The sequence below is a fragment of the Gymnogyps californianus genome, chromosome 11 (assembly GCF_018139145.2).
Source record: "Gymnogyps californianus isolate 813 chromosome 11, ASM1813914v2, whole genome shotgun sequence".
Classification (NCBI taxonomy): Eukaryota; Metazoa; Chordata; class Aves; order Accipitriformes; family Cathartidae; genus Gymnogyps; species Gymnogyps californianus.
The window spans coordinates 23,582,628-23,643,575 of NC_059481.1; the positions used below are offsets into that span (position 1 = coordinate 23,582,628).

At 43.1% G+C, this 60,948-nt stretch overlaps 1 protein-coding gene across 1 annotated transcript; it reads right to left on the reverse strand.

Annotated features, from left to right (window-relative positions):
- Nucleotides 1-26,445: 26,445 nt before the first annotated feature.
- UACA (uveal autoantigen with coiled-coil domains and ankyrin repeats) lies at nt 26,446-60,652 on the reverse strand. The gene is made up of 19 exons (XM_050903143.1): nt 60,582-60,652; nt 44,921-45,054; nt 44,331-44,419; nt 43,119-43,183; nt 42,120-42,177; nt 41,529-41,599; nt 41,317-41,423; nt 40,188-40,369; nt 39,699-39,736; nt 39,200-39,268; nt 37,930-38,037; nt 36,818-36,850; nt 36,219-36,317; nt 35,980-36,016; nt 35,025-35,077; nt 30,880-33,570; nt 30,091-30,243; nt 29,058-29,123; nt 26,446-28,329 (listed from the first exon to the last, which is right to left on the reverse strand). The coding sequence occupies exons 1-19, from the start codon at nt 60,636-60,638 to the stop codon at nt 28,258-28,260; spliced, it is 4,182 nt and encodes a 1,393-aa protein (XP_050759100.1). The 5' UTR covers nt 60,639-60,652; the 3' UTR covers nt 26,446-28,257.
- Nucleotides 60,653-60,948: the final 296 nt, after the last annotated feature.

The window sequence follows — 60,948 nt, forward strand, 5'->3', positions numbered from 1 at the left end:
TCCTCGAAACGGAATTAGTGAAACTCACAGGTTTGGGGATGGACCGCTCAGCCTGATGAGCAGAGGAAAGGCAGGATCTCTCCATCTAAGCAAGGGCGTGTAAAACACACTGAATTAGCGGAGCTCATTATTTCAAGTGCCAGAGGATTTTGTTGAGATGCAGCGGCTTAACAGCACGGCATTAGCCTGGTGACCCGCTCACCTCCGCCGGAGGAGCGTTCAATCCACTCCTCCTCTGCTACCAGGAGCAGCCGGTGCGAGCCTGGTTAATGATGCAGCTGAGGAGGCCCCTGCCTGCCCCTCGCCAACCAGCAGATCATGTACAGAGCCTGTTCAAACACCCACCGTGGAAAACCTTCTCACCCCTGTTTGGAGAAAACCCCGGGTTTTGGGATTCTTTCACAGGCAAACGTCAGCTCTGATGAAACATTTAAATTTTCCCATGGGAGATGTCTAAACAAAACATTAACATTTTGACTTAAAATGTCATTTCACTCTGGTTCTTCAATTAAAAACAAAATCACATTTCAAGTCAAAACGTCAATTTGAAACTGATTTTTTTTTGTTTTACTTTAGAAACCAAAACTATATTTCAAGTGAGAGAGATGAGAGAAAGGCTTGTTCAGGAGCGCTGCTTTCTCCTAGGTTAGCTGAGCAAACTCCCCAGGAAACCCAAATTCTGTGGACAACCACTTTTAAGAAAGGTTTTTTCAGTAAAAAAATTTTCCACCAGGAAGATGCTAGTTCCCGAGCTAATTCACATCATCCCATGAAGGTGAAGGAAAGCTCACCGGGCCACCCGAGGGGGCCGGGATTGCCCCCGGGTGCGTCAGGCTAAGCTCTCCATCCCACTCGATGCAAGGGCTGTACTGCAGGGAGCAAGGCATCGCGTGCCCAAAGGATGCTCCGCTCTGCAGTCCCCTGCGCTGCCCGCCCAGCGAGAGCCCCCACCTGCAGCAGCACCCGGCTGGGCCATTTTTCACCCTTGAGCCGCTGGAGACCGCGGGCAGCCTTGGCTCTTGGTCGAGGCATTTGCTTGGCACTTAACACCGTGATCACGGTCAGATTTTTCCTCCGGTAGAAAAGGAGTTGAACAAAAATTCCCTGAGCAATTTACTGGAGGAATTTAACATCCTTTCCTTGCCTGTTTTGTTCTATATATATAAAATATTATTTTATGCACTACAAAAATACTTTGAAACCAATTTATCCTTAAGCGTTACAAGGCCTTTTTCTTCCAGCTGCAAAAACATCTTAGAGCAGGTTCAACTTTTCCCCCGAGAGGGCCGTGGCATTGCTGCGCAGTACCTCGTGGCAAATATATAAAGCAAGAGGAAGATTGCAGACTGCGTTACAGCGTCAGAGGGAGTATCCTTTGCTGTAATTTAAATACCGAATAAGCAGTTACCAGAACAAGTAACTATATGTTAGAACCTGGTGAAATGTTCACAATAAACTTAAAACCATACAAAATTCTCTTGGTTTTGGCCCTCGGTCCAGACTCCAATCTCAGGTTATATCCGTCACGGGGTGCGCAGGGGCCAGTTTGTGAGTGAACTCAGCCTGCTGGTTTTATTGTCGGATGAAGATCGTGAGAAATTCCACTTTGTGGTGTTTTCACATGAAATTCAGTCACTGCAACCAAGTTTGCTTGGGGCTTTGGGCTTGCCAGAGAGTGGCAGACCCACAGCTGTGATCCCGCTCCCAAGCGGCAGCGCAGCCACCTCGCTGGCTGGGCTTTCCTCTGCTCAGCAAGAACCGGCACCAACGCATGGCTCGGGATGACTCTAGGAAACGAGAGGGACGGAAGGATGGACTTCGGGAGCACCTCTGGCTTTTCCTGGGCTGCAATTCTGGCTTATCTAGAGCTTTAGGATGAAAGAACGCATTGATGAGTAGAGACATGAGGTTTTACCACACGACCTGAAAATCCTCAGTGCTTCCACAGAGGAGACGGTGCACCCTCGAGTCATGGGAATGAGCCTGCTGGGCAGGGACAATGCACGGGTACCGAACAGGCTGCTCTTCTTATTCCCGTTGCAATGCGCACAGGGCAGGGGAAGCTTGCAGTGCTCCCGCCACAGCCCTCCTGCACGCATTAAACCGATGGCGAAGGCAGGGCCAGGCAGGATCTGCAGAGACGCTCTGTAGGCGACTCCAAGGAGAACACCACGCAGAAAAGTTGCTGCTTTGAGCAGAGGCACCCATCCCAACACGCGGCGCAGGCAAGCCCTGAGTGGAGGGTCTCAGCCAGGCTGAACAGGCATCGGGGCGTGGGCTGGAGCCAGGGCTCCCCTCTGACCCCCGCCCAGCTGAGTCGCGGTCAGTCTCTCTGGCCTTGATCACACGTAATTATTTCATGCAAAAGTGTGAGCTTTTCAAGCAGGAGACCGAAGGCATCTCGGGCTGGTACATCCAGCCTCTGGCTGCCCCGGGTGCATGTTGCAACCTGCAGTTGGTAAGAAGGTACCTACCACCTTCTGCAGTCCCAGAAGCTGACCCAGATAGCTGCTCTGGCCCTCGTGGATCCTACTGGACCGAGGTCCCTGGATATGACAACTGAGGAACACCCAGTCTGTGCATCCCAAGATGGAGGCAGACACAAGCTATTCAACACATGGAAGACTCACCTGTTATTCCCAGCACATCTAACGGACATCCTGGTGCCTAGGGACCCTGCTGGCAGAAACACACATGCCAACCAGACTTTACGGTCCTCCAGGGTTAGCTCACACATGAAAGAGGACTTAAATTTCAGATCTGGATGCTCACAGGAATAGTAAGGTAGTATTTAGATGCCCAAGTCATTTTGAGATGCAGTGTACATGGCTCCAAACAAGATCAGAGCTCTACTGTGGATACACACAGACATGTTTTTGCTCCAAGGAGATTACTTATAAGGCAAGGCTGGCAAAAGAGTAGAAAAAGTGGCCTAGGGCTGTGGAGAAATTTGCTGGAGGCCACACCAAACGAGTGCCAGAGTGGAGAACGGCATCCAGGTCTCCAGCTCCCACCCCAGGCCCTCGACAACCGAACCACATCCAACGGCTTCCCGAAGATGCAGCCAAACCAAACCACAGACTCGGGCAGCGCTCGCGTCTCAAACAAAAAGACGGTGAAAGTAAGATCTATCCTTTCCCTTTGGTCCTTCCCAAACCCTTCTGCTGAGGACATACATCAGCAAAGCCGAGCCCAGAGAAAGGGAGCATGGGCTCAAGCTAGCAGCACTCTGCCATGCTCCAGTCGCTGCCTCCGACAACGCCTTCGGAGGCTGACGGCACCCGATGTCCTGTTTCCCCATGAGACCTTCTGCACTGATCCAACACAGCTACAGCCCACGTTCCCGCATCCCCAGCAACTGGCAGGGCAGACCGCTTGCCTGCAATGGCAGCTCTTGGAGCCTGGGGTTCGTGTCCCTCCAGACAAGGCTGACGAGGCAGCCGAAGGACAGCACAGGCTGACGGCTTCACCCAGCATCTCCTCCACCACTCGTCCCCACCACCACGGGCGCTGGCAGCGAGGAGCTCTGCAGATTTCCTGCCGTTACACGGTGTTCCTTCCCCGTGCAGCGAAGGAACTGTCACTTTGCTCTAATTAGCCAATTAGGTCCCTAATTAGCTGATGTAATTACTCCGAGGAAGTGATTTCATTTAAGAAAAACCTTACTCCCGAAAGCAGACGGAGCCAGCCTGTCATCAGCAGGAACGGCCGGTGGCTGCTGACACCAGCGCGGGGACGGTGCCCAGGCTGCACCGGCTGCTTGCCGGGGCTGGCGGAAGCGGCTCGGCGCATGGGGAACAAACAAAGCGTCATCCCCGCAGCCGGAGCAGAGTCAGCACCGAGAAGCAGAGTCAGCGCTGGGCACGCTTCGAACCCACAAAGATAGCTTCCCATCAATAATTTGTTCTTTAGAAAGAGATCAGATAATCTAATCAGTGTGGCTCCATCTGTCGAAAGGATGAGGGGAAAAAAAAAAAAAAAAATACTGCTTATTTACATTTTTCCCCTTTCTTGATGTAACTTCTAGATCTAATCAGCACCAAGCTGTGCTTTAATTGGAAATATATAGCAGACGTGCATTTCCCTACAGCTCATTTGTTTCTTCAGCACAAAAAATCGTCAGTCAAGTGGACAAGGTGGCACTCAGCATCCTACCACCTGGCTTGGGACAGGTCCTCCTGTTCCCAACAGGAGCTGGGGCCACCCCAGGGACAGCTGAGTCCCCACACGGCTCCTTCCTGCACCTCTCAGGAGCCACAAGATGGAGGTGAGATGCTGGAAGGGACTCGGTCAGTTGAATAACTACCGGGCTTGCACCGCACTGTTCAGCAGGAGCTCTGGAGATCGCATTGCCATGACTTTGAAGCCTCAGATGAGCCCCGCATTTTGACCTGGCGTCTGCATACCCCATGGCAGGCGAAGGAGCCCGAGAGCGAAGCATCCTCCCCAGAACAAGAAAAGCTATTTCTGTGTGACGACGGGAATAGCTGCTCTCCGCCAAATGTGACTCGACAAGCACAATATCTTCCCCAGCCCTCCAGCAGCTTTAGCTGTAAAAGTCTATGCAGATATTGTGACCTTTTAAGAAGGCACAGATCTGTGAGGTTTAAATAGCACGCCACACAGACTCCCAGGCAGAGCCTCTGCCAGACAACTCATATACAAAGCACTCGCAGAAACAATTTCCAGGTCAGCAGAGATGAAGGAAGAAGAGTGACCCTCCAACAGAGGCACAGGGAGCGCAGATGAGCCAAGGGCCCCACAACCTCGGGCAGATTGTACTGAAGGTGTTGCTGCCTGGAAGCAGCCTGTCGAATAGCATGAATCCAGGTTGTCAGTGTCACACAAATGGGCACAATCTAATTTGCTACCGACAGTTTTGAGCTGCAAATTAGCAGCCAAAAGCTGTTAAGTGCTTGAATTCACCCACAGTAATCAAAAAAGGGGACAGGGAGGAGACACCCAGTCTGCTCCCCAAAGCTTCACATTAAGGCAGACGATAATGCATGTATGCAAGTCAGGTCATTAGAGGACAGAGATGTTTGCACTCCTCCTTTCCCACAGCCCTGCTGGTGGCTAAGCTTGAAAAATCCCCAAGATGGGCAAATGCTAACACACTAAACTGCGGTTTATGTCACCTAGAGCATTTTGCAAAGTCTCGGTGATCTGCAAATAATTAAAGGAGAAAGCAATCAATCTTGTTGTTCAAAACAGTGATTAGCCTGGGAGAACCCAGCATTGTAATTCTGTAGGCACCCAGGGGGAAGATGCTGCATGCATAATGATAGCTGCTAGTCCTCACAAGTTCAAGGACCACGGGGTGTTCTCCGTTGTGATGGGAATTTCCTATCCGTCTCTGAGGCTGTGTCATCCTGTGTTTCACAAGCACTTTGCCAAAGGAACAGAGGAACAGCTTTGCCGCTTGTCAGGCACAGCCCGGCCCCAGCTGCCATGAGTACAAGTGCACTTGTAGGTGGCTTTTTCCAAAGGCCGGGACCCAGCTGTGATGCAGAGGCTGAGATGCAGGAGGTCCAATAGCCAGAGCATTGCCAGGCCTCCAGACAGGCAACTGCTAAAAGCTGTCCACGTGTGTAGTGAGAGACAGCTCCGGGGAGAGGCCCAAAGGCTTCACCGGGGCAGGCGTGACTGGCAATGCAAGTCCTGCCCCATGTCAGAGGAGCGTGCAGAGACGGAGTGCCTTGTTCGCACAGGGGCTCAGATGAGCACCCGTCCAGTGGCTCCTACCTGCCAGACCGCCCTCCCTCAGGGCTTGCAGGATATTCAGGGACTGCGGCAGTTAAAGCTGTGCCCTGCCTTTGCCCGCCACGCGTGACTGAAGTGAAGCCTGCGGAGTAGCACAAGCACAGTCAAGGGCAGAAACCAACCACCAGGACTCGCTCCATCTCTTCGAGGGCCTGGCTAGCCAACCTTCATCCAGCCTCATCCATCATTCAGCATTTTACCGCGTGGCCAAAAGCCCAGCAGATCCATGCACAAATACAACTCTACTTCTCCCTGATTACCCTGGGTGAAGAAGAGAAAGAAAAACCCCTCTGCAACCAGGAGAGACCAGCATACACACATATGTAGGTCTGCGTAGCACTTCCTACCCACCTTCTGTTGTGCATTTGGATGTCAGACTTTGCATCTGTGGCTAAAGCAACCCACAGTGATTTAGAAGTGATTGCACAGCATTTTGTACGGGGTTAGGTGGAGATTTCTGTTTTGTGTATCATTACGGCAAGCAACAGTGGTTTCTCAGGCTCGGATCTAGCCTTACCACAAGGCGAAGAGGAAATTGCAATTATTTGTTGATGGTTTTTCAAAGCCCTCATCCAAGCACAATGCACATGCAGCTCCCCTGAACCCATCACCAGGCAGCCGATAGACTTTCCAAAAGCTGCCAACAGGAGCTCGTTTTCTCTGCTCCACCACTACTCACTTCACCACGTACCTGCTTCTCTCCAGCACAAGACAACATCCCTGCCAAGCCAATTCCCAGGGCAGCTGTGGGAAGACTTGGCTTGGAAAAAAGTAATATTTCAAAACCAAACATAAAACCAAAGAAAGGGAAAAAGGCAGAAAACTTTTCCCTCAGGCCCCCCCTGCTCCACAGCCCAGAGCCACTGTGACAGTCAGTAGGCACCAGCGTGGGGAAAGGAGGACTTCCCAGAGGAGATGAAGTTTTCTGTGGCCAGAACCAAACTCCACGGAAGTCATAAGGAATTTCCACTAGCTTTTCTAGGACAGAGACCAGGCTTTATCATCTGTCCCCAGCACACCAATGTGCTGGCCCAGGAAAAGGGCACTAGATGCTACAGGAATACGTGGATAATTGAACTTGGAACCAGGTCTCTCGCTTTCATGTCCCTGTGGGGACTTTCCTCACATACTGCAGCACTTGCTTCTGCCAGAGTGTACCTGTTAGGGTAGGAAATACGGACAAAGCAGGTAGCACAGCACAGGCAGGGCTACCTTTGGCACAGTAGAGTCTCCCCATGATGGGTTCCTTCCTTCTGCTCCACAAGGGGACAATAAGCCAAAAGAGATCTTCACTCAGAAGAAATTTTACCTCCTGAATGTCAAGGCACCAGACCTGGATCAGATAAGGGTTTTGGTGTGCTGATGCTCAACACAGCCCACCTAGCCTCTAGAAGGACCTGCCAGTTGTTTCCAGCCAGCCCTGAAGGTAACGCAAACAGAAGACCGACAAAGCTGACCATTTAACACAGGCAAACCAAGAACACGGGAGTTTTCACTGGAGCGCAGTGCTTGCGGCTGAAACCCAGCAGCCCCCAACGTGCACGGGGCTGTTAACGCAGACCCATGCAGCGCCAGACCCAGCAAGCAATGCAGCAAACAGCTCTAAGGCAGCAGAGCTCCCAATTAGCGGAGACTATAAGTCAGCTCAAGCTCCGCCACGAAGCTGTGGCCTGACCTCAGAGCTACTCGGCACTCTTTGCCCTGACAGTCCCTGGATCAGTCCAAAAGTCTGGCTGCAGAGGTAGGGCGCAGGCACCGGTTATCACACAGCTGCCTTCAGGGAGCATCGCTAACCTCTCACCAAAGCCAGGCCCTGCTGCACAGGCACTTTGCAAACGCTGCCAGCCAGGGCGGGCACCCGCTGCCTTGCATGAAATGCAAGGAGGGATTTGCATATGTGGCTGAAACTTGTGGGAGCGGTGCTGGTATTTCACACGAGGCGATGAGAGGGGCCGTCCAAGCAAGAAGAGCTCAGTTGCAATTAGGATGACAATTTTCTGTAATGTTTTTATTGGGAGGGTTTCACATGCCGATGGTCTCCAGAGGCAGAATTCATGCCTGTGAGGTTTTGCTTCTCAGCCCATCCCTTTGTGTGATACTTAGCTTAAGCTGTATCTGAAAGAATCAGTCTCTCTTATTATCAAAGCCACAAGCCATCTGGTTCCACTTTCCTAGGGAAAGGGAATGAGTGGAAATCTGGTTTCACTTGGGTTTTCCTTCCCCGGGTTATGGTTTGCTCTATGTTTAATGTTGTTACTGCAATATGATATTTGGGCAGTGGGTGGCCCGTTTCCCCCATTTGAAACTAATTTACAGCTTTGTCTGGCAAAATTGTTGCTTCCAATCAATTAGCACTGACACAGAAATTAAACCATCCTGGGGTCTCGACACATAAGGAAGCAGGTCCTCATTTGTTGGAAGAAATTCTCTATTCAGTGGGGAATCTGGTGGCTCACCCTTCCTCTGTGCCAGGCTGGATTTTTATTTTTAAAGATCCAGACTGCATTTTTAAAAGAGATTTAATAGGCACAATTGGGATCCATCGTGGATGCTATTTTTGTTTTACAGCCATGACCTTGTTAAGGAGATGGACAAACAAGCCAAAAATGGAACACTAATAAATAAAGCCTGAATCCACCAAAACATCCACTGCTGCCTCAATCATTTCTTCTCTGAAAACACACTGGAGAGTTCCCCAGCACCTTCCTCTCCACCATTTCCTACCAGCCTGCTCAAAGGACCAGCTCCCTTCCCGTCAGATGCCGCACACCCAGGCATATTTCAGTTGCTTTCCCATGGCTTTGGCTTGGTGCTACCTGCAGATGGTACAATGGGATTCACCATCCACAACTCCCCTGGGACAGCTATCTTCCTTCCACAGCACTGGATATCGACAACAAGCTTCAATCCAAAGCAGGACTCCAAACCTCTGCGCAGGGTCTCGGCTCCGGACCCAGTAGCCAAGCATGGAGACTGAGCGCCCAGGCCAGCAGTAAGCACCTGCAAACCTGGGAAATCCATTGGTTTGCTCCTCACTCCCCAGGCAGGGGGATACAGTTGAGGTCCTGGGTTACACGCATTACAGGACAAGGGTGAGATTAGCCTTGGTGACCCTGGCCAGGCTTGCTTTCTCACATCGCTTCCACTAGTGCTATGACCCTCCCCGCTTTGCCTCCCTTCCTGCGCATGTTCAGATGGCTCCTTGCACAATCCCATCCCAATTCGAGGCAGGGCGTCATAGACTATCCATTTGGTAACTGTATTTAGAGCCATGTCAGGAGCTCAGACCCTGGTCAGGCACATCTCTGGTCAAGGCTGAAGCCATCCAAGCAAAGGAGAGCCACCCAGGTCTGCTGCAAAGCCACGCTGAGCCCAGCCTCTGCTGCTGGGACAAGGACAGCATGCCAGCAGCCTCCATGCAGAGAAGCAGCACAACGCACAGGAGTGCAGGGAGCTCTGGGAAACCAGCATCACCCTGCCTTCACCATGGAACGGGCAGGACCTGCTGCGGACCACATGGCCAGGGCTGCCTTTCTGCTGCAGCGGGGAGAGGGCACCAACCACCATTTGCTGCAGCCCCTTCCAGGGGCAGTGTGCACTGTCGGGGCGTTGGGTGGAGGAAAACTTGGCCCCAAGTGCTTTGCTGAACACCAGCCTTGACTTGAGCCCTTTGCTCTTCTGAACCCTCAGCCTTCCCTGTGTGCAGGCTGGCACATGAGCCCGTGTACCGCTGCTTTGAGATGTTGCCATATGGCACTAGCACCGCACAGGCAACTCCTGCAAGAGCTCAGCAGCAGCATCTCTTTCCCCAGACCCAGCATCTGCTAAGAACTGTAGTTTCTAAACCTTCCTTGAGCATTTGGACCCTCAGCAGTGCTGCAGGAGCATGGACTGTTTAGAACAAGCAAACAAAAGGAAAAAAAATCTAACTTCTCTCCCAACAGGAAGAAAAATATTTTTCAAAGTATTCAAGTTTTTACAGCTGGTAAGAGACAGCAACGGGAAAGGCTGGAGGGCAGTCCTGGCCAGCAAATTCTAGCCAAAGTAAGAGCATGGGAGAACACTGAACCAGATAGGAAGAAGCTGAGATAAAACAAGATAGCTGACAGTCTGGTGCCCATGGAGAAGGGCACCAGAGCCTCATAGCTGAAGATGCACCAGCTATAGCTGGGAAAATTCTCTGGCTTTGAAGGCCAGGTCTTCCTGGAGACAAACAGCTCTAATCCACACTCCTGAGTAATTCTCTCTTTGGCAACACATCATACCAGCATTGATTCAAACCTCAGGGCAGCTGTACTGGCTTTAATCTAGGTTTTATTTTTGTAAACTACAGTTTCAAGGAGAATGCTCGCAAAGTGGATCTGGGGATGGGTGGCAGGGAGCAGAGCCAGAATCACTAATGTCTGCAGTGGAAACACTTGAGCTTCTTCAAGTACAGGGACCAAATGTGAAAAGCTTTGATCCTAAAAAGCTAACAGGCCTGTCAGAGAGAAAAGGGGTCAACCTCTTCCACTTTTGCTAGGGCAGCTCCCTCTGCTGTCTTTGCTCACCAGCTGTTACCCAAAGATGCAGGTCAGTTCCAGATGGGCTCACAGCAGTATTTCATCAACACATGGTCATTAGTCTCCTCTGTAAAGTTATCACCTATGAAGAAACTAGTCTCCACAGAAACCAAACTTGAAAAGGAAAATGCCATCCCTGCTACCCCATTCGGCAACCAGCTGGACTGGCCACAGAAAATAAATTATGTCCACAGGCTATTGCAAAGCCAGACAAGAGTCAGTCCCTGTCTCTAACTAACATCCTTTTCACACGTGGCCTGCTCAGTGAGGATTCAGCAGAGGAATCAGCATGGCGGACACATGTGGCATAGCAGGAGCACTGCCAACGAGCATGTTTTGACTAAGAAAGCCAAGTCTACAGAGGCTGGTTGGGTACTACCTACAACCACTTCACCCAGTGCCACATGCAGCAGCCATTTGGCCCCAGCTTCCTCCAAGGATGGTGCTCCTGGACATCAGTAGGAAGAGGCCCCAGTCTTCGGGGACACAGCAGGAGGCTTCACTTCTTTCAGAAGAGAAAGATGCATCCCAACTCTGTACAATCAACATTTCCCTAGGAGATTGTGCTCAGCTGAGCAGGTCCCCTGGTTCCAGCATGAACAGAGCTCTTATGCCAGGCTTGTGCTGGCAGCAGACATCCCCTGCAGCAGGAGGAACCAGGGATTTCTTTTATTAGAACCTGTAGTTGACCCCCAATTCTTACCAACTACAAGTGCTTTTAACAGGAACACAAACAGTCAATCTGACATCTTTGGAAATTAAGAGATCAAGTATTTCAGCCTTGTGATAGCTATGAACCATGGCAGATATACTGCTGCTCTCCAGACATCCTTGTTTTCTCAATGAAAGAATAATTCAATAGCCTGCCTGACTATCCTTAGGTTTTTTTAAACTGTGTTAAATGCTCTCAGATTGAGAGATTAATGAAAATGTCTTCAAGGATATTCAGAACCAGGGGAGATGCTCATGGAACAGCCGAAACACCACACAGGATGGATAAGGGAGCTGGTGTGCAACCTCTGGCACACGAGGCTGATAGTGGATGTGCACCTCCTTTAGATACTCTTCTTTACAGGGCACTTAAAGAGCAAACCTTGCTGCTTTCTTTGCATCCATCATCTTTCACTGCACAGACAGGGTCCAGGACCAGACCTAACTGGTGCTAGAGCAGACACAATGCAGAAGAATGATGAAGCTATAAAGAATTTTTTTGTAAAAAAGTGGGGGACCTTTTCCACATCTTAGTGTTGTTTTCAATGCTCCTCCTGCCTCAAGGTAGTATTCTCAACCACCTTAAAGCAGTACATTTTGTAACAGCTTTCCCCGAACTCTGGAACACTCTTGGTACAGATTTCTTCTCAATTTCCACTTACTTCCCACTATTACCTTCATATTACTCTGTGCCACTGAGCACAGTATTCCCCCAAAAGAAGCATTTGGGCAGAAAGCTATGCAGCAGCAACCAGCTTGCTCTTGTCCACGTCTCTGGCACCATCTGCAGGTTGCAGTGCCGTCAGCAGCCCAGGGCTCCGGCACCTCCCCTCCCCAAAGGGACCAGCAAAGGGTGCACGGGAAGCAGAAGGATCTTCAAAATTGTGTGTTTAACCACAGAAGAATAGCACATGTCTGACAACTCAAAGCCCAGCCAGCACAGAAGAATGCTGCAATATGCAGTGTAATAGTCTCTCCTATTAACATGAGAATCACTCCATTGAGTTCATTCAGGGAAGCAAGAGAAAACTAGTACGAGTATGTATGAAAAGGGCAGTGTGGTGCTTAGAGGTGTCAGCAGAGAGCTCTCTCAGCATTAGCCAGTCCCAATTTCTATTACATTCAATGTTTCACAAATCTCTAGTGTGTTTATCCTCCCAAGCCCCTGGAGAGACAGAGCAGTGCTTTTATCATCAGCACACAGACAGAAAGCCAAAGCCAAGAGAGATTTGGGGACCAAACCAAAACTTGCCTGCAGCGAGTCCAAAGAGCCAAGCGTCTCTCCCAGCCTCTCAGCTTACCACGCAGAAGTCCTTTGTGATAGGAGAACCAGGACTGCCCATGCAGATCTTTCAGCACAGGGTAAGTAAACATTTTCAAAGCTTGTGAGCTTAAGATGACTTCTAGGAGCCTTACAGGGCTGTAGATCTGATCCCACACGCTCTTGGGCACATGCCCAGCTCTCACTAGGGTTCAGCAGAAGTGCTTGCAGGCCAAAGCAAGCTCATGACAGTATTTGTAAGTCAGGGCTGAAAGATGCCCCACGAGGTTCAGCCAGCACCAGGAGGAAAGAATGTACAACTTACAAAGCCTGAATTCCCCAAATCAAGCCCAGTATGCTTTTTTCCGCCCCGACCCCCCCCCAATACCACTCTCTAGTCTCATGTCCAAACTGCAAGTGAACAGGCCAAGTATTTATACATAGCAGGAAGAAAACGTTTTGGGGAGTGCATGCCCACTATAATCCTCCCTTTGATCTGTCCACCAGCTGCACACCCCATGGCCAAGCCTCCGGGCAACACCTGGACCCGAGCACATCACCGCAGTGCGGGGGGCCCCGGGCCCACCCCATGCTCCCCTTGGCCTGACAGCTTTACCTGCTCCATGGCAGATGCAGGGTTCAGCCTCTTCCACGAAGAGGGGATGAGCTTTCCGACACGGGCTAGAAGCACGCGTCCCTCCTTCCACGAGCTGCCGTTTCACTCACACCATCGCCTGTCGTAGTCCCTGCTGACAAGCCACTTACCAGCAGATACCAGGTTTTGGCTGGAGCTAGGGGAGTTTATTTCTCATTCTTTGGAGAAGGAAACAACTGTGACAGTTATTGGGAAGGAATTGTGGTGAAAAGCAACCACTGACACAGGGACGGAGAATTCAGGAGGTTGGAAGTGCTAGAAACCCTGGTTTGCTCAGATCGGTGCAGCAAGGCTGGTCTGATCCAGGGCACCTGGCTCCTTGCCCACCTTGCACAAGCAGCGAAACAGCCTAAGGATTTCCACCTCCGATGGGAAGCCCAGCTCCCCAGGCGCTGAGCCAAACCCACTGTGGAAGGCAGATTTTTCACAGCAACTTGAACAGGCGTCAGTTCAAGCTCCCATACCACGCACTTGGGTGGGAGCGGGCAAGGGGAATTCTTCACCTCGCTCTTTGGCACAGCGGAGGCTGGCTTATCTAACAGCTCCTTGTCAGTTAACCAGCACCTCCCATAAGGCAAAAACAAGCAAGCAGATATGCTTCTGAGGAGCTTTTGGCTCTGATTTTATCATGGAATGTGCTGAAGATTTAATGTTTCTAGTTCAGCTTTTCTGAACACCTGTAAGTGTTTCCTCAGGTATCTACTCAGCATAGCTTAGTATTGAGGAAATTCCACATCTGAGGCCTGCACCAAGCCATCCTGCTCAGCCATCCTGGGTCTCCACCACACATATTAGCTCTAGTAGCATTTAAGTTATTATTTTGGATACCAGCCTTAGAAGAGACAGAGCCCAAGCACAGAAATGGAAAAAGCCTTCATTCCATAGACTTTACCACCTAAGAGATTTCAAACGTAACATTCCCAGCACAATGAGAAATGCCGCAGGATTGGCATATTTCCTTCCTGAAGATTTTGCAAAATATACTTTTTTCTGCAGCAAAATCAAAGCCAGACTCAGCATCAAATGATTAAAGGTTAACTAAGACTTCAAACAAGTATCATACGATGGGTCATTCTCCTAAGAATTATGGAACAAACTAGGCTTCAGTTTTAATATCTGCATTTAATTATGGCCATGTCTGAAGGCGATGAGCAGAAAAATACAAGCTTTGTTACAGATGTGCAATTCACTCTGGAAATTCTTCGGAAAGAAAAATATTGCTGCACCTGTTAGGTGCAAAATGCTAATGATTTCTCAGCACTACGGGGAAAGTGTCCTGAGTTCAGGGTGAAATGAAATTGGAATTATTTTAAAATAAGCAGAAGATTCCACTTAAATGCACTGCTTTTTTTATTGTATGGGAAACAAGGTCCACTGGCTTAGGATGTGAGAATGCAAACACAAAACAGGCTAGAAAGAAACTCTGTAAAGCATGCTGCATTGCAGTTAGGTTTCTCCTCAAGAAACTTGGCCTCTAGAAAACACGAGCAACTAACATAGCAAAGGGGAAAGCAACACACCCTGCACTGGAAACCAGCATCTGCTTCCAGGCACATCCTTTTCACACTTCTCTCCATCCCTCACTGAAGCCTAATCACAGCAGCCTTTTAATTAAAAGAGGTGGCTCAATGCACCTTTTTCCTATTGATCTGGAGTCAACAAGAAACCATAAACCAAGAAATTAAAATAATAATTTATAGCCTTTGGCCTGGCTGCCTGCTAGCTCTGTTTGCCATATTGTACACAATGGCTTCCTGCCTCTGCCAGTATATAAACTTGATACAACTGCTCCAAAAAGGAAAAAAAACCCAAACCCCCCACACACAACCCTATAAGGCTTCCTCTAGAAACCAGCTCTGAGGATGGTTTTCAGCTCACCCTTTGTCTGATCTGGGGCCAATCCTTGGTTCCAATCATAACAGAAAACAGAAAAGATGAAAGGCCAAATTCTGTTTCTTTCCAGCTTGAGCCAGGTGTACAGCTGGCACCAGCAGCCTCCGATGGTAACATGTTCCAGTGAAGACATGTTAAAGTAATAAAGAGAAAATGAGTAACATGTGGCTAAAAACGTCTATTCATTTCACTTATTTTCTATAAATGAATTTTCCCAGGGCAGTGTTTTGGGGTTTCTTTTTAACAGTGTTTGGTTCCATAAGCATTACAAGGTTTCCAAGACAGTGTGATCCCTCCGAGAGGTTTGAAATGCCAGCAAGCATGTCTCTTATAAACTAATAGCCTATTATTTGCAATTGTGAGTGGCTCAAATAGCTGATTTAAAACCTTCAAATGACAAAAATTCCTCTGAGGCAAGATGCCAAAGTTGAGCAAACAATTTGTACGGTATGTTAAGTGTAGAGGGAAGCCATAGAGCTTGTAATGAAGCCACGTCTTGTGTTTCCAATCAGAGGCAGGCAGGACTAAATGCGTTATGGCAAGCTACTGAGTGAAACAACAAACCACAGGGGGGGTGGGCGGGTGGGAGGAAGAAGGGGGAAGCAAGGTTGGATTAAAATATTATTTTCTGTGGCTTGTTGAACAACATGACGTAGTTATTCCTTGGTACGGAGAGGATGGGTGCTTGCAAAGAGCACGGAGCCATCTGCTGCTTGTCAGATTCCAAAGCAGATTACAGAATCCGGGTGTTTTGATTATTTAAAAAAAAAAAAAAAAAATCACTTTTTCTGTTGCCCAGCCTATACAGCAATACCCACAACTGACAGCATGAGAAGAAGTATTGAGGTCAGCCCCCATGTGACACTTCAGAGCAAGTTTCAAAGAACAGTTGATGCGATGGAGATAAAAGGGAAAGTGGAGTAGAACCACGCAGAGAGCTTCCCCCCTAGCAGGGTGTGCGAGGCTGCCCCGAGAGGGCTGGTTTTAGGTGCGCTGATCCGACAAAGGACAGCGGTGAGTCTCAGCTGTACCTCCAGAAGGCACCTGATGCCATACTCCAGGGAACTACCTACCTTTGATGGAAAAGGCAGCATAAAGAACCCATAAGAGAGGAGAGAGCAGGGAGGAGGCATTAAAGTGGCTGTAGCAGACCGCTCCTGGCACACACTGGAGTCCTTCACAGATCAGTCTGGGGATCAACAGGAGTTAGCAGAAAGCAGGTTGTTGAGAGCATGCTCAAGACACCGAGGAGATGAAGTTGAGTCACTGCCAATGCCCAGGGAGAACAAAGTTTCACAAGTCTGGAAGAGCCTCACCACCCAAAGAGCATTGGCCCGCTATTCAGAAGCGCAGAGGTACAGAGACAGTAAGCACTGAGAATGCAGAACAGCATCTATGCTGAAGGACAACATTGGCGTGAGACCAAGACAGGTACAAAGCTGGCCATGAACCAGTTCAGGCCAGAAGCGATGAGCACCAGAGCCACGCAAGCAGCAAGGCTTAGCGGAACAACCTCTTCCTGAAAATGGTTGACAAAGGCATCCAACCTGCTCCTGCTGCAGGGGAGATCATCACATTGTCAGGCATGCCAAAATCCACACCCCAGCAGGAGCCTGCACAAGCTACTTCCACTGGCAAAGGTGCTAGGAACTGCTCTTGCAAAGTGCCTCTCATAAGCTCTCCCCACACAGGCAGAGGTACCCACATGAAACATTAAAATGAAAACTGCACATGGAACAGGGTCAGGGAGGCTTAATCAGAGCTTTAAGGAGTTTACTGAACAGAATTGGACCCTTCAGCCTAGAGATCCTCCCAGCAGTATTTCCAGGGTTTGTGGGAGTCCAAATCCCAGTCCTGGGGAGCATGTCAGAGCATGTACAATTCAGCTGTTACGTACGTGCCAAGTGTTAAAAACCCATGAGTAATCCCAAAGCACAAGGTTTCTCGTAGGCCTGAGCAGCTCTGCTTCTACCAAGTCAGGGCACAACTACCCCTTCTTTTTCAATGAAATCCAATCATATCAAGGTAGGGCAAACTACCTTTAAATTAGAATTCATTGCAATGTCTTCCTCTCCTTCTTTCCCGAAATTGCTTATTTATGGAAATTCTCATTTTGAGATAAAGTTTTAGAATTACTTATTTCTTTTAAAAGAATGCATCTCCCACTTACTCTCCAACTCCTTCTCTTTGTGCCACACGACGTTTCCATAGCAAACATGGGAAGCTTTGAAGAAGTGCCCACACAAGTGCCCAGAGAAGAAATGTTTCTCCACAATACCTTTTGACCAGTGGTACAGAATATGCGATACAGCAGGCATTTTTCTTCCTAATAAATGCTTCTGCCTAACAGCATTCATTTCCTATTCATTCATCCTGGATGCTGGTAGAAGTTGGGACACCTGCCACCTTGTTATTTGTCTGAGATTCATATTAGGCAATGCTTATAGCACTTCAAACCACCCCGCTCTTTTCAGCGGCTTATAAGCTAGGAAACAGCCTGCACAGCCAGGCCTTCACTAGTCTGAGCTTCCCGTGACCCACAACTGATGCACAGAAACTATTTCCCCTTTCCCAAGCAGTATTAACATACGATTTTCAGGTTTGTTTTGACAGCCCAATAGTTTGGGGTATCATATTAGATTATGTGCTCAGCGGCAGCACAGGGAAGCAGCCCAGGCTGCAGAAATCTGACTGACTGAGCATTAATCTGTTCCAGAGGAGCACGGATGAGTCGCAGTCCAGCAGATAAGCTGCAGCTGGGCCAGATCCAGGCTCGCACGGGGAGTGACACACAGCAGGGTGTTGTGCAGTTCAGTACCCATCAATTCCCCGGTGTTGAGCATCGGGGTTCCACATTCAGCCACAAGACTGCACAGCAAACATTGGCCCACCTAAGAATTTAAAGCTCTCTGTCTTACTGTCCAGCTCTGGACTATTTGTGGTGTTCATTTCTTCTTCTCCTATCCCCCTAGAGCACATTCCCAGGATTTCAGGACAGTTAAGACAATCACATATATACTTTGTCCTGATGAGGCAAGCCAGCTGACATAGGTAACGTTATACCTTCTTGTAGCCCAAGGAAAGTCCATCTGCAGCATTTTTAACCTCTCCTGGGCATCTCTATTTCAACAGAAATACAAGAGCATCTCATGCCTGAGATAGGAATACACCAGATAAGCACATTCCTGGATAAGTGCTTTGGATCAAGGCAGAGCCAGAATCCTCTCGCCAGTGTTCCCTCCCCCATAACACTCGTTATACAGTTTATGACTTGCCGTATCAGTGCAGAGTGAACACTGTCAATTAGGAAAGTCAGCTGGCACAAAAAACCTCAGAACCACAGGGCAGAACATCATCTCTGCCAGAGCCTACAGGCAGAAGCTCTGTAAGTACATTGCAATTAAAAGCATTTGAAACTAACAGGGGAAAGTATGCATCTTTCAGAGACAAATCTGATAGGAACCTTGACATGACAAGCAAGATGCCTCCTCCCGCCCAACAGTCCAGCAGTTGCTTGCTGAAATAACAGTTTCACTAGTCAGGGTCTACAGCCCCTTCTAGTTCTTTATCTTGCCTAGAAAACTGTACAGCCTTCCTCCTCCCTCTCCCCAGCCACCTCCTGGTCCCAGAAAGGATGCAGAGAAGCTAGCTCTCCTTTAGCATAAGAAACTCATCTGAATAATCATGTGACCAAACCCAGACCTGCACAGGAGAAAATGTCATCTCCAAATCTCCCCCAGCTTCAAGAAGAGAACAGGAATAAAACCAGCTTGCAACACAACAGCGAGAGATGGACTACACTGCAGACCCTCTTTTAATTGTTTTAATCATTTTTCAGCTCTGAGGTGTCTGATACAGGATGAAGACATGCCATAAGCATGTAGCCCAGAAGCGCTGATGCAGTATAAACTCCCTAAGCCAGTTCATACACATTCCAGAAGTGTTGGCACATCAACTTTGTCCTGGCAGGCTCTGTGCCTGATCAGGTAACCTCTGTCCTCAGCCTAGCTTTATCTGATTGCAGAGAAAAGGTTATGCCAGAGCAGGTACCATCTGTTATCCCACAGCTGGCACAAAAACCACAAAGCCAGCATGAGCTCAGGACTGCCTGTTCTAGCTAGTCTGACAAATATGATGACAGGATCATGCTTGAGGTAGACAAATTTGTACTGCCAGGTGATCTGATGGCACACAGGCACATTGTTAATGATCACTAACCCACAGCCGGAAACACTTGGAACACAGCCCACTGTGCAAAGCTATTGCTATGAATTCTGCCTAATCCCAAGAGACATCAATAACAAGCACATACAACACTGAATGGTGGACCTGTCTGCTACAGAGCAAGGAGGCTAAGAGCATGGTTAGATTTAAAAGGTAGGAAGACAAAGAGCAGATCAGGTTGCCCTGACCAGAATGATGCTCCTCCCGTGGGCTTCCTTTCCTTCCAGGCTAGCAAAGGGACAACTGCCAAAAGCGGCTCTGAAGAGACTTTTCCCTGCTTGCTCTCAGCCAAGCACATGACCACGCACCCTGCACACCGCAGCAGCCGGCACTAGCTGCCCCCAGAACTCAGATTCTGGGGTACAGCAAAGCCTTTTGCGAGGGAGTAATTGCAATGTCCTTACCATTGTGGCTGTCTGAGCAGGCTGGCATAGATTAAAAACAGATATCTCCTAAGCAGACACCCACGTCACTGGCATGGGGTTTTTTTGTTCAGTTTTTTTTTTTAAAGTCAACTCAATTAGAATGAATAAAAATACCCTTAAAAAACCCAGCAGATAGTCAGTGTCAGTGTTTTCAAAGGCATAAGAGCACTTTAGAAGCAGATTGGTTTATTTGTTCCATGTAATTTACTTTAAAATGTGTCCCTGGATTCCCCATCAATTGCATCTGAGATACTGCAAAGGTGACCTGGGAAGTTTTTAAATCACATGCTCTATCAGATGCCACAAGCAAGCCATCAGACAGCCACAGTTTGGTGTGTGGATTCAGGGCACGGGGGCTGTGCTGGTGTGTGGGGTGGCGGTGTTTAAATAATCTCACTTCGGCTTTACAAGGTCACATTTCTGGCAAGGACAACAGTGAATGCCTGCAGACAGCCTTGACTATTTGAGATTCAGAGGAAGCATCTATAAAGTGGAACAAGAAAGGACATGTGCAATCTGAAGCTGGTGATCTGCTGAAGCGCCGATAATTTTAAAACTCTACATCACCCCTCCTTTATCCCCAAAGTTCTTAGCTCTAGAACAGCTCAAGAGAATAAGCAGATTAAATACTCTAACATTCGCAGAGAAATTAATACTCAGCTGAAGTTCTCCCATGCAATGTCACATCTCTGCCCTCTCCCTCACCCCTCCCGCCTGATGCACTGAAACATCCCTTGTAGAGGGGCTTGTGAGCAGCACACAGCCCTCCTCTGTCAGGACTGAGCCATGGCATGGAGCACCTCCTCCGTCATATGGAAAAGCTGTCACTGATGTCCCAATGCAGCCCTTTCTCAGGATGGCAAGCTTTGGTTAGCCACAGCTGAGGAAGTCTTTTCCCAACAGCAACTCCCACAACAAAATTAAAAACTCAGATGCTAAGAAAACAGGAGCGTGAAAGCTCTTTTGTTCTGCTGCAGATAAAGCGCTCTCAGCCATCGAGGCCCTTCTGAAGTTTCAGCCTTCCTGGGAAGGGCCAGCCCCTGCACTGCCGACCACCAGGACCCGGCCACCAGCTCCTGCAGTCACCCCGCTCTTGCCTCTTACAGGCAGGCAATCTGCTCCCGCTCCAGCGAACCAGGAGCGGTGCAGGGAAGTGCAGTAGGTCTGAGCAGCAAGCCTTCATCCTTTCAGTTGGGGCAAATCTTTAAACAACACAGAGTGCAGCAAAGTATTCCTCCTTCCTTAAGGACCCTCTTGGAGGGGGGAGCAATTGTCTGTCCTTCTTCCCATCAGCAGCCCTCTCCCTGTGGGTACACATTGGAACAACCGGGGAATCTCGAGAGCCCTCTCCTGTGCACAGGGAAACTGTAGCATCCTCCCTCGCCCTTTTTTATACCCTCATTCAGAAGAGAGAAAAAAAAATAGCAGAAGACTGCCAGGATTCTTCAAAGCTGCCCAAATGAATGTATTTTTGTACTTCCTTCACTCACCCCAGGTAAATCTGCAACCCTAGGAGAACCCTGTTACCCTTTTTTCAGACCCTGCTCTCCCTCCACCCTAACCTCCTGCAAGTTTTTGCTTTTTACCAAAGTCATCCCTCTTATCACCGTGTGTCACTACTTCAATGCCCACTGGTTTTCTTTACCTTTTAGCAACAGTAGGATGTGAGAGACTTAACTGCCTGAGGCTGGGAGGAGACTGCTGGAATAGGGCTACCATATTTCTGCTTCAGATTTCTTGTACAAAAATATGCATGAACACCAGAGGTCCCATGTTTTCTGAGTGCATCACACCCACTCCTTGTATGCGCGGAAGATATCAACACAGCACCTCCAGAAAAACCTCCAACAGCTTGAGAGTGTCAGACTTCAGAGCTGAGATGCGTACACACAGTTGTCTTTTATTCGGATTTATAGGAATTCAACAACTCTGTCGAGCTTGAGATCAGAGCAAGCTGCCAACAGTTCAAGATTCCTAAGAGGAGACAAGGTCATTTTCTTCTAGGCAGAAGACAACATGAATATCGCCATTTGAAAATCCAGGCCCTGCTTCAGTCGATGCTGGAATTCCTAGCTCCTGTAAGATCAGCATTTAAAGGTCTTGTACCTATCACCTATACTTTAAATTTGCACTTCTGCAGCCAAACACTTCCCCTTGCAATCCACTGCAAAAGCATCAAATCTCCTGTCCATCCAGCAGCAAGTAATTGTTGTTCTAGATATCTGGTTTCTGTAGGGGCATACGAGATCAGAAAGCAGCTCCCTCTTTATCAGTATGCTTTCTCCCTGCTCTATTTCAAACCATAATCTCCTCTTCAAATTTCTTGCCCATTAGAAGGCATGATAAATACCCATCCTGCTGCAAGAAGCGTTGCAGATGTGGGGCAATTTACGCACTGCAGAACTGCCACTGTCGGAGAGGGGAGCTCTGTGCCTCATCAGGCAGCACAGCCAGTCAGGAACACATCTCCAAGTAATTAAGCTTGCCAGCTTTGTGCCTCAACCAAGCACACAGCATGACGCAGACTGATTTGTTCTGTAGCTGTTTTCAATACGTGTCATACTAGCATTAGAAAGTACTCATGCATATATCATTTCAGCATCCTCCTCTGAGCAGGAGGAGATATTCTGGAGTAACTTTCACTTCAGATTTGAAATATAAAAGGCAAAAGTGTAGGTACTTCCCCTTCTTACTGAAAGAAATTGAAGACTTCAGTATTTCTTCATGTGTTACCTGGTAAAACTCAGCTGAGTTTTATCATGTTTTTCCAGCTTTACCACACCAGTAGCAATGTCGCATTTTCCCACTAGACAAGCCAACACTGCGTCCTGCTCCAAGAGATGTAGGCTGCCAACTTCTTAAATACAACTTGACAGGTCTCTTGATATCTCCTAACCCAACCGCTACCAACAGAAATCAGCATCTTCACAGGTTCATCCCAGCTGTGACTGCATGGAAGCAGTCAGAGCAGGAAAGGCCCGCTGCCTTTTAATTCATTCTTGAGCTAAAAGTAAAGCTTTTCAAAATGTGATGTAACTCAAGAGTCCACTCACAGTCAGCTCTCTCCTTGCTGTAGCTTTCAAGCCTAGAGGACAATGTTCTCTCTGATTTTAGGCCATGCACTGGTAGCTTTAATATCATACCTCACCACCCGTTCTGCCATTTCCAGTATATTCCTGTAACAGCTCACCAGCTGGAACATATTCTAGTTTCATAATTTCAAGTCAGGCCCATAAATACTTAATGGGTACTTCTCAACACATTTCTTTTAAAAACCTGTCTGTTATTCTTGCTTGCAGCAAGTACTCCCTTTAAGTCCTTGGCCTCCTATACACACACAAAAAAACCCCAGCTTTGGCTGTTTCCCTGAAGCTCGAGCCATTTTCATAGCCTGGAAGGGGTTTTATTCTGGTATCCCACAACTGGCACTTCCCCCCCCCCCCCAAATTTCTATTCCTACTTTTTCCTAGTGAATTTCTCATTGACAAAAAGATCATCTACTTCACCTCTCCCATCCTTGCTTCCCTCAAAAAATCCTTCACTTCTTTCAGAGGAATTTGCAAGCTGGAATACATCTGCATGGTCAGAAGATCACCCTTTTTCATAGCTGTGATGTTTATAGACAACTTTTTTAAACCAAAGGCACAAGTATTCCCACCCATCAAGCCTCAGAACTGCCTGAAGACAGCGTCACTTGGACAAGTCTGTCGTGACCAGATCACACTACAACTTTACTTCATCTATACTCATCATTTGTAAGTTTGTCCATTGCTACATAAGTCAATGTCTTACAAGACCTAAACTCCACCAAGTAGTATGGCAAGACAAGATACCAACTAGAAGTGTATTTGCACCCAAAATAATTCTTATACTACAGCTGACCCTCAAAATGAGGGGAACCCTTAAAAAGATCCCGTCTTACTTTGAAATACTCCCATTAGATTACAAAACTCTAACTTGATGCCCTGCTGAGAATTTTTAAAGTCTTCTCCACTGTATTCTAAGAGCATATAAGCAAAAAACCCAACATTTAATGAAGTGTAAAACTAATTATTATGAAATAAAACTAGCTGTTCACAAAGTGGAAAAACATCACATTTTCATGTCCTGTTTTCCTCTAAAATGTATTCCCTTCCCATCATCTAGCATACTTTGCAAATGTAAAAATAAATATTCTTCACAGCAGAGTGCTGGCTTGAAGGCTACGAGTCCAACAATAAAAAGCTTCACAATTTAATGGCCCTTAAATGCTCAACATCTTTTTCACTTAATGTAAAATCCATCTGATCTAATAGCTGTGACTGAATTACATGTATGTTTTTTCTATTAAAAGTTAATTTTCTGAGTTGGCAGAGCAATACAAGCATTAGATTAAAAAAGCAGTAATCTCTATAACTTCCCAGGATTCAGAGATATTTCCAAGTCATCTACTCAAAACAAAAAAAGAAGTCACATATCCACTTTAAAAAGTGCTATTACATAATAGGAACATTGTGCCAATAATCAATTATAAGCTGCATTACCTTATTAATGTTGCTTTACTGTTTCATGGAGCAGATCAAAATACCTCTTGTGAAGCACCCCTCAAACCTCTTAGATGCATTTCATTTACATTTGACATTTTTGTGACCTCCCATTTCTTCCTTTCATTTATCAGTGATGTTTGTCCATGAATGCATAAATATTGAAAGCTTCCTTCACTAGGCAGGTGATACCTCATGCTTGATTTTACCAAACACATGGATTATCACTGCCATGGGAACTTCACTGATAAACAGACACAGCCCAGATTTTACCTTCACCTTCATGAGTCAATTGAGCCAAAAAACCCCACAAACTTATATACAGCACTGCCAAGGGACTTGTTCATTCAGTTTGAGCCTGGGGACATCCCCGTTTGCACAGTATTTAAACAATCCACACCTATTAAAAAACATTAAGCTTACTTTCTTCCATGCTATGATTTTATAGCATCACCAATACCAAGGTAACAAAAAGTCTGAGCTAGCACGTATTACATGAAATATTGAATTACAGTGTTCCCAAGGAAATTCAGATTTAGTTTCTCATTTCTATGGCATTCTTTATCTTGCATTTATTTCTAAAGTAGGACTTTCAAGTACTTACCTGGGAAGAAAGTCCAGGCAGGACCTTCTTCCCAAGTACAATCCTGCTGTTAAGAACAGTGTTATGCAAAGGGCAAAGTAACCGCAATTAAAACTCCACAACCACCTACTGCCACCAAGCTGGCAAAAGCTCTGTGGCACCGCTCCTCCAAAAGGAAGCCACTTTCTGATGTGCAACTGAAATGTTACTACAGAAGCTGCGCAATTGGGCTTGGTGGGTTTCCCTCCACCGCCCCCAATAAGTAGCAACTTCTCAACTTAATTATCTCCTTTTTAGTATCATATTAACAGAAGATAGAGGAGTATTAAGGAAACATTTTAAAAAAAGCAACAAAACCCAAACCCAAAATACCCACACAACTTCCCAACCCCGGCTACCAATTCACATTTCATAGAAAAAATGGTAATTTTAATTCTTCCTTTAAAAATAATGTCCTGCAACGGATGAAGCCGATAATCACATTCATGCTTCAAGTAACATGACATTGGGTTGAAGCTGCAAAAGTGATCTTGAAGTCATTTAACATAATGAGAAACCTCCGATCTATGCCACTTTAATTCAGCTGCTGGAACAGCAGTTAAAACAATCAAGTCTCAACACAGTAAGAACTTAAAGTGTACAACCTCAGCATTTCCAGGTATCTGTTCTGGTATGGGTCAAAGAGTAGAATAACTGAATATTTTCAACTAGCAGCTTGTTTTTGAAGATGTTTCAGGCTGGTGTTTAAGTGGCATGTTAATCTTTTCTTTTTTTCTCCCCCCCAAGATGGCAAAAGTAAAATACTCCAGCAGAAAGAAACTACTTTGCCTACTAAAAAATAAAAGAGGATGTAAATATAACTGAAAAAGCTCTTAAATAATTAGCCTCACTCTGCAGAAAAAACATGGAGGACATCAAAATACCCATATAGTACACCTGAGAACAAAGCTATCAGAAAATTATCAATGAAAAGCACTTCACGATACCCTGTAGATTAGCTGACTCCGTAAAGTTGACAGAACATATCTACTGGCAGAGGGAAGGTTTAGACATATCAAACCTCGAAACAGTTCTACCTACGTGCCAGTTCCTCCTCAGAAAAAACTCAAATGTATATGTACTCATATACTTTTTTTTTCCCCACGGTCAAATTAGAGATTTACAGGAATCCTACAGAGAGCTTCTGCTTACTACCTCAGAATACAAGCAACTCCTTCAAAGATCCAAGGAAGAAACCACTGTTCCAGTCATTGTTTAAATACAGTAAAGTTTCACTTATATTGTTCATACCCTAACAACTTAACAACTTTACTCATTTTCATGTCCCACTGGCTGGACGTGATATCCAAATAACCAAAAATTAAGCTAACGGTGAAATTAGAGCGCCCTTCACTTTCAAGTCATACCAAATGACTGGACTTTGGTAGTGCCAAGAAATTATTCTGCAAAGATTGCTTAGCATGAAATCAGGTAGCAGTGTAAGCTATTAAGTGAATACACTTTCATAAAAAGCAGTAGTAAAACTTCACTGGCTCACCCCCAAACCTAATGACTGACATAACAGACAGCTTGCCCTGTTTGGTGTAGAAGTGGCCAGAGTCGATTTACTCTGCAGAACTAACTGGTAGAAGCTTTGAGTCTCGATCAACGTCACCAAAATTTTACCAACCATAAACTCTGGAAATAGATAGAAAAACCCAATAATCCCAGCGGACATCTAAAAAACAAATGTGTTACCTGGTATTCGAGAGCATTCAAGTGAGTTCAATATCCTTCACTACCCAGACTATTTTGCCAAACTATTTACATTCCTTTACCTTTTACAGAATTGACCACTACAATAAAAAAAAGAAGAAAACATTTTATTGATAATGTAATATGGGAGAAATTTAGAAAAACATACATAGAACTCCCTCAATAAGGAAACATACAATATCAAAATATGCCAGAGTTAGTATATCAAAACAAATTCTCTCTAATAAGAGTTTCAAGTAATGCAATCATAAAAGAATTTGGCTAAAAACTAACATATATACTGAGATGTTTTCTGTAATAGTCCTCTAAGAAATTAAAGGAAAGCAGCAGCAGATCTGTTTAACTACAGACACATATTTAGTAAATATATTAAGTGTATTTATATAATAAAAACTGCCCTGCACATTCATCACTATGTCTGTCTCCTCCTCTATATGGCAGTTGTCTCTTCAGTTATAAAAGACGACTCTGCCCAAAAAGGGACAAAAAGGAAACAAACATAATACTACTAAAAAACAATGAGACCTAAGCCTGTGAGGTACAGCTTGTTGGGAAGCCCAGTTAATACGAAGCAAAGAACTCTGCACTCTGACTTAACTCCTTATTTTTCAGGAACATGGAAGAGGAAGTTTGTCTTTTCTGCATCAGGATGCCAGATTCCTACTTGCTACTTACAAGCAAATGCTTTCAACCAACTATACTGAAGTTAACACGGCTACTGATAGCACTTACACTGTTTGCTCTTTTAAAACAGCCACATACGTTATCAGGCTCATTTTTCAATTACTTCCTTTGAATAGTCCCAAATTTCATGTTTTCTTTCATAAAACTTACTTATGGGAACATCATCCTTCGGGTAAAAATGAAGCCCTATCTTGTTTAATAGGTAGATTCCAAGCAAATAAAAATCCTCATGTCACTAATCCTTACTATTTGCATCTTCCCCATAAATAAGATTATAGTACATAATTTACAGTTAAGAGGAAAATACCTTAAACTTCCATGAGATAGTGTTTGAAAATTCAATACCTGAATTATCTAGTGTACAGCTTAACGAGCTGCTCAGTCTACACCCATCTTAGGCCTAATGAAGAATGAAATTATACAGAAGTAGGACCATTGCATTTAGATCAAAATGCTGCTCGACAAACCATGACACTCCAGTCCCACTATTTTAGCCTACAGTTATCAATATTACAAAGCATTCATGAAAAATCTTGGAGGAGGGAGGAAGGGGAGGCAAACATAAGTTAGTGTTTTGATGGAAAACCTGATTTTTAAGTTTTGCAAAAAGCAAAGGCACTACATCTTATGCTTATATTTAAATAAAGTCTGTAACTTGGCCAGCCAAGTTACAACGTATACCTAAATACCTTTCATCTACCTTTGCAGCTGACTTACTAAGCATGTTGTAGTATGCCTTGATCGGCTTATGTGACAAAATAGCCACTTTCTTTTAATCATTAAAGGAGATATACAGCTACAATACTTAGCCAAGCTCATTTGAACATAGTTTATTTTTAACCATACCATGAGAGTTCAAGTTAGAGCATAAACTGGAGCTTCTGGGTATAGGCCTTGCTTTAATAAGTGGTCAATCAGACATTAAAATAATTTAACTACTATGTCATCATTTTGACAGTCAGCTTGTATATCAATTTTAAAAGACGTTCTACATCTTTTATTAATCTAATGAAAAAATGTCAGATCTGAAACTTAGTAGCCCTATTTTACTGTTTTACAAGAAGAAAATAATTCAGCTTTGTAAGTTGTTTCATATTTGGAGGTTCTAATTGCAGCTATATTATCACAATTATATAAATCTCATGAAGGTTATCACTACCGTAATCACAGCACTCCTACAAGATGCAGCAGCCTTCAAGAGCAATGGCACTAAGCACATCAGCAGACAAGTCCCTGTCTCATTCGAATGATCTGTAGTAAAGCAGCTTGGACATCTTCATCCATGTGACCCTAGAGCAAGCAAACACTTAGCGTTAAAAGAAAAATTAAAAATCCCATAAAATGTCAACCATCCATCGCTAACATTAGGAGATTCTTCAAAATTACCCAAAAGTCTTAACTCATTGCTGTATTTTCACCACTCTGGGAAAATCTGAAATACCTTAGGAATCCTGTTATTTTTTTCTCATGAAAGAAAGAAGGGTCTGCCTCTCCAACACAGCAGTTTCCTTTATGAAAATATGATGTGGAAAAAAATTACTGTTCCTATCGTCTGGACTCCACAGCCTGCTGCTGTAGTAATGGCCCCTCTTTTGCATGCTTAAGTATCTGAAGTGATATGACTTGAATTACTTGATCAGCTCTTTGTTCAGTGAGAGCCACTGAATAGTCTGCATTAAGTTTCCAACTTCTATTCAACTTCTCTCCAGCATTACCTGGTATGATGCAGAATTAATAACATGCTGACATCACGACACACCATCACCCTTCAAAGCAGGCTATATATAGTTACACAGACAAATGCTAATAAGAAGATGACACAATAAGACTACAGCTGTGGTGTGCGTTTGCTTTTTTGTTGGATCACTCCATTCTAAATTAAAACTCTCAACATGAACACAGGTACTTGATGCTAGTTTGAAGTTTGAGGTCTTCCAGTATGGCAGTTAGAAACGGGTCTCAAGAATCTCCACATTGAGATGACAAAGTAAAACAATCTGAACTTGGGACTATCATACCTGTACAGCACTAAGAAGATGTGTCCGATAAACTGAAACTACCTCTTGATGCTGCCTTTTAGCATCCTATAAAAAGAAGATAGGAAGAGCAGGTGAAGTCAAATTTTTAACATCCACCCTTGCCTATTTCCAACTTTGTGGACTTGGTTTTGTGCACTTACAGAGTAGCCAAAGCAGAATTTCAAGGTTAAAGTTAGCTATATCCCCTCCATTAATCAGGAAAAGAGTCACTGCTTCACTTTTTTATTGCTTATTTGCAGCAAAGCGATTTTGCCGAAAGGCTGTCAGAGAGAGGCTGATCTAGTGTGTCAGCCCAGGTGCTAAGACGAAAAACTTGTTTCATCAATAGCATTAGCCGTTTGTTTAAAACCACCCAATTTAAGAATGCTTTGCCTTATAAGGGTCAACCTTGCAAATAATATTAAAGATGTATCCTACTTCTGTGCAGATTTACAAATAACTAACTTTGCTCACATACATAGCTTTAATTATGAGCTTTACTGAAGTCACAGGGGCCACAAACGTGTTTGCGCACAAAATCACAGCACTTACCATAAAGCGTTCTCCTTTACTGTTAGTACTTCATGATAAGCAATACACTTCACAACATTTGCAGACAAGGGAACAAAGTCAAATCCATTAAGAAAGGACCACCTCACTTTCTTTCAGAGTGAGAAAATACATAGCTGGTGTTTTTTGCAAGAAAATATTAACGTGGAACTTGCATACAGAAATGGTCTTGGCACGAACTATAGCAGCCTATCTTGTAAGCAGAAATTCTCTCTAAATTGTGTCCTTTTAAGCTGGAAAAGTTCCCAAATGTTGCAACTCTAATGTGCGGAAGGAAGCAGACAAGTTTATACAGAAGTAAGCAGTCAGGGGAAAAAAAAAAATTCATTAATACTCTACTTTTGAAGTCTAAGCCTACAGTGAACTCCAGTGCTCCAGTGACCATGTACATATTCTCTTGTTTATACAAGAAACTGTAAGCAATGCTACTGCATTTCAGACAATACCTTGCACAATTACTTACAGCTAGCTGCTGTTGCAGTGTTTTCACTTGGTTCTGGAGCATTTCAACCTGTTGGTTCTGCCTCTTTGAGGGAATCCCAGTGGTGTACGTCAGCTGAGACAAGCCATTAAGAGCTTGTTTTAACCGCTCTACATCATTAAGCAGCTCTGTTATCTTTAAAAAAAAAGCAAACAAAAACCTCATTTAGGGATGTCTCACTTACCAAAAACTAATATTCTTTAACATTCTTTACAGACTGATGAAGATCAGCAAGCGTTGAAGGGTCTTTGTCCCAGCTTGCCATGACACTGGCTAAGTAGACTTCACAACGATAGAGGACTTCATTTTCATGACACACTACCACTGGTTCACATTCTGCTTCCTAGCATTGAAATCTGTAAGGTATGGACCCTGGAGGTCAGCCAGCGACACAGATGACTTATGCTCTGAAGATACTCTAGGTCTAACTTCTAAAAAGAACAAGGAACCATCACAAGGCAAGCCAGAGATGCTAAACAAATACAGCTCCAATGGAAGAATGAGCTTATACCCCAAAAGTCTAAAACCCAGCTTGGAAGTTTTAACAGAGTTTAAATACAACATATGATGCCTGAAACATACACGGAATTAGAAAAACTTAGTATAACGCTAACAAAACCAGGACTTCATCTTAGCAGATTTGGACCAGTCCTGGGTACCTAATGCTCAGTACACAAAGTCGTGCTTGAATACTTAAGTAGCTATATTTGAAGTCTAGTTAATGCTCCTGACATTTTCAGTTTAGCAGTAAGGAACTATCCGACATCCTACCTTGTTATCCTTGGCTTCCACTTGCTTTGCAGATTCCTGTATTCTCTTCTGCAAGTCAATAATTGTTGTCAATGATTTATCACACCTTTCTTTCTGGTCTTTGATTTCTTGCTCAATGCTGCAACTCCGCAACTGAAGCAACTCCTTTTCATCCTTTAAAGAAAGCTCACTCTTTTTAGCTTGCAAAGCCTCCTCACATGCTTCCTCATACTTTTTATTCATATTGGACAAATTTTCAGTGATGCTATTAATCTGGGCCTCCAGAGTACTTTTCATGGATTTGTATTCTGATATGTCAATCACTTCTTTGCTCTCCAGGTCTGTTAAAGCTTGTTGAGTAAGCTGAATCTCAGACTGCAACTTCAATATTTCCTCATTTTTAACTTTGTTTTCTTCTTCCTTCTCTTTCAAGCTGTTTTTGATTGCTACAATTTCTTGTTCTAGCATTTCCTTCATTTGTGTATATTCTACCAAAGGTATTGAAGACTTTTTTAGACCTGACAATTCCTGCTGTAGTTCTCCTACTTTTAGTGTTTCTTTGTCGTAACATTCCTTCTTACTTCTGAGGGCTTCCTTTAGATCCTCTATAGTGTGACCAAGAGCCTTCTTCAAGGCTTCAATTTGTTCTACTGAAAGATGCTGAGCCTGCATAGTTATGGGCTGCTTGGTACCCTCTTGCACCTCATCTTTCTCCTCTTTTTCGCCTGTGTATTTCTGCAGCAATTCTCTCAATTGCTTATTCAACTCCTCCATCTTGCTTGCGAACATTTTTTCCATTTCACGGGATTTCTCAGCAAGGATATAGTTCTGCTGCAAGTCGTTTTGGATGGACAAAATGCCATTTTTGAGCTTTTCGTTCTCCTGTTTGCACTCCTTGTTTTCCTCCTCGCTTTCTCTGCACTTCTGCACCTGTTCCTGCAACTGCGCTTTTAATTCTTTCACTGTGGCTTCAAAACTTTGTTCTCTGTCTTCAAAGGAGGCAACCGGGGCATATTTTGACTTAATGCATTCTTGAATTGTGTCAAGTTCCTTCTTTTGGGCTTCAATTTCTCCATGCAACTGCAAAATTTCTTCTTGACCTCTCTTATATTCAGCCATAATTGCAACATTGTTCTCCTGAAGTTCTTGCACGCTTTTATTTAAAGTAGTCACTGTAGTTTCATGATCTTTTAAACTTATATACTCAGTTTGTAATTGATTCTGTAAGAGTGTCACCTTATTTTTCAAAGTTCCATTTTCTTCATTTACCCTCATGAATTCTTGCTTTATCTCTGCAGTTTTTTCCTTCAGATCTGACAGCTCCCTATTAGTCTTTTCTAGCGCGTTATTCAAGACTGTTTTAATCTCTTCATGTGTTGTAGCCAACACGTACTGATCCCTGAGAGTCTCTCTTATGACTGTGTTTTCAGAGACTAGTTTGCACGCTTTTGCTTGTTCATCGTCATATTTTTTCTGAAGCTCAGCAAGCTGCTTTTCAAGTTCAATACCATTAGATTTTAAAGCTTCCACTTCTTTTTTGTGCTGCTCTGGAGACAGGTACACAGCTTGGAAGTGGCCGATATTCTCACTTAAATCGTTCTTCTCTGCCAGCAACTTTTCAGCTTCTGCTTTGCTTTCATTGTACTTCTTTGTTATTTCAAAAAGCTTTTTGGTCAGGTCACCAACAGTCAGATCATTTGTTTTCTTCAATTCTTCGTGAATTTTTAAAGGCACATTCTGGCTTTTAATTTCAGTTTTTAGCATTTGGATTTGCTGTTTAAGCGTCTTGTTATCAATCTGCAATCTTTCAAGTTCCTTCTGCAGAGTCTGATTCTTCTGTGATAATTCAGAAATTGCCTTCCCAAGTTCCTCATTTTTTTTCTCATATCCACTCCTCATTTGTTCGTGGTCTTCTAGCTTTACATGCTGAGCAAGTTTAGCTTTCTGATTCTCAGATTCCCTCTTTAAAAGCAAAATCTCTGCCTGCAGTTTTTCATGCTCTCCTTCCATCTCTGTTAACTTCCTTGCTTTTTCATTCACTTCGTTTGACAACAAACTCTTCATGTTTTCAAATTTCTCTGAAGTTACAGAGTGGGCTAACTTTGCTGCTGTTTCTTTGAGCTGCCCTTCTAACTCCATGACATTTCTTCCCCTTTTATCTCGCTCCATCTCCAACTTAACAAGTTCCTTCTGCAACCTTTTATTTTCCTCCACTAGCCTTCCTTCATCTCTCTTAAATTCTGCCACCAGCAATTCGTTCTGCTTAATCTGGTTCCTTAGTTTTCCCACTTCAGCAGAGGCTCCTTCATACTTCGTTTTCATTTCTTTCAACTGATCCTTCAGCTCCTCCGTTAGCTTACTGTTTCCCGAAGCAGCTTCATTAGTCAGGTGATCTTTCAGAGCAAGAAAGTGGGTCTGCATTTGCTTAACTTTGCCTTCAGAGTCAAACATTCTTTTCTGTACATCTTTTAAAGCATCTTCCAGTTGTTTTATCTGTCCATCAGATTCCGCCTTGGTTCTTTCACACTCTGATGCCAAAGCTTTACATTCAGATACCTTGTGAGACAGTTCTCTCTGCAATTTGCTAATTTCTTCTTTTGCTGCACCATAGCAGGTCCTCATGTTGTCAAGTTCTTTCTTTAAAGTTTCCTTCTCTGAACTGGATGATTGGTTAGGCAGGGAGAGCTCCAGGGGTCTCAGCATAGACCTAGACTGAAGATAAATTGGCACAAAAAATGGATACATGTTTATGAATGGTCATATACATAACTGTCTTAAACCTATGTTGATATGAGCATAAAATTTGTCCAAGAGATTTCTTTTTTTTCTTAGAAACACACTAATCTATTCTTGCCCATATTACAGAACACATGTATTTCAGCTTTTAACAGTAAAAATCTTGAATATAGCTCTACATTACTGTTTCCCCATCATCAGACCCTACTGACATTAAAGTGCAGGTATAGTATATTCATTTCATTTCCCTTGTTATTCATATTTAATCACGCATCTGCTAGAAGAAATTTAATAAATTAGAGATTTCCTCCATCCCTCAAGCACGTGAAAATAATTTTAAAAGGAATCTGAATAGAGTGTGTCGTGGTTAACAGAACCTTCTCTCTGAAAAGCCTGAGGAAAACAGTCATTTAATTTACTGTCCAGTAAAGGATCTCTCAAAAAAACCCCAAACCAACAGTTTTGCCCTCCTGCCATGTGGTCTCCACTACCAACCTTTGCTTCGCTACCAGCCATGATGGCTATTACATGGCACAGGCTTGCTCCAATGATCTCAGTTGTGTTCCAAGGACCAGAAACCATATGTAGCTTCCAGACATGACCAGCTTAAAGCTACTTAATTCCCACTTGGGATATGGTTTGGGTTTTTTTGGTTGGTTGGCTTTTTGTGCCCACCTTCCCCCCCCCCCCTTTTTTTTTTTAAATTGCACGTCAACTCATTTTAAACTTCAACTAAGAATAAAAAAAAACCTAAGACCGTTGGGATAGCCTTATGTAAAACATGGTAGAAGAGACTGGATTTTTCTATGTTACCAGCAGAACATAAAAAATACATTATATCAGTGACATCTCGCAAGAAAGCATAGGATGTACAGATTTATTTCTAGCCATCACTCACTTCTGGAAGCATTACAGCTGAAATACTCAAGTGCAAGAAAACTTTGCCAGTTAGGAGCAATCCCTATCATATATGACTCACTGTAAGGGTCTGATGGACCTTGTTTATAACTGAATTGTTGCTTTAAAGAGGTAGCTGGCTATCAGCAAACAAAATTGGCAGGAAATTATTGTATAGCTGGCAGGAAAATAAAGTCTTCTGAATTTTAGCTGAATTTAAAGTAGAAAAAATTATGGAGATGAAAAACCAATTGCACTTTACACTGTGACTGTTGATCCAGTAGTCTGTTGATTCAGTTTTAAGAATGCTCGTTACAGATCGTTCAGCTTCAAATGCTGTGAAACTGTTGGATGCTATGTCACATATGTAACTCTAGAGGGCACCAGCAGTTAAAAATAAACATAGCAAACCAAGTATTACCGAAAATGTTGCATTCAGAAGCAATGTTTAATATATGTACATTTGTAAGTATATTTAGCTTTCCCAAGCATAACTATCTTGGAATTCTCTCAAGTGGTAAAATATTTATTACCTGTGATTCCACAGCAAACACTTGGCCTTGTTTAAGTAATAAATCTTCTTTTCCTAGATTTTCAAAGCAAACAGCATTTAGTCTCTGTTTAAAAACAGTAACACATAATCACAAGAACTATGATTTCCCTTCCTAATTTTATTCTGTTCAATGGGACTGCGCTAGGCTGCAGGTTGCTGTTTAAGTACTTGGTATTAAAACAGCTCCTCCTTAATTAAGTCACATAGGGAGCCTGGACAAACTCCTCCTAAGTAAAAAATACCCCTACTGTGCCAGGCTAGGTAAATTGTTCTGCAAAACAGTCATGAAAGCCACCTTGAGCTAGCTGCCTGTCTGCACACCAGGGAAAAGCATCCCCTTGCACTCCAAATAAATGATCCTTCCTGACAGGCAGCCAAACAGCTCTCATGATGGCTCATGACAGATTAAGTAACATTTCAAGTTATACAAGTGCAAGACAGGCCTGTAACCAAGTTGGATGCAAAAGACTTCAGTTTCTGGAAATGGAATCATTTTCAATAGGAGTGTAAGCTGAGGTCTTGTGTTTAAAGTCGCTTTCAAACCTGCCTACACTCAAGCTTCCACCATGACAATAGTTTTCTTGTCATAAGCTAGACGAGAGTGTTGTTTAAGATATGAAGAATGGAAAGGGGAAGACTCAGTTTGGAGCACAGATCTTGCTCAGCTTGTTTTTCATGTTATTAGAAGACATAGCAGAGTTACACAAGACCAGTCACTTGGAAGCGAGACTGATCAATAGCGCCCTAGCACTCACGTACAAACACAACTGCGCCCAGCTGACTGTATTCTGAGGTTTGAAGCGTGGAGACACACATTATGCTTGGCTATAGTTAAGACCAACAAAAGGAAGAGGTGACAGAAAAAAAACACCCTTTGTCCATGTATTCTAACACTGCATCATGCATGGCAAGTTTTAAGAATTAAATATACTTACTGTTACCAAAGTTACTTCCAGATCCCACAAAGTCAACCTAAAAGCAAACAGCAAGAAAAACAAAAATGAAGCCAAAAATTCATTTCAAATTTTTACTATATGTTAAGCTAGGGATTAAAGGGCAGGGAAAGCTTTTACAATGAGAAAACCATTTAAGACCTTCAACAATTTAAAACTGCTGAAGTATTTACTACTGTAAATATCAATTGCTATATTACATTTCAAATCAATTAACATACTTCATAATATTTGAGTTTAGCTTTGAGAGCTTCAATAGTTCTTAAGCTTTCTTCCTGCTGTTTTTCCTTGGTAGTTAGGATTTTCTTCAACTCATCTTTCTGAAAGAGAAAGAGCGCCAAATAGCCAAAGCCACAAGAACGGCCAGATTTACAAGATCTCAAGCAACTTTTTAAAAAGTTTAGGGCAAACTTCAACCAAGAGCAGCACTGAAAGAATCCCTAAATTTTTTGATTCTGAAGTTCTTCCACAACACTGCTCCTCTACAAGAGGAGTCTTGAATGACAAGTCAAGGCAATATGCACCAACATAATTTGCTATTGTTTAATTTATTCACATTTATTAGTCTTGCATTACCGAAACTCACTAAAGAGATACTTATAATATTAAGTCTGCTTTAAAGGTGCCATAGGGATTACATATATTATTTGTAGTAGTAATGTTGTGCAGCTGTATAAACAGAGTACATATCAATAGATATTTCATTTAGCATTTATAGATAGCTTTTCTTCTCTCTATAGTTTTAAATACCATTGCTTAAATGCGATAGTCACTTCCCCTATTTCATAGTTCTATTACGCTTTAAGGTGATGTATCGTACCTCATTTTCAAGATCATCTGCAAACATTTGCTCCTGCAAAAATAACAAAAAAATTCCCCCACAAATCATTTTTTCAATAATGTTTAAGGGGCTTATACACAGTTCATTAGTTGACAAGTCTACCCCAGTTTCTAATGCTACATGCTTCTGACCGTTCCCCTTTCATTTACCATCTAGCCTCTGGCAAGAGAAATAAAGATAAACAGAAGTTAAGGATGTTGGACAGAGCAACGTCTCTTGACATGCATACTAGGAAACTGGACTATCTTTTAAATTATCTAGATCATACACTACTGAGGCAGAAGAGTACAGTTTTTCAGTACAAGGTTGCTGATCTTGGAAAGTGAGTGTTAAGGAGTTTGTGGGTTTTGTTTGTTTGTTTTATAAAGGCAATGCTTAAGACAGAAGTTCAGACAAGCCAATGATTCCAAGAAGAAATATTCTTTCTATCCATGTGCTACATTTAGGGGAAGCTGCATACACTTTTTAAGTGTACCTCTACAAAAATACAGTGAAGGAACAAACGTGAGCCTCCACAAAGAAAAAAATCCTGCTTTTATGACCAGTACAATTGAGGAAGAAAATACTTAGACCTCTAAGAAGAGGGAACTTTTTTAAAAACAGGGTTTCAAGTTTGGGTGAGAAATTCCCTATTGAAAACCTTTGTTTCTGTTTTTGCCAATTGAACATTTTTCTCTGTGTTTCCACTTACAATAACAGCTGGAAAATAAGCAGTGACTATGCTAAAGTACTGACCCACAACACCTACATTTAATTGTGCAGATGAAGTTTACTCTCCAAATTACAACATGCCAGAACACCCCATGGTTCACATTACATTGTGAAGTACAGCCATAAATATTACTGCTCAAACTTATGAGTATCAGTGAATGATGTTGTAACAGGTCCCCCCACATTTTGAATATTATTACAAGACCAAAGGCTTTTGCAGCAGAAAATGACAGTGACACATATAGAAATAATTCACAGGAAAGCAGTGACGACCACATCCTAACTACACGTGCTTTCCTTTCTACTTCTACCAGTCCTCACTGTCAGCATCAGGTAGTTATTACAGCTTTCAAGTCAAGTTATTCCAATACTAGGTTTACCTCATTCAATTGTAGTTGTAACCCACTGATTCTATCCAGCAGCATCCTTTGCTCCTCTTGCACTTCTCTCATTCGATCTTTCAAATCTTGATTTTCTAACTCCAATTCCTTAAAAAGTAAAAAATAAAATTTAGAAAACCACACCACCACACTACACACACATTGGGAAAACTAAAGAATCTGAACCAACAATTTTAACAGTCATTAAAGACACCAAGCCTTGCCTAACAAGTCCCCTAACGATTTAGTGGCCTCACTCCAGGTCTGTTTCATTTTGAAGGTTTACATAAGCACAAGCTCCATAGTTTTCAAGCTTTTCGGCTCTAGAGAGCTCATTGTTGTATAAGTGTACATACAGGTTTTGAACATATGAGCAGAGTAAGATGACATTCAATGCTGACAGCACTCAAGAGGCCGCTTATCTGCTGTCTGTTAACAAGTGAAAATAACTAATGTTAAAACAGTTCCTGAAACCCAACCACTGCAGCCAAAGGTGTAATGAAAAAGCCTCACCGACATGAAGCATAGCAATCTTTAAATGTGCTAACTGTTCCAGCAGCCACAAGAATCACTCTAGTAACGTATAATAAATCCAACACAAAAATGATAGGTCTTTGCACCATCAATCAGTCCAGCGCTCACACGCAAACAATAAAGCATGTTTAACTCCTGCCTGATAATCGCTGCCTTAACTGTGTTAACTACTTTAGGTCAAACCAGAGAAGTTGCATTTAGAGATCTTTATCCTTTTGTTACAAAGCATTTCAGAACAAAGGCCTCAATTTTTCAGTGGTTTGTTCCCCACAGCTTAAAACATTGTTTACCTTTTTGAAAACTGTAATGACATAGTAACAAGATGAGAAAATTAATACTAGTTAGTAGAACAGTTATGATACGGGTTGTTTTTAGTAAGACACTTAAACATCTCTCTTGAGAACATTAAAAAAATAAACCTTCCTGGTTTGTGACCCTACAGTTTTACTGCAGGCAAAAGTAGTAGACAGAAGGTTAAGAGATGGGCAGGGTTAAGACATGAAGAGACTTGCAAATATTTGTTACACAAACAAGTATTTTTTTCCTGAAAAATTTTACAGCTTATCTGCATAATTGCCACATTACAGTCATGCAATTAAGTTTTAAGTAAACAGCAATATACATGACCTTTCTTAATGGAATTGCTAACACTTATTTTACAAGCACATGTAGTCTTTAGTATGTCTGCTTCATTATGCATATGGGAATATGCAAGTCAGAAATCCTTCTCGCTTACCTGAGCATTGTGTTCCTTCTGATACAGCTTGACATTCACCTCCTCCTGCGCATGCAGCCGATTCCACTTCTGTGACACATAGTAATTTGTTATTGCAACAGTAAAGTATTAATTTATATTCCTGTTGTGTTCTGCAGACATCCATTTCTGGGGACAGTGGGCTGTTCTCAGCCTCCATTTCAGCTTCCACTGGGGGGCAATACTACCAACATTCACACTTTGACAGATTGCTTCTCAGTAAGAGGTCACTCCTGATCTCATCCAGACAGCAAATGGGATGCTTGTCAAAACTCTAATCCTGAATGTGCACATCATCGAATATTTTTCAAATAGAAATAGCCACATCATCTGATTCCAGAGGGAATCTTCTTAGCTACATATGAAGTTAAGAATTAAAAAAATACTGAACTAGTTTTGCATCACAGCACTATCTTAATCACCCTCTCAACAACACCAGCGATATACTGCCTTAGGAGATACTTAGTAAAAGCAGCCTTACCTTTTGTTCAGGCTGCCCTTTCTTCATGGTATCTCTTGCTAAAAGCACACCACAAAAATAGGAAGTTAAAAAATGCATTTCGTTCAGACTCACACAACATTCAGCTAATTCTATCAATTTTCAATCTTGGGAGGACGTTTCAAGAAATGATTCACCACCACCTCCAGTTAATCAAATATGGAAACATTCACAAGTATGAAGTTTTTCTATAAATAAGGCTAAATAACTCCTATGATCAATACTGCAATGCCAGGTTCAGCAATGTTAATACCTCGAGGCATCAGAGCCTGCATTTACCTTAAAAGCTTTACTAAAACCAAACAAAAACCAAAAGCTTTCTTTCCCCTCCCAAACAGGCAGCTTATCACCTATTTGTTGAAAGGACTACAGCTGCCCTCCAAAAAACCGTTCCTGAAGACAGAGCAGTGGGAAGATACACAATTCAAATGAAAGAATAACAGCAAACTGTTATAGCCATGTTCTTCATACCTTTGCTGGAATCCTCAACGGCAGCTTTTATTAAAGCCAAAATGTCAATATTGTCACCAATTCTGGCATAGTAAGCACAGTCATGACCAAGGCCATCAGTCAAACTAACATCCGCACCATTTTTGAGCAAAACTTCTACTGCATCCTTGCAGCCGTATTCACAGCCTAACATTAAGGCAGTCCTGAGGATGGGGAGAAAGATTGCATTCAGAGACTCAGGGATCTCATGCTTTAATGGAGCAATCACAGAAATAATCCTTCGTACACTTAAGTCTAATCATGGAAACTTGAGTCAAGGAATCTTTCCTCTATCAAGAGAGGAAACTAAGCTTTAAAAAGTCATTTAGTCAGTGTTTAAATATTTGTTAAAAAGCAAACAAAAACACTATAATAGCAGTATTTTCATGAAACCCAGCAGAAACCTACTGCCTTTGAGAGCACCACCCAGTGTTTTGAAAACTCATATGACTCCTATTCAAATAGAGAGGAAGCTGAAATCTCAATAGACACAAACTCAAGACAAGAAGTTTAGACAAAGTTCAGGGGGGTAAGTGCTTGGGAGCCCTCGGAATGCCTTCCAAACACTTGCCAGCTTCAGAACATGCAATGCAAGTACCCATGCTTTGTCCCACAGCAGCCTCATGTCCACTGGCCACCAGGCAGTCATCCTCCAAGAAATAACTGGCAGAAGTAGCAGCTACAAATAGAAAACCCCTCCCCTGACCCTCTGCCATCAATACAGAAGCAAACATTTCAAGGCCTTTAGGTCCCTTCAGAGCTCCAACGGGGCTCAAGTACTTCTTGACAGAGTACCACTTTTGTCATGACGCACTTTGCATGTTGATCCCAAAGGGTGTGAGGTGCAGCTTTGGACAGACAGACCCTTAAAACAACCAACTGCAGTTTCTCTGCTGGCAGTAACAAGCTTATGTGTACTTTAGATGCAAGAACACGCAATAAAAAAAGGCCACACTTATCTGCGTTATTAAATTGGCACATCTGCTTCTGAACTGAATCTCAGGTTCTTTTCCACTGAATTTAGCATATTTATTCTGTAGCCTGAAAGCCAAGGGACATCTTTCTACCCTTTAAATGTCCGCAGGCATTGACAACCCTCTGCATGCGTTACCTGTTTTGTTTGTCCCTGGCATTAACATCTGCTCCTCTGTCTATCAGAAGCTGACAAACTGTGGGACGACACATCTGAGTGGCCAGCACTAGTGGTGTCCTCCCGTCCTGAAGAGAGGAAGAGGGAAAGAAATAAGGAAAGGGAGAGAAATCAGAGAAAGCACAAGAACTCCACTGGGTTTGTGCAGAAGAATGCTATAAGCAGCAACTTACTCCATCTTTTGAATTCACCGAGGCCCCATGATCACACAGTAGTTGTATGCTAGAGGAACAGTCTGACATAGCTTTCAAGAGAAAAAGAAAGAACGAGTTATACTGCTGAAAACAGCCTTCGTGAAACCCCAAACACCTCCTTGGGTGTATTTGTTTCACAAAAATTCATGCAACTAAGTTAAAGCATGACAAGGCTCTATGACTTAGTTCTCACACAACCATCTCAAAAGCACATGAAAGAAATCAAACACTACTGTTCAAGACACTGCATAGCATAATGAGGATGCAGACAATCCAGAGTAAAGGTATCTTAACCTACTAACATCATTGCTCTAAAACACTGCTCGTGATACTTGCTTAAGACTTTACTATACAATTCATGGGCATTAGAAGACAATTCCAAACCTACAACCTCTGCTAAGACTGTTAACAAAGTTTGTTACTGAGGACAAACGTCATGACAACATAAAAACATTTTCTCCTACTACAGTCACCAAAATTAAAAGAGAAGAACTTGGCCCATCTGAAAATTAATCCATTAATTAAATCTAGGTTTCATACTACAGTTACCAGAACAGCAAAACCTTTTACCTGCATCATGAAGAGCAGTTCTTCCTTGAAGATCCACGTTCTCTGTTGGACAATTGTACTGTTAAAATAAGTAACCCCAGTTATCAATTAGGATTCAGATTGCACTCACAAAACACAAGATGTTTTGAGGTTTGAATTAAAGCAATAAAAAGGCTATTTAAGGAAAAAAAAAATGTGTGTACTTTACAAATATAGTGACATACATGAGAGAAAGAGCTATGGATACGTGCACTTCAGTGCTCTAAACACATTGATCAAAAGTTGTAGAAGTAAATTAAGACCGTGCGAAGAAAATGCACAATTCATCACAGACTTTTCACAAACACTTTCAAATGTTCATTCACTACGGCTAAGACTCTCTGCTACTTGTCATTACTCCTTCACTACCAGTATCACTACTAGTTCTGGCACTCCATAGAAAGTGTGCCATTTATATCTGCATGGAGACATGCATCAAATAAACAGAAGATGAAAAGAACGCATTAAAAGTTAAAAAAATTCAAATGAGCATAAACTGACCAGGAATAAATGAAGAAAAAAAATAAATATCACACAAACCTAAGACAACCCCCAATATTGTTTCACTAATGAAAGATTATGGATATAAATGCCCACCTTCTGAATAAAACACTACTCTTGAGCAGGCCTTTCAGTGTTACTGTTCCTAAATGCAAATGTATTCAGAAAAGGAGCACTAGTCTTTAAAAGACACTCAGCTCCATTTTAAGAGGTAGAAACTACAACTTGATTTGATTGTCTATGTGGAGAGACAAAAAAAATGTTTATTTTCTTTATTTTAGCACTCTTTCAGCCACAACCTGTTATTTAATATGAAAAGGTCTTTTCCCCATGACTGTCTTATTTTTAAAAAAAAGAATGTAATTGTAAAAAAAAAAAAGACAGGAGTGGCATATCCCAACTTTGAATCAGTATATTTAAGAGCACCTTTTTTCCTCTCAAAAATAAAAACCGTAACAGACAAGTTATATTTTTCAGTACCTGCAACAGCTTCTGCAAACATAAAGCATGTCCATATTTTGCAGCTAGGTGCAGTGCGTTTCTACCTAAAAAGAGAGATCAACAGCAATTCAGGATCTATTTTGAACACGCATTTAGAAATACCACACACAAATTCAACACGCCTATGTTGGTTCTCAGAAAGTCTACTACTAATCATATAACACTAATTCATAAGTTAATTTGTACTTCACTAAAGCATTAGCATAGTTTATTTTATCTGAAGAAAAAACTGTCATCTTCCTCCTTCATAATTCTATATGCTTCATTACTGCTCATCATGTGCTAGATGTATGAAACATCAAGATACATGTGTCAGACTGCTAGACTGATTTCAGGACAAGAGACAGTTCAGATCAATATTCACATCATTTTAGATACAACAGTCCCCGTCCCCATGTCCCCCCCGCCCCCAATTCTGTCAGTGCTATAACTATTTGTTACACAATCTTTTCTTATTTTAGAGAAACTGCAACCAAGGATTCAAGTTCATGAGTGAAATTAATCTCAAAATACTGCAAATGACTCCACATAAGCATTTAAAATAATCTGTCATATGAAAGGAGGAAGCTAGGTTATTTCTGTAATGAAGTTGAAAACAAGAGAATATTCATTAACCATGTTAAATTATGAGGTAAACAATCTGAGGCAAAATTAGCACCCGTTTTTAACTATCTCTTCCATAAGACCTTCACGCAAACTCTGATACGACACATGCAAATCAAGAAGGTAGCACAGACATGCTCTGAATTTTTGAGGGCTCGCTATGGGTGCACGAACACCTACCATATCATTTAGTTCAAATCCTCATTGCGTACAGTACTTTACAAGTCTCAGTGAAATACACTTAGTATTTAAATGAACACAAATTCATTTAAAACCGTTCTTATACTGTTATTCTCACCCAGAAATGCTGATCTCACCAGTGAGCCTGGAGCAGACTATATATACAGTTATCGCAGCACAAAACCAGAGTTCTTAAGTTCTGCTGCATTCATGAACTTGCATGACAGGACATGACCAGTTTCCTCAAAGTTCAGCAACAAGTCACACAGATAATCAATTTTTTTGCCAACTACAGGAAACTACAGAACGAAGGAAGATCTATCCTGTAGTTCAGCTTAATTCTACTCCAAAATAAAAACGAAGCTGAGAACTTTTGCAAGTTGCACTTGGACATTTGAGGAAGCCTACCTGCAGCATCAGTGGCTGTGATATCAACTCCATGAATAAGGATGGTGTTCAAGCAATCCAAGTTTCCCTTTGATGCTACCACATGGAACCTAAAAACAAATACCTTGCTTAAGCACAACTGTTTTATACACAAAAATGGTAATACTAACCTGGAAAGTCAAAGCAAACAGCTGTATACTGAAAGCATTATACGGTACAAATCCAGCTTTGGACAGCATCCAAATCCAGTTAAGAGTTTTGCAGATATTACTTTAAGGAACAAGATAACTTTCTTGAGAAGTAATCATTATTTATCTTGTATCAGTGAACCAGGTGAAAAACCAACATGCTTTCCATTTCTCTTTAATATTCAAATCTGGCAAGAGCAAGTATTTAAATACTGATCTTCACTTTGAAGCGAAGATTGTTCATGAGAATTTCACATTCCAGCCACCTGGTATTCTAGTTTAGATGAGGCTAGACTCTAACAAGATGTATTACATAGATTTATATATTAAAAAAAGAGTTTTTAGAGCAGCAGCAAGATTTAGGAATCGAGTACCTTTCAGTAGCTTCCCAACACCATTATTGGAGTACTGGAAGTTACTTACGCAGATCTCCCTTCCACATCCAGTTTAGTAGGACTGACTCCTTTTTTGGCAAGGATTGACGAAACCTTTTCCACATCGCCCCTTTCAGCTGCTTTCATTAACCTGTCATCATATTTGTTCCAGTCTGTGTTCAGCTGTGTAAGAGAGAATTAGAAAAGCAAGTGAGCTTATGGTACACTACTGATCTACTACAGGAACTTCAATAAAAGGCTGAATCATATGCAATTGGGGGGATACAACAAAAAAATATTTTGGTTTGCAAATAGAGTTGTACCTGTTAAGATGTTTAGCATTATTTATGTATAACGTCACTGTAGCATTTCAATCAGGCTGTTAGCATTGAATGTACAGTGCTCCGAGACAGTCTGGTTAAGTCACTTTGGTCTTAAAGGAGACCTTTAGGATGAAACCTCTTTGGTTTTCCTCATTCTGCTTTGTTCTAATAGGACTAAAACTAAAGCCACACACCGTAGTTCCCTATCCTCATTCTCAAATAAAGTTTTCAGACAGTTTCTCATATTAGGTTGTCTCTAGACATCTCCTTCCAGCCCCTCTATCTGCCCTGTGAGGCTGCCCCGACAGCCATCTTTTTCACTGCATCTTTACTTTCTCTTCTCTCATCATGGATACTTCCATCCTGACCACAAAAATATATTTCTCCCCCCCCACAGTGGTTAACAAACAAGAAAAAACTGCTACATAGGGCTGTGATAAACCAAGGACTTCACACAACAAAGGAAGGGCTAGCATGCGTACTTGTACGCATACACACTTTGTAGAAGAGCAACCTGTAGTATCTCAAAAACTTTACAGTGTGTCTAGAAGGGACTTCAGAAGTCATGCAGACAGGGAACCCCACACAAGACCAGCTATAGCTATGTGTTGTTGTCCTGGTACTCGTCTAACTCTCAAAAGCTCCACTGAAGGAAGGGGTAGAGTGTCCAAGGAGACCTGCAGTTCAGTCCTTCATTAATCGTATCAGAGAACATTTTTCCTAATGCCTAGTTATCATATTTTAATCTCTCCACCATGCACATTAAGAACTCCCCCTCTCCTTTTCTCTGCAGCAACTATATATTTGAAAAGTTGTCTCTTCTTAGTCTCACACCCTATAGGAAAGGCGCATCAACTGCTCTCTCACACCAGCAAGAGAATTAACTCCATTAACTATATGAAAACTGGAGGGTTTCTTGTTCATCTTTATTGTCAATCATGTGAATTGTAAGTCTAAAACAATCAAGTATTTCTATATATTAAATATCTGCACATGGCTCAAAATTTACAAATTAACAAACAAGATGTAACACAAAGAAACAGGTGAGTGACGAATTGCAAGTAACAGAGCCCAAAATAGTACTGCTAACAACTTCCAATCTAAGTAATCTTCAGTATAAGCTTTTCAGTATTCATTACAAAGTGATTTCATAAGGAAGCAGGCAGATAAAACACAGCTGCTACAATTTTCCCCTCTATCAACCCTTATATAGCAAAGGTACCACAGAGAACTCAGCAGGTGAGCTTTGTGAGATATTTGAACAGGACAATTATGAAATGCATGTAATCAATGGCAGACTTCAGTTTTCATGAATTCAGCAACACATGAAATATGTACTAAATTTAGCCCTCTCTAAACCAAGTTCACATTTATCAGGAACAGCTGAGCTTCCCAGCTTTACTGAAAGTTCCACTGCTTTTCACGTCCAATGCATAACTAAAATCGATGAAAGAACATCAGAAAAGCAGAAAGCAGAGACCCTATTTTCACCTCACCACCTCACACAAGTTGCTTTTCCTCAAAACATTCTTTCATCCACTCGTGAGGTGCAGAGTTTGACGCTGCTTCCCACGCCACGTAACCGCAGGCTGCTGCCAAGGAAAGCATCCGTCCCCTCCCCAGCCACTCTCCCTCCACTTCGTGGGCCAGGGGAGCACGCTCACCCTGCAGCCACCCAACAAGCTGATCCGTAAGAAAACATCCACAGAGAGAACTGCCGTTGAACCAGCTCGCTGACCTGATCCGCCTGCACCCAGGTAACAAGGAAGGAAAGGCACTAGCACACAGCAGGGAACGGCAGCGGATCTGATACAACATCGGACCGTACCCCAATCCTGCACAGCACGAAACCGAATGCTGAAATGCTGCGAGTCAGCGCAGGTACACACATGACATCAGTACAGAAACATACTTGCTAATTCAACTCACTGAATTTGGCCACTCTTAAAAATAGATCTGAACCAGCTCCACTAGGTCTCAAGCAGTTTTCAGATTTTAACATCAAATGGATGTGCTAAAAATATGCAACAGGACAGAGTTTTTCCTGACTCTTCAAAGGGTCAAAATTTAGCTAAGTGTGATATTCAAGAGATGAACATCTATTGAGCTGTAGAAAGAAATTCAAAGTTTATAGCTTTAAATTGCCTGCAACTACCAAAGCAATGTAGAGCACAAAGAAAGTACAAAGTCAGTTATAAATAGACCACCACGTATTCAGTCTCAGACATTGGTCACCCCCCACTTTTTCCTTGTTTACTTCAAATTTAGAATTTCAGGCCACAGGCCAAGCATCCCACCCCAAAATGCAGAGCTTGTTCTCTTTGTTGCCAAACCATCCTTTCTGAATTGCTTTACACTTTTCAGGGAATTCTGTTCTGTGACAGAAGCCTCATGGCCAAGCTGGACACTGATGACTTGATATTCAAGAAGCTTTTAACAGAAGGAAAAAAGCTTATAAAGGAGTATTATATTCAAATCTAACTCTACACAGCAAAAGAATTTCCTGATGACAGAGACATACACAGCCTGTAGGTGCATGAAGTTACTTAGCACTGTGGATCAGAAGTTCCATGCCTCGCTGAATAAAGAACATTAAAACTGGTAAACCTAATAATTTCCAAAATAGAGCAGCCAAAGAGTAGCTGAAAACATTTTTGTTTCTTTAAGTGAGAAAGCAGCCTATCAATCCCGTATCCTTCATGTTGGGTTCATCACAATACATTCCTCCGCCTCCTTAAAGCACCAAACCCACTATGCAAAAGTCTTAGCAGTCTTCATGTGAAAGCAAGAACAACAATAGATAAAAACCAAAAGCTATCAAGACAGAACTACCTTCTCCGTAAGACTGTCTTACTAGCAAAGACCAAAATTTTTCATGATTTAATGTAACAAAGTCTGGAAGATCCACAATGGGGAGAGCCAATGCCAATTAGCCAGTTTTCAAAGTGGTCAGAGCCTAGAGCTGCAGCAAGCCAGGTCTCGCCTTGCACCAGAGCCAGGGTTCGCTAGGTAAAAGAAGAGATATAAAAAAGAACAAAACTAAAAACCCACTGCCACCACCCTGCATCTGTAGAATGATGTATATAACAGAGTTGTAATCATGATTATCTTTATTCCCCATTCTCACGATAAACAAGATTACAGTAATCATGAAGTCTTAGCAATAGCTTATTCAGTACAATACTTGCTAAAAGTGACATGAAGTTATAAAAAAAGACAACTAATGAAATTACAACCACTAGTGTTGCCCAGCTAAAGTGCAGTACCAATTTGCCAATCAATTAAAACATCCATTAGCTTAAAAGCCAAGCCAGCCTGGTTGGCATAATGAAGTCATTGCATTGGTGACATTACTGTTCGCAGCAAAACCTGCATGTATTGCCGGGGGGAAAGACAGTATTCCTCCGCAGCTTGGCAAAGTTTCCTCTGCTAAGCTACTTTATTATGCAAGTTTTATGTTTTATTTTTAAATACCTTAGAAACTGTACATACATAGCATCTAGCTCTGTTCCCTCTAAACTCTTTTGCGTATGACACATTTCACATCCTTAGAGGAAAGCGGTCACATCTTGCATGTTTGCCACTCGGTTTAGATTGCCGAGTTTCATACTTGCAGCTTATACCTACTAGCACAAACTCACTCAAATCTATAGAAAACCCTTCACCAGCCATTCTTTGTTCCTACTTCATAAATCTTCTGATTAACAAGAGCTTTTTTTTTTTTTTAAAATACCATCATCTTAGTATTTTTTTTTCCCCTTCGGTTGTAACACAGTAAATTGTATCCATTTCCTATGATGTACTAAATCAAATATTGTCACCCAAACTTTTCACATTTAAGGAAAATTCCTCACAGGAAAAGTTGTCAAAGACAGATATAACACACATTAATTAAAAAGAAACTGTTACAAAATTCAAGGTTTTGCATTTTTGCAGTTGTAAACTACTGCCACTGATATGAAATCTAAGATACCTACTGTGTCTTTAGCTGCACAAGAAAACCAACAAGTCATCATAGAACTCGCAGTGTCTTGCTGCCAGAAGCAATCAGTTTATCTCGCATCAAGTTACAAACCACTGCAGCTCACAAAGCACCAAGCCAGAGTTCCAACAGGCTGCTTCAAGAAACGTATTCTCTCCACCGCCCTGAATTCATTGTGTTCCATCCTTCACTTAGCTTGGATCCCCAAGTATATTTTCCCCATCTTCAGGATCATCTTCAGACTTCATAACTCCTAAAAAAATATGGGCTACCCCCGGCCAGAGGCTGCCCGGCCAGTGAAGCCCTTTGCGGGTCCGGCCGCCAGCTCAGCCTGTCCCTCCCCAGCAATCCCGAAGAAAACCCTCCCAGAGGTTTTGTTTCTGTGTTGCAACAGACTGCCAGAGTGACTCAGACTCACAAGTAAATATTGCCCAGATCTGAAATATCTTGTAAACAATACGTAGACAGTCTCATCAGCCCAGATCTATTTTCTGATAATCCAGTACTTGATAGCTGAGCGATAGAAAGCAATAGCTATTAATACATTCTCCGCATGCTCATGCCCTGAGTAATGCATTTTAGATTTAATGTTAACTAACGAGACAAGCATGCATGAAACTTTACTATGGTGTTGTTATGTTCTGCAGACATGCAAACACTCACTTTAAAATAACAAACACGTTAGTCAAATTAACTGTCCACTGAAGGTCATACTTATCACCACTAATAATACAGAAGGACTGAAATACTCGCAGGAGTAACTTTTTCCTATTCCACCACACCACAAAGCTGAAACCAGACTCACGATCAGACTTCAGACAGTTACAACTGCAGAGCAGATGGAATGCATGATCCTATTTTGACAGAAATGTAACCGATTTTAAATTAGAAAACACACATGCCTCTGCTTTAAAAAAATTCTCCTTTTACAGTGATGAAACCCATTCTGAATAGAACCTGGTTTCAGCTTACTGCTGCTGCCAGTCTGTCTCCCAACACGTTAAACGAGGGGAGTCACAGAGGCTGTGAAAACATTAAACAGACAGCATAATGATTAACAGTAGGGAAGATGTAGAGTCTCCTTTCACAAGTTTTAAATTTAAATGGAGATCTCCCGAGTGCCATATTTGGATGGCTAGGTCAACATGACAAGCAATGCGCTGTTTGTCTGCAGAAGAGAAACATGGTGCATAGCCAGAAAACCACATACACACGCACCCTGGAAGACACACACAAGAGGTTGCAAATAACCTAATAAATGGATCTTCTCAGTAAAGAGACTTTAAAAATCACTCATTCATATCTGCATAAATTCACCCCTTCCCAGCAACTTCTAAACTATTCCACATCACTTGCTCTGAGCACCAGCCCTTTTCCTCACAGCACTAACACGTTTCTCAGAAGAACCTTCCAAGACCTCTCTGCAATTAATGTCCCCTGACAAAGCCACTCCAAAAAATTGCAATAACCTTGTCGTCTCAAGTTATCTTCTGACCAGAACCAAGTCTGTCTCCTCAAGCTAAAAATGGCATTTTGGGGGGAAAAAAGTAAATATGCTTCACAAGTGACAGCAACAGCTAAACACCCCCACAGTCTTCTCCAATTTATTTATCCCAAAGGTTTCACTTGTCTCCATTTTTATCTGCCTGCAGACATTCCTTGTGACTCGTGAGCTGCACTCATCCTGCAGCCCCTTTATGCTGAAGATCTTCCCAGGACAGTCTTGACCACAAGATTTAAGATTGCTAAACCACATTCCCCAGTCCTGCCCAGCTCAGACTAAGCACAGACAGCAGTTCTCAGGAAACACAGCTTTCATGGCTCCACCAACACCGAGCAGCTTCAGTAAACAAAGGCCAGCTACAAACTCACACTGATTAAATTGTTCTCTGAGGCAGATGAATCTCAGACAGCTCTAAGGGTGGAAACTAATGAAGTGTGCTTGTATTGCATTCTTTCAGTGTAACCAAAGTTTGGAACCCAATTCAGATTTGGTTTTTCAGAACAAAGACCATCATCAGATACACCAGCAGTGCAGATCTCTGGAGGTGCTAAATCGCCAAGCACACCACAGATGCCTAGCCAAGGCCAGTATTGCCCATTTTCTGTTAACACAGGGCACCTGTTTTTCCTAAGCTCAGCCTGCCAGGAATTTTTCCCAACTCCAGGTCTCCAAAGATAAGGGAGTATCCCATCTCCACCATCTGGCTAGGATCAAATGCAGTACTTATTCCTATCAGCTTGTATCTGGTGTGCTCTCAGTTTAAGGGCTTTATATTGAGCAGATACATTAGGTGTCTGCACACACTCTGTACATCCATCTGGTACTGTAATGCCTTCAGGAGTGATGCAGAGATATACGTACACACCAGTGTGCTCAGAAAAAGAACATAAACTGAACAAGCACAGAATACTTTTCCAAAAGCTCTCCTAGCTTTCATTCAATGACTTAAACTTCTTGGGCTAGAGGGATTCTACCTACATGCTTAATAATTCTGAATGAATTGCTCTATTAACTTACCCCGTTTTTCCTCAAGTCCAGGTAAGCTTTTAGCATCCTCAACACCCTTTGGTAAGGGACTGTACAACTTAACTACATGTTGGATGACCAATTATCTACTTGTATTCTCTCTGAACCCAAAACCCCGTATCTTACCAGATATTTAGCAGATCAGAAGTCGAGCTACTTTACCTATCTGCAGTCCTCATCATGTAGATATCTTTGGACCATCACATAACATTACTACATCCTCCTATGCTGTATGCTGCAATACTCTCAGCCAGCACCAATTCAGGCAGCAGATAAAGAATATCACCCCTACTTAGTGAGAAGAGTATACAGCGTAGTTCAGAGTCAAAGTTTATAGTAGACTCTCAAACCACAACCTTCGAAAACAAACGGGTTGCTCATCCATCATTAGAATTAAGTATTTAAAGGTGAGAGCAGCAAGAGCATTAATGACTGCCACTAAAGGTATTTACACTCAGGGCATATTTGGTACCCAGACTAATTACTCTCACTTTTCTGAGCAAAGCAAGACAGGATGTTCTAGTGTTACCAAGAGCAGTGGAAAGGGCACACTGTTGCTGGCAATGAAAGCCATGGGCTGCTATCAGCAAGGGTAGTTCTGATACACTAAAAATATATATATATATTTGTACACTGCTGACAACCAGAGAAGCAATTAGCAAAGTTAATGTTTAAAGTTTATTATTGTTATAGGGTATGTATTTCTCAATAAACAAACATAGCACCATACTTAGGGAATCTGAGCTTGAAGCTACCAGGCATCTTCTCCCTCCCAACCACAAAAAGAAAAGCAGGTAGAGTCCATGAAGCCACGCACAGTATTACTGCACACCCTGCCACCCAAGTGTCCACACTGAGGAACTCTGAGCAAAGTGCTTTACTAGTGACCCCAAGACACAAGAGGAGAGAATACTACTGCGGTTATGGGGACCCAAACAGGACAGACAAATGAAGACCCCAACCCTGAAGGCCTTTGGAAAGCAATCCATAATACCCTTTAATCCCAGCAGCTCTTCTGCCAAGATGTTTCTCAACCCAAATATTCTCCGGAGTGAAATCCTAGCAGCCAGAAAGGAACTCACAAGACTTTTCAGGCCAGCAAGAGGAGATTTCTGGTCACCAGTCTGAGCACAATCAATGAGGTACGACCCCCATTTGAGAATGCACTGATTTTTTTTTTTTTTTAAAGACAATACAGGGCCAGGGACACAAGAAATATCAGTATTAACATTGCAGTGAAAAAAATTGTGACAAGTTAACTTGTTGAAATAGTATTGCTCAGGAAACTTCTGCCTGAACTGGGAATTGCTCATCCAGAGTCTCTAAACAATTCTGCTTACATAGCTGCAGAACACCGACTACATAAATAAACAGCTTATTTAAATAAAGCATGGACAATCTTTAGCAGTCATCTAACTCACTTCAGAAATACGAGTTGTAATTCAAAGCAGTTCTTAAACCTTTCAGCCTGAAAGCTGACATGAAACTGAACACAGCTCCCTGTCACTGCTGGGCTAGGCAGATAATCCTATCAACGAGAAAAACACCAAACGGGACACATCCTCCTCTAATGCCATTAGTGGGTGACATAAGCACATAAAATACACTGAGAGCAAAGAGCTCTGGTAAAACACTGCCATCACCACTTACAGCAAGTGCTCACAAATATATGAATGGTCCTAAAAATTATCGCGACAAAAACACTAACATTATACTTTTATGGAAACAGTTATAAAACTACTAAAATTGCAGTCTCTGAATTCTGTAAAGGCCATTAGATAGAATAATTCTTGACAAAGAAGAGACCAAGAATTATTAATTTTAGGCCCATCTTTGTCACTAGATATTAGTTTTTCCAGTTTAGGTCTCATGCAGTTTTCCTGCAGAGAAAGACAGGCACTCACTGACAAAGGAGAGCTACATGAAAGATATATGTGTGTCACACAAGCCAAGCACAGATGAGAAGGGCAGGCTCGGCACATCTATCAGCCCGCGCATTTGATTTTCCTGCTCGTTCTACAGAGGTCAGAGTACATTTGTGATCAAAACTAATGTCTAAAGAGACACACCCTGCGATTTTATATGGCACAAAGTGACGATTGCTTTTGAAGTAGTTTGATTTATTTAAAAACTGCACAGACTGACAAAATGAAAGGATAAGTTAGACTACTGAAATTATTTTTTAAAGATATTCACCAGGTGTAGCTTCCCCCTACAGTACAGATGCACATCAGCCAATACCCATCTATCTTGCAGACTGTGGCTTATCTGCAGTTGTCTAGAAAAATACTGCAGACACCAGGTTTGGGAAAGGGTTAGTTCAAATGGAGGGGGGGAATGGCATTTTATATTTTATAAGCATATCTTGCTTATCAGGATATGTCTGTATTCACACACAAATGTTTTTGAGTTTAAAACTGCCAGAGTAAGATGTACTGTTTAGTCTACATAAGGGAAAAAACAGACACAGCTTCAACACAGGGTTCTTGTTTCACCCAGCATGTTACCTTATCACCTCATTTACTGCAATTTCTCCATCTACAGAGACTTACTGAATGCTACAGAGTGGGCAAGGCTTAGTCTAAACAGTGATCAAAAATAACAGCCTTCCTAGGACTGCTCTAGTTTTGCATTGCTCAAAATGCTCGTGTCAAGAATTCATATTAACAGTTGTGCTGTTGCATGTCTTGTTTCAATGTAACCGCATCCTGTAATTAATATAGGTAATAGTCTCCTAACAAACAGGTTAAAGCAAAACAAACACTAACCATCTAAAGCCTCACCATAAACATTTCTGATTTTACCCTATTCTTAAGGCATTTTCCTTCCTACTACAAGTTAGCACATCCCATCAAGATCAAATTATTAAGTATCAAGAAAGTATTCAAATCTACTTCTAGCTATCTATGTGACATGTCAAATAGTCCTCTGAAAACCACCATAAGGGCTCTAAATCTGTGTCAAATAGTACATTTCTATCTACAAGGAGTGACATGTACTTAACAGCATAGCCAGCTTCCCTTTCCCACATGGCTGGGGTAGGGGGAAAAACCACCAGCATCAACTACAACAGCACACAAGCTACAGTGGAAGTGTCAAAGAACTCTGCATACAACTCCTGAAGGATGCAAAGTCTGCTACAATTAAAAATATTTTCAATTTTGTTTTTAAACACGACTTCCTCACATCTCATTGCCAACATACAACTCAAGTGCACTGTATTGATAAAACATCCTCACATTCTCAGCCCTGAGATACAGACCAACTTGGACACTAATAAAAGTGATCAGAACTACTTATGCACTCTGAAAACAAACCAGTGTTTTTGCAGCTGCATTTTAAAACAGTCTGTTAGGTACCTTTTGTGGTAACTGGGGCCGGACTTACACACATCAAAGAACATGACACCCTTTTTCAGCAATGAGAGCATCACAGCTTTCACCACAAAAATAATGGGGAGCCCTGGAAGCCTAGGTCCTGCTGCAGCCCAGCTTTGCCCCTGCAAGTGCTCAGCAATTACAGTGTGCCCAGGAGAAAGTATTTCCCCTTTAAATGGGGAGAAAGCAGCAGCAAGGTCAGAGTCCAGCTGCCTTTGTCTGCCATTAAAAGCTGCGTATCACACCACCTTCCTCGGGACTCGAGGCAAACCATTAGTTTGAAATTACAAGCTCTCAGGCAAGGACCAATCGATTTGTGTACTTCCATTTATTAATAACGAAGCATCAGAAAATATTAGGGGCTGACGAAACACGACATGACTATTACATTCATCATGCAGGGAAGCAGCCTCAAGCATGTATGCATGGAGAAGGGAATACCACGTTACAGTCTGACTCGATCTTCTTCGGTCACCATTAAGTAATGAGAATATTGAGACAATATCAGTCTCTCAGATGTTATAAGCATTTGCTTGCTAATAAATATTAATATTTAAATAGTGACAAAGTACTACATAAGTTGTATCTGAGCAAGAGGTCAGATGAACTTAAAACAGATAACCAAACAGCCTTATCTGCATAATTACATCTGCAAATCAGCTAAGGATATTTAACTTGCACACAGGCACTCACTGTGCCTCCAACTTTTAAAATATTCTTAATTGCTACATTCCAAAATGATAAAGCATTGATAAATACTCCTTTTTAAGGAGCCTGAAAATTACAATGCACCTCTAAACAGGCTGCACCACAATGCTTTTGCTGAACCACAAATTGCCTGTCTTGACTAACCTCATGTTTCTTCAACATCAACCACACACATCACACAAACAAGCACCTAATTCTATTTAACTAAATGCAAATGAATCACAAAGGTTTTTTTCCAAGGAACACACACATTACCATGAGCCTTAATAAAGCTTCCTGGAACCGAAACATACTCTAAAGAATAACCACAGTCAGTCTAGGATTTGACATTTGAATATTATAGCGTTGTTGATTCTCGGCAGTGCTGCCTGAAGATGGCATTGTAAAGTCACCTCAGGTTGCCCACAACAGACACAAAGGAGGCAGGGGAGAGGGAAGAGTAACTTTGCTCCAGCTGACAGCAGCAATGCTGGAAAAATTCTGCTGACAGGTCATAGCACTGCAATCAGCGTGGCTGAAAAAAACTGTTTTGTCTTTGCACAGAGCAGAGTCATGACAAAATGCCATGAAAGTCTTGTTTGTTTACAAACCAACACGCACCACCAGCAGCACAAGTTTTTTCTTTTGTTTAAGAAGTTCAACACAGAAGTGATCTTGAATCTTCAGTTGAAATTAGGTTACCAAACATCTATTTTTTACTTCATTCCTTCAGTTCTTAATGTGCATTCTACAGCACACTGGTGCTACAAAATTTTTAACAAAGTTATTCTGCCATACATACAAAGCTATAGTGTTGCTGATTAATTAGCAAATTCAGACAAACAGTATTCTTCCATTCCCTTAATAAAAGCAGTCAGATCAGAACAAGAGGTGGTACCTCCCCTCTCTGCTGCTGACAGGACCGCACTAGTTAATTGTGTATTGGGTCAACCCACAAAGTTCCACTCCTTACTTAGAGAAAAAGTCATCCATTTAACAGAACTGGGCAGTCTCCACAGGAAAAAGGTGTTAACACAACCTTAAACAAGTTCAGCTGTCACTAACTACAGAACTTGTTCAGATATTAATTTAATAATCACAGATCATCATACCAGGGCAAGTGCTCAGATGTCTACCTTTGTTTCTTGCACAATGGTTTCCGCTAATTATATATGATGTTCAGTTTCTCTTAATTAAAAAAAAAATCCAACATCACTTTTCCCAGAGGAGAAAGGACTGATAGAAGCTTTCACATGGTTTTACACCTGCTCATTCTCATTACTTGCAGGTGCTCCAGGCAGTGCTGCTGCTTTCTGAAGTGCATGCGTAGCTCACACCAGCTCTGTGTTTGATGTCCTATCTTAGGATGCAAACAGCTCCGCAGAGGTGCAGACCTGCCACTGCTCAGTGATACAGCTTCAGCTGTGCTCAAAGCACTACCAAGAATCCCATGTTTCACAGTAAGTAGCCATCCTCTGGCAAGCAGTCCAGAAGCCCCCTTCCCTAAATTCCAGACTTCATCACAAAGGACAGAAAGGTTAAAACCCCCACATGAATAAGATAATGCACCTCAAATTTAACAGAACACCTCCACAGCTATTTCCCAAGTGTTAAAGAAATAAGTAGGCCACCTTTTCCCCGACCCCCAGAGGCCAAGAGTTAGAATCTCACCAGTGAAAGTCGATTAGCAAAGGTATAAAACAAAAATAACTTTGTAGAACAATAAACCAATCTTTCTCCAACCATCTTCTCAAGAAAAAACAACCAGTGAGCATTTCATATTTGCTTCCTGTACATACAGCTACAGACAGAATTTTAACTTTACTGGAAGAACACATATCCTAAACACAAACTAGACCACAAACATACACTTATAATATCAGCCTGCATTTTGGAATCTCAGAAATACCAGCAGTGCATGCTGCTGTGGTCACCCCAATAGGATTGACTATATTAATCAAAATCTGTCTTGTAAATGTTGGTGAAGGAGGCATCATCTCTGACTGAAAGCGAGGACCATGCCCTCAAGGCTTCATGCTCCACAGAATCTGGTGTTAAAGCTTCCAGCCTACACTGCTGCAAATGACAAGCATTTGTCTCACTATTCAGAGCACTGAAGTTACTGAACAGGCTGCTCAGATTATTTTCCAAGCACCATCAGCCAGCTGGAGTTGGCAAAACCAGATAATTCCATTTTCAGACAAAACATTCTGGATAACTGTGGAACTGGTAACAACTATCATTTTTACTTTCTGCTGCTTTTCCTGGCTTCCCTCCATCACAAAGACGGGTAATAAAGCCATTTCCAGAAGATCACTGTCAGAAGACAGAGGGCATGTAACTATTACTTTAACCTGGAGGAAAAATTTCAGAAGCATGATGAAGGGATTAAGTTTGTCTCCACCCCCCAGGAAATAGCACGGGGTGGGAACAGGAGAGAGGGATGAAGTTTCTCCAACAGGCAACTCTTTTACACTCGTTTCAAGCAGGATCTATAAAGCTCACGCTGGTAGGATTCCCACCCACTTCCCCTCCTTCCCCAGCAGTTAGAAACAGAGACCCGGCTTTACCCAATCATCCCCCCCTTTGGCCTCACTATTAACACCCACCCATGCAGGTGAATTTTTTTTTCCGCATATAGAAGGTTATAAGTTGGCATTTCATTAGCCGGTGGAGTGATCATGTAACCAAAATAGGTAATAAACAGGGGAAATAAGTACATCATGGGTATAAAAACCAGTTTTCAAAGCACCTCACTGAAAGTAATTTCCCTTCATATATTTTAGAATAACTTCAGCTCTTGACAGTGTTAAGACTGTTCAAATCTACTTTGAAAGGAAGGCTTACTGAGCCTTCACCTATGGAAGTGAAAAATCTCCGTGTCTATTCAAAAATAAATATGGATGCTGTAAGTGTTTGTTGAAATTTCATTATTGTAGGCTTATTTTGAAATAACAAACAGTTCTAAAGTATAGGACAACTAATGAATAACATAAACCAGTGCCAGCCTACACATTACAAATTATCATAACAGACTTCTGAATCACTCCTTTGCATAGCGCACTGCTCAGCACAGTGATGCACTTCCACACGGAGCTGTCATTTTGTCAGATGAGTTCGGTCAGCAGTTTACAAGCCTGAATATCAACATATCTTTCAAATGAGCTATTATTTTCAAGTAATAGCTTCAGATCCAAGACAAATGTGCAGGAGTATTTTAAAGATAGCTAATATCTTAAAAGATGACTGATAAAAGTCAGTGTATCGTATTAACCTGCCCTTTTCCGCTATTCCATGTAGCCAGCGGCAAGTTTAGCAAATCAGTGCAGGAAGACAGCAATAAGCTTCGGAGCGCAGCTGCCACAGTAGACTCCCAGGGAAGCATTTACCGAATGGTCACAATTAAATATGATTTACCACACAAAGTAATTTCTGAATATAGCTTTCTTCAGTTACAAAGACCTCTCTCATCAAAAGTCATCTGCAGAGATAAATGAAGTAAAAACGAAAACCAAAAAAGCCATTTAAAGCCAGTTAACACTAGCCTAAATTTTGGAAGCCATAGAGAACAAGACACAGACAGTTGCACCATCATAAAGGTACCTCATTTCCAGAGGTTACAACTCCCCCAGGCCCAGTATTTCCAGACTGGATGATCAGAAATCACAACTGTGTAAAGTCACTAGCCACTTTGAAAGGTTTCTGTCCACTTTCTAAGCAAATACTCCTTCTGGGCACTGAGATAAGTGCTCCGATTTTGCCACAGAAATTACGAATGTTGAACAAGCTACTGACAATGCCACGCACACATATCTCATCAAGCCCCAGGGCAGGTTGCCAGTCGGAGCTCAGCACTGGCTCCCAAGGCTCTTACAGGGAAAAAAAAAAAAAAAAGAAAGAAAAAAGGTGTTAATTCCTGCTGGGGCCAGAAAGCAAAACTGAAGGCAGAGGTAACATGTGCTTGCATGCTCGTTTTCCGAGCTGCAGGTCATCTAGGGCAGCCTGAACAAGAGGCTGGGTGCCAGGTGTAGTGCATATGTTCATTCCACTTTTCCCCACGCCAGCGCTCAGAGATCCTCTCTCTGCTATGCCTCCTCCCCACGCACAGACCACCCCGGGGGCTCGCTGCCTGCCCCTTCAGCCCTTGCACTCAAGGGACCTCCACTCCTCCAGCAGATCCCCAACTCCCTGAAGCCCAGCTCCCCGGAGCGCCAGGATGCTGCTGCTCCATGTCTGCCCCACAGAGCTCACTCCCCACAGATCCCAGAGACTCTCTTCCCCCCAAGTGACCCCAGCTCTTCCACGCTCTCTGCCCCCAGCAAAGCCTCAGCTCCCCAGGGAGCCGGGACTCCCTGCGCTCAGCCCCCACGCAATGCCCAGCTGCCCGGCCCCTTCTACTCCTCTCACCCCAGACCCCAGCTCCCAGGCACCCCCCACAGATCCACAGCCCTCCTGCCCCATCCACCCCCCCGGAGTCTCCAGACCCCACCTCTCAGCTCCCCAGCCTTACCCCCCCAAGCACCCCCCAGCAGAGCCCACCCTCCACCCCCGAGCTCCCTGCCCCAGCCTACCTCCCCATAGAGCTGCATGCCCACTGCCCGCCCGCAGAGCTCAGCCCCGCCGCTCCATCCCTAGGTAACCCCAGGGGGCTGAGCTCCCAAAGCACCAGAGCCCAGCAGCCCCCAGCCCCACCTGCCCTCACAGGAGCCCTCAGGCCCTCAGCCCACCAGCGCAGGCCCCCTACCCCCTGGGGGGCGGGGGGGAAGCCTCTCCCTCCCCTTTGCCCCCGGCCCAGCCCTGCCAGCACCCACCGCGCTGCCCCCGATGATCGCTTCGTGCTTCTTCAGGCGGGACTTGAGGCTCTTCATGGCGCGGCCCCGGGCGGGCGGGCGCGGCAGCCGTACCGGCCCCGCGACACGCACCCGCCGCCGCCGCCACGGCCGGGACGAGCTGGCCCCCGCCCGCCGCGGTACCCCTAGCCCACCGCCCCGCCCACCCGGGAGTCACAGCCAATCGCCGCCCGCCCGCGCGGGCGCCGCGGCCAATCACCAGGCGGAACAGGGGGAGGGACTTCCTCGTTTTAAAGGGAGCCGGGGGGTGGGGGGGGGGGCCGGCTGTGGGTGGGAGCGGCGTGGCGGGGGCGGAGTCTTATCCCGTGCGGAGCCGCCCGCCCGCCAG

What these genes read in the sequence shown, in the direction of transcription:
- UACA (XM_050903143.1), bottom strand. Translation starts at nt 60,638, where the DNA reads ATGAAGAGCCTCAAGTCCCGCCTGAAGAAGCACGAAGCGATCATCGGG. An exon ending in CACAGCCACTGATGCTGCAG is followed by an intron (nt 43,184 to 44,330) that starts GTAGGCTTCCTC and finishes CTCTCTTTTTAG; the next exon opens with GTAGAAACGCACTGCACCTA. An exon ending in AAGGGCAGCCTGAACAAAAG is followed by an intron (nt 39,269 to 39,698) that starts GTAAGGCTGCTT and finishes TATGTGTCACAG; the next exon opens with AAGTGGAATCGGCTGCATGC.